The sequence below is a fragment of the Patiria miniata genome, unplaced genomic scaffold, assembly GCF_015706575.1.
Source record: "Patiria miniata isolate m_02_andy unplaced genomic scaffold, ASM1570657v1 HiC_scaffold_7, whole genome shotgun sequence".
NCBI lineage: Eukaryota > Metazoa > Echinodermata > Asteroidea > Valvatida > Asterinidae > Patiria > Patiria miniata.
The window spans coordinates 18,181,164-18,250,195 of NW_024037074.1; the positions used below are offsets into that span (position 1 = coordinate 18,181,164).

Consider the following 69,032-nt stretch of genomic DNA (forward strand, 5'->3'; position numbering starts at 1 on the left):
GCCCAATTTTTTTGTGGTAAAGTGCCACGATCACACCTTCAGACACTGTAAACCATGCCTATACCTTGGCTAGCCCTCTAGGCTAGGATTCTTTTTTTTTACAATTCTTTTCCAATTCAAGGAGGCTCGTCTGGGGAATAAAGGCATCCTTGGGACATATCTTAAGAACCTATAGCCTTTTATATAATAAGTCTTTGCTTCATACTTTTGTTGGGCAAACATTTCCCTCTAACCTAATAAATTAACTTTGGAAAAGGTTTTGTCTGAGGGATTCTGGACCGGGAAAGGCCGTAGCCTAGCCCGTAGGGACTCCCGTGGTGGGCTGGGAATCAGAGAGATAATCTCTGGCATGACATGCCGTCTAAATGTAACACTTATTGAGGGGATTGCTCGTTTCAGACAGGTAGTAATATATGGATTTGTGGGTGCAGGGGCACAATACAGAACTCAAGCGTAGCAGCAAGTTTCGAAGGCGTCTTTTGTTATGTTTTATTCAGTAACAATTAATGCACAAAGGGTTAATTCACTCATACATATCCCAGCAAAACAAAGGCGTTGCCCTCTCAAACTACTACGCATACGGTCTATATCAGTGCTGACCCAGTTTCATAGCTGGTAAGCAGAAAATAGTTATCGCTAAGCAGCTTCATGTGATCGGCGTTAGTCGGCTCAGAACCCTGCAGTGACAAGCAGAACACAACACATGTCATTTTGGCTGGTGCCCTGTTTTCGTACTGCATATTTCTATCCTTAACAGTTTCATGAATAAGGAAACCAGTCCCTGGTAGATTCTGTACTATGGCTTATGGTTTTTAGTAATTGTCTTAACCTCATGGTTTTTTGTAACTGTCATAACCTCATGGAGGGGCATAGCAGGGTGGAGCGGCAAGCTTTATCAGGGAAACGCCCCTTATCAGGTCCAAGAACCTCATTGCTTGCAAATCTTAGCCTACATCATTTACAGCATCCTCCCGCAACACTTGAGGGCCTACAAGTGCCTCGAAATTAGAAATGAAAACACGCCAGTGCATGCACCCGGCAGGGAAATAATAAACCTCCCAAAAATGTCAAATATTTCTCTTCAAGGGTAAAAGCGTAGAGCCGGTGAAAAGGGGGGGGGGTTGACTCTTTTCTGCTGCAATGCGGTAGTTTAGTTATGCCGTGCCGAATGTACACAATACTCATTCACATCAGTCACAGAACGCGAGGTCACGCACTCCCTGGTCGACTCAGCGGGGCTACAGCGTTATAGACTTCCCTCGCATTAAATACAGCGGTGGAGGTAAGCCTGGGGACTGAATGGCCGGGCAGTTCAACACACAGGAGTCTTGCCAATTCATCAGCCCGACCGAGTGCAGTGAAGTAAAGCTCTTCTTTTTCTTCTCTCGCCTAACACTCAGCAGGTAAAAAAGCAAAGAGTGCAGCACGGGGAATATTTTTCTGGCCCTCGTGCGAGACAGACAGTCTATCAAGTGGCCCACTGTGTCTACGAGGTAGAGTCATCAGGACGAGGTTAAAAGCTTCTGCCTCGACCCGTGAGTTTTGTCTTTCTCTTTGCAAGCATGATGAGGCGTAAATACACGCATTAGCCGACACACTGAGCTAAGTGCGAGGCTCTTAAGCAGATCGTGCGTTCACACATCTCATGCGCCTTCGTGTGATGGTTTGATCGATGTGAAATCGAGCAGTTTTCGTCCACGTGCCCTTTTAGTGGATTTGGCAAAAGTTACTCTGAACTTTTTCTTAAATATAAATATTGGGAGGACAAACAGCAGACACGTGTGCTTCGGAGAGTCCTTGAAAACATTATCGATCGTGATCAACAATCTACCAGTTTGTAATGCGGATGCTGAACATACTTTTTAGGACGTGACCATACAAAAGGGAGGAGTGTCGAGTTTGCATTGTCAGTGAGCGACTAGTCTCCGATTCCAGCCAGAGCTTTCTGTGTACTCTTCTCAAGTCTTGGTCTCATCGGATGACGGTAGAGGCTTCAACAGTATTCAGTTGATTTGACGTCAGTTCTATCGGCAAAGGGAAATTATTTCGGCTCTGAACGCGAGGGAGACCAAGAGGGCAAGCCATTCAGTGGCCGGTAAGTTTTGTCATATACATTTTGAAGTGATGAAATGTTGCATTCAATGTTGTTTGCAATATTACGCGTGGTATGAGTAGGAGCATTTCGGTTGCTTCATCTATGAGGATTCATGCAGTTATGACAGTGTGTATTGGTAAAAATTTTTAATTAAGGTTGGCGGTGAGTGTTGATATCTTTCATATACTTCGGGCCTAATTTCAAAACTCTGTTATCCATGGAATTCTGCGCGTATGGTCATCGTTCTGTGCATATTACTGTACAACTCTAGCAAGAAAATTCTACTTCACCCTGTCGCCACAGCATTTTAAGTTATTAACTTAAACGGGAGTCTTGGCTAACCCGCGCGAGAATAAGCACAAAACTTTAAGCTGTACTTGAATATTCTATGCACATTGACTGGTAATCTGCGGAACAAATTGTGGTCAAAAAGGACATTATTCTATGACGGCTGTTTGTTGTTAGTTGTTCGATTTATTTGAAATTTGTTCCGACCCAGTTACTTCATGAAATAAACGAGTGTGCCACGCAAAACTTTGGTGGACCAATTTTTTTGACGGCGTCACAGTTCGGGTCAGGCACTTTTCACCATTGCTATTTTTGTGGAACAAAAATACGACCTGACAAATACCATGTATACAAATTCCCCATTGTTGTCAGAGTTGGACTGGACCTGTTTACTCCAAAATAGTACTTTACTTTGCACAGCTTTTGCAACGTCAATACTGTACTTAAAACCCAGTTCGTCGTATAGCGAATTTTGTATAAACGCATGGTTCCCAAACAGATCATTTCTGTATTGGGTGGTGCAAAAAGAAGGAAACCCACTTTGGACTGAAATTTTACCTATTTAGGCTATTCAACTTATTTGAAGTGGTTTTTTTTTGGTATAATGTAGTAAAGTAGGCCTATATAGCTCTTTAACCATACGTGGTGAAAGAAAATCTTTTTAAAAATCGCAAGAATTGTTATGCTAATTTGAACACAAGTCACCAAAATCACTGTTGTCCATGCACTTGTAAGTCTAGTTGTGTTTTTGTCTTTTATTTAAGCTCCGGAGCTCAGTCAAGCGGATGGAATAAAGCCGTCCGTGGACAAACAGGTTTGGCATATATTTTTAACTACCACACTCAGAGTCAAAACATGCATTTGCAATCATTTTTTCGTCACTTATGTTTAAAGATCAATATCAATATTTTAATACCATTAAATTGAATTTTTGAAATATGCTCAACAAGCAGGTGAAAATTGCTGTCAAAAGGGGGTTTCCTTCTTTTTTCACCACCCTGTAGTGTGAATTACCCATGTCTGACTTAGAAGAAAGACATTTGGCACCCTCATTGTTTAAAACAAAATGATTGTTGATGGATGTTGATGCGATTTCAATCAGTCTGCGGGATTTTTAGAGATATGTGTTTTTATAATGTCAGCGTAAGCTTTTCATGTCGAAATTTCAGAGACTAAGGATTAAAGGATGCATGGTTATCCCCTTTGGTGAATAGGCTTTTAAATCTTTGGGGCCTTTACTGTATGATCACCCGTTGTTGTTTTGTTTTGTTTTGTTTCGTTTTGTTTTGTTTAATTTTGTTTTGTTTTGCATTTTCGTTTTCGAAATCATCCTTGAAAACATAGTTTTGTTATTTAATTCGAGAAACGAGACCCAAGTACCTAAACTAAAAGTACAGTTACGCGGTGAGTTCCCTTCTTTTATTCATGGTATAAATAATGAAATTTAGGATATAAATTATGCATTTATGGTACCAATTAGATGTGGGATTAGCATAGGCCCATACGGGTTTGGCCTCGAAGGCCACTTCAGCGACCATAGTAGTAAATTATTTTATTATGAAGCCAATAGTCATGGTTCGTCGGTCATGCATTTGTTGCAGCCGAAGACATCAAATTGCTGGGGAAAGTTCTTGGAGAATGAAGAGGCTGGCACCGACAATTAAGTCTGGTATACTGATTAATTTTTTTTGGGGGGGGGGGGCCTTGGCTGTCCAAGTTATTCTGTGCTGCAAAGAATTGAATCCCTTTTTCATACAGGATTCGAATCAAACAGGAGTGTCTTCAAAATAATATGTATCGTCTGGTTGTTTCATTATTTCTAAGCCATTGCTTTACATGACATGATCACGTAATGCTCATCGCTATGATTTTGTCATTGTGTCATTCTGTTGTTTACTTTCAATGATATATTTCTGATATCTGACTCAAAATCTGTCGAAGTCTACTTTACTGCCACAAAGACGGATCCGGGGTGATTGGGTGGCTAATTATTGCCATCTGCTTCAGCAATTTTGTTATTGTTTTATGGTTACATATTACTAGAAAAATCCCAATATTGTCGTTCTTGAAATGACTTAGGCCTAATGTTCTTATTGCCAATCCCGGTTCATTGCCTAAGGCTTAGGACTATGTGTTGACTTCAAACCTCAGCTTAGCCACTCCCCTCCCCCCATCTTGAAAAAAAAAACTCAGGCACCCCTTGGAAAAAAATCATATATCCGCCACTCTGTCCCATAGATCGTTCAATCGTTCAATCGTACAATCAGTTGGGTTTGAAGGAGTTTGTAAGATTTTTGGAAAGGGTAAAGCTTACTGTTACCTAGATTGGACTTGCTGCCACGTGGATGTACCTACGGTCATTATACAATATGTCCTGGGTTTCCTGCAAACAGGTTGATTTTGAAAGTTTCTTTCCGTGAAAAGTGCCAAGAGTGATGGGGTTACTGAACTTTCTTCGACGTTCTGTTTACATTTTGTTTTACACAATCCTGAATCCAAAGAAGATAGACGACAGAGACGCGCAAGTCGCACGTGCCTAATGCAGTGCGCTCCAAGTTATACGACTTATCACTGAGTAGGTTCCTTCAGCTTCCAGCTCCCGTGCTGTTTGGCCCTCACCACGGCAAATAAAACAGCCATTTTCCGCCGTTAATTTGGGCGCAAAAAATGACAGCTTGCCCTAGTTGTCCCGTGGCGATCGCGAAGAGGCGAGAGTGCAGGTTCGCGCAGTTAGTTGCGAGTCGAAAACAAGGCAATGGGGCGCTCAGCGCGCACAGAGCTAACTTAATGTAATAATTTGCCTTCATGGAAATATGCTGCACCGTGGGGATAAAAGACTTTGGCTACCACAGGGGGTTCCCTGTGGATCTTTTATAGTCCGTCCTAAGCACTAAATGGCCCTATAGATTGACTCACGGCTTCCTGCGCATCATGTCGGTGTTTTGTTGGCAGTAGTTGTCCTTGCCGTGCGAAGTTTCTACCTTGGATTGATTGATGCTATAGGCACGGTCGTATTTTACGGAGGGAAGGATAATGACAAAAAGTGGCTTTGTGTCCTTCATTATGTTGTGTAGCACACCTCAGTTTACCTAAAGGGCCAAGATGTGTAAGTTATTGAATAATTTGAGGCTGGAAAGTTTTTGCGGTTTTATTTAATATTGCTGTATGTCTGACAACGTGACCTCCTGCTTGATCATTCTTCAAAGCAGTTATAGCACTGTAGCAAGAAAGCTGGAAGAAACGGGAAGAGAAGTCGACGAAGAAATGTTGTAGGAGGAGAACCCGACACCAATGTTTTCGGGGAAAACTCACGGAATTAGCTATGGAAACCCAATCCCCGATGTATAAGCTTGGGTTGGAATCGAACCCGCAGAGGTCACGGAAGGCGAGGGTAGTAGCGCAAACATGAGTACCGGACTCAACTAAATCAACCATGTATCTCTTCAATTCTGCATTATTCAGTCACAACACCCTGAAACGAAATAATCCGTTCACGCCATCCACACTAAGTCTTTCTAAACACTTTACAAAAAGAGTTTCAACCAAACGTATGAATTTAATGCCCCAGGCGTGGTCGTGGATTATAATCCTCCCTTCTTCTCCTGGTTTCTTTAATTTCCAGTTAAATCGACCGCGATTAAACAGGGCGCACGGGACTAAGCGAGAACTTTACAATGACGCAAATTGCTGGCGGCTGATGACGATTTAGCACAACAGAAACCTTGTCAGCGGGGACCTCCCGATGCATTAAACTCCAACAGCCCCAGCAAGAAATCGCCATTTCTGGTCTCCAGTGTAGCTGAGTGCGCATAATGACGTCTCATTAGGCTGCAACGATTGCATGTAGGGCCTGTATTAATAATGCACAAACCATGAGTATAAGTGTACACGATTGTGTTTGTATTGAGGTCCCCATTTTAAAACTTTAGCTAGACTTCGCACCCAAATCGATTAAGCTCTGTGTATTAGACGAACGAATTGTAGAGCATGTGTTGTTTGTGAACAAACATGGCAACATGGATTATTGCAGGCAAAGTAGACACAGCAAGAGTTTAAATTAGGGTTGACAATGACATACGTTCGTGAACTAACAGTGTTATTGATTTACTCCGAGGAGCACATCTGCAGTTTATCCATAGGATGATTTCGAGTACGTCCATTGAGTGTTGGTAAAAGTGAAGAACCGGATATCGGAACGCGTGTGCAGCCGGTAGAGAATAACATTTGCTTTGAATTTCGTCGGGCTTTTGTTATTTGTTTCATTAAACCATCATTTTTAATGGTAGATTGTCCATATCGCATAGGCTATTCACAGTGAATTGTTCAGTTTGCTTGCTTCAGTTTATTTCGACACTTGCTGACACTGCATCAGTGCAAATGTTGCCATTTGATCAGAATGTTCTGTTTGAAATATAAATCTAAAAATTGATGTGGCCTGACGTTCTTCTTCCGAGGCAAAAATGCTGGAGGTACAAGAAACAAATATGTAGGGACCGGACTTACAAGCATGCAGGCCGGGGTTGGGAGGAGAAACTCAAAAGGGATTCATTGGGTGGGGGCACACCAGTGTAGGGGAAGGATGGAGTGGAAGGACTAGCAAAGGACGGATTAAATAGGGGAGGACAGACCTCGAGTGATACATTTAAAAAACAGGCCAATGTGGATTATCAAATGGTGCGATATGTGACAGAGGGACCCCTTCCCCTTTTGTGTTGGTTTTTACTGGTTGTTACCAGAATCTCAGGAATTCTTTTGAGATATCTTGGGGGATGTGTTAGGTAACAATAGTCTAGGGTGTTTATATAGGGTTATAGGGAGATTGGGATACCCCTCTGCCACACCTCGTGCTGCGGGTATACAATGTAGGTGTAGATGAAAGGGAAGGATTGGACGTCCGAACAATATTTGTGTGAACTATGTAAGTTCATTAAACTATTTAGAAATGATAAGTTTCCGATGTCGATTTCACTGCGGATATAGAACATGAGAAAGCAGCACATCGATTCTTTCAAATTACAGTCAAACAAACAACAATTGCAACGGACAAAATAACCATTAGACTTAACTTATACATCAGTAGATGTAGAATGTCATTTTAAGAGAACTGTAGCGAAAGGAAGCAATTCATTACAGAGAAACTTGATATATCGCGTAGAAACATAATCACTCTCTTGGAGCTAGCACAACATACACTCATCTTCGTCAATTTGCAAGGATGACCTTTCAGCCCAGTACATCTGTTATGCCAGTGAGAAAATATATGACCAACGTGTATCAACACAGTGCAGACCCCATCAATACATTATAGGAAATGTAAGCATGATGCGTCGTGGAGAATTGATATCATTGTGGTATCTCTCCACCAACAGCAGCTTGCTGCCTATACTGCCTTGCGCACTTGTCTTGCGTGAGGATGGATACAGTCTGGGGTTCGGTCTTGAGGTGCCAGCGATAAATCGTCCTCCGCTCCTTCAACCCGTTAAGTGGTCTGAAGGGCCTACGGTAGAAGGTCCTAGGATGAATGTGGATACACCGACGTCTTGGCATTGACACGCGCGTGGCTAAAACCCACGATCTCGGATCTTCCATACCAATAGTATAATGATGTACAAATTTGAAATCACGTCGTAACATTTTCGGCTCCATATATCTTACGGTAACCTTTGCATTCAGGCGACTTCGCCATTAATAATGTCTTGGACCAGACAATAGATGGGTTTGATACAAATAAGAGTATGGAGGAGTAACTCTGATGAGTGTCGCCAAGATCGAGGTGGTAACTTGATTCATTATCCGAGTTAGGGTGTAGCCTTATCTTTTGAAGTACCTTCAACCCCTGCTGTACTTTTCGTGTTCTATTTAATCAAATCAGATTGTTCATGCCCTACCTTTTCAAAATGTACTTTGTTGTTACCCTCGAATGCTGACGTCGACTGAGTGGAAAAAACTCAAAGGTATATCAAGGTTTTATGTCTCAAGAGGACACGGTGAAAACATTGGTGGTATGTTAGAAAACAAAATTTGACCATAATTCCTTTGATTGATTTGATTTTGAAGTCGCGTTTTCCCTACAGCTGAATAGTTGATGGATTGAATTCCCGCCTAATATTATTATCTGGGTCGAGCTCAACAAAGCTGTTAAGGCCGTCAGAAAATTAGTTCAAAAGTGAATTTCCTTGGTGTGTGTATGTATCCAGATGTAGACAATCAAATTACTGGGGTGGATTTTGCAGCAGAACATGTACCTTACACGATCGACGTCAAGTCCTATAGACTAAGAGGAAAAATATCACTTCGCAAATGTATGTGCCAATGCAATATCAACCGAGAATTAGTAATAAGCAGTGTCACTTGTAAATATAGCATTATGGCTTATAACCTGTTTTTGCTGGGCAAGGTTTTTTTTTTGGCTCAGTGGAAATATTCTAGGCTTGGTTTGCCTCTAATTTGTGCGGATATTGGGGGTTATTTTTTGACGAATCTTTTGGTTGAAACCGAAGGCATGTTGACATCAAAACATCTTTCCAGACATTCTTCATGAATCATGAGCTTGTCTTCGTTTGGCGAAATTGTAGTCACTCACAGATAATTTAATGATTCGCCAATTTTTTGAAAGGCCTCATTCTTGTAAATTTAAAGTCAAAGAAACCGCCTCCTCCCCACCGCCACACCAATCGAATTCAATCCCTCAGCGCGACGACATCTATAAATAACGAGGTCTTGTATATAGACCTACACTAGAGTATATCCCTTACTTCATAAAAATCGAATTTAAATTAATCATGCTGGAGCTGCAGGTGAGAGAAACAAATTCTTCCCGGGAATATAAAATCTACTTAGACTTAGGAATGGTAGCCTAGAGGTTTATCTTTATCTTGTGTAGAGATGGTGTTATTGGGGACCAATGTAAGCGCGAAGATCAGATACGCGTGGTATTTATTATCCGAGGAGGTGGAATGTGCGCATTATATCCACACCCGATACAAGTATGGCTGCAAGCCCCCTTCTTGCAATTTCCGAATTTTGTGAATATTTGCCTTTCTTTTCAAGCCAAGACGGATCATGTTTAAGTTCCTCTCTAGGGAGGTATATTCACAGTCTTCGGCACGGTCCCCGTAGCCCGCCCCCATGCAGTCATTGTTGCTACGGGCACACGGTCACACGAAACGAAATCCTTCATTCAGGCGATCCGAAAAGTCTTATCCGTATATCAAACACCGGTAAGTATCCCAAATTAGTTAAATTGGGACCTCGTATCGGTATTGATTGTACCTAATCTGGGACTTTGCAAATACCCTCAAGAAAAATGGCTGTGAAAAAAAATAGACTAGTTAACCTCTTCCCCATTTCAACCTCGTTTCAGTGAATGTCATTTTCACTCAACGTTTAAGTATTGACTTTTCAAGTAGTTTTCGTGGACTCGATGAAATAGGCCAAACCCTGGAAGTCGCAAACTCATTTCAAACCATAAATAAAGGGATGCTTGAAAAGTATTCCGTCATGAGTTTCAATGTAGCCTATGTGAAGGATAATACGTTTCACAGCCATGTTTGTTTTAGTAACATCAAAACCCTGCCATGTGGTCAATTCCGTTCAATGTTTTCTATTTACTTTTGCACGTTAGTCTTTGTGCTTACTAGGGAGGAGCCTTTGTCAGCCCTTTTCCGCCCTTCCGCAGCTACTGCCGACGTGGCATTCTTTCCTCAACCCCAAATACAATCCACAGAGAAAAGTATGAGCTTAATTTCAATGGACCCCCAATCCTTCCCTGGGGTTATTTACTAAACAAAGGATATACCTACCTTCTTCGTCCAATCTTTTCGAGGATTCCATCGATTACAAGATAGGTATATACGTTGTTGTCTATTCGTCGTTTATGCAAAAGGCTGTCCAAGGTTCCCAATTATTAGGGATGGTTTTCAAACTTTTTTATGTCTCTGAGGGAGTTTATGAAATGTCTGCTTGATTTTTAACGATAGAGTTGGTCACTGTGGCCTTGTGTTTTACATGCGTTAACGTCCATTTACCACAAGTGGAAGAGAGATACATAGAATTTCCAGCATTCCACAGCGTCTTGTATTGTGATCGTTGTTATTTGAATAAGGACAGTTACCAGCAACTAAACTCATCGAGGCCTACACTAAGGGGCTTCAGACAAACTCGCATGGCTGACTCCATAACAATACTTTCAAAAGTCTTCTTTTCTTTTTCCCAATATACGGTAAGGGTAAGTTGATTTAAAGAAGCATTTAATTGAAAGCAGGTGTATACCTTGGGAATACAAATGTAAGAGTTGGTGTGGCCTTTTTGTGTTTTTGTGAAAGAACATCGCGCTGGAAAAAAACTTACACAAACGAACTGTTCACGGCACAATATTTTTCAAGGGCCTTGAGTAAGGGATACGCTTAGAAGATCTCATTATTTTTGACTTGACAATTTCTTTTCGTCCAGCTTATCACAATGATGCCCTTAAGGGTCCGTGTGGTGAATTGGTTTTCCTAGGAACCCATTTTGTGCAACTTTCTACTCCTCTTAAATGTATAAAAACTATTTGACATCCCTTTTTGAATATTTTTAATGAAAAGTGCAATTCTTTAGACATTTAAAATCATCCAAAAAGCATGCTTTTCTAGACAACTGAGGGCGATGTTGCTGTGATGTCAGTTTTGCTCTTGAATATGGAAATTCGCATTAGCACAAAAACTAAAAGGTACCCAAAATACCCTTTGAAATGGCAAAACAAAAACTGAGGTGCATTGTCAGGAATTGCATTAAAAATTAGATTGCAGGGGCCCTTTAATCCCCTTTTTTCAGAAACAACCTAATTCATCGTTTTGGTACGGATGCCTATTTTTGTGAGTTGCTTTCATAAGTGGGTAGTCTCATCAATTTTTTGTAACAAATACTACACCATGCTCCATGCCGAGTCACGCCATTCAGCAACGCCTTACCTTTTCTACTCTTAAACGGTCCGTCAAATTAATTAATTAACACTATTGTATTTTGTTCAAGTATATATACCTCTAAACTGTATGAAACAATGGTACACCCGCAAGGGGTAAGTTTATAATAAGTGCCTTTTTTGTCACTATTTCGTCCAGTTCAGGGATTTCTGCAGAAATTATGATGCAGCTCATTGGAACAATTTGTGAAAATAGAGTTTGCTTATTGAGTGGGTTTAATTTACTACTTTTAACCAACAAATACATGTACAGCAAAGTAACAGAAAGGACCTCGTCATTCGACAAACAATTCTGACAACACTTTGCTCTAACTGCCAATGGCATTGGATTGTAGCTTCTGCCTAGGATGACATCAATGTTTTTGCTCATGAAAAAAAAAGGAAATTGGCCTTAGAATCAACCCCAAATTTGGTTATTGAAATTGGCGACATAGGAACCGGTAATAAAAGTACATGGGGCTCAAACGGCAATTCAAAGGTGCAGTTTTAAGATAGAATCATCTTTTAAGGGACGGAAGTGATTTCAATGTTTAATTGACGTTGGAAAGTCTGTCAGGCCCGCCTCTATTAAGTCCCGCCTCTAAATTTGGTGTGACACGCGGTAATCTTACAAATTGTCTCGTCGTTCCTAAAAGAAAAGGTTGCGAACATGTCACCAACTTTCTCTATGGTATTGTGCACCCCGTATCGTCTACCAAACGCATCTCATCCGTCCAAAACGAAAGTGTCGGATGCACTTTAAAGGGTTGTCTGTACAAAGGTAATTCATAAATGTCCTGCAGTGAAGGAGAAAACCCATACGACCCGGTATCTTATGATGGATCCTTCTTCGCTTATTAATTCTCCCTGGGGGAAAAGAAAAACAGGTGATTTATCACACGGGGAGTGTGCTACTTCTGCCGCCAAGGCTAGAGCGTTGAGTGCCGGTGTAATACGTGGCTGTCGTTTCTTCAATCCACTAACATAGTAACCGTCCCAGCTATGGATGTCGGGACGTACTACGCAATTTCTTTGGTTGAGGGTATAAATATTACGCACGACATAAAACTGGATTACATGGATGTATTTTCTCCTGACGACGTGCAAAGCATATTGTCCGAAACGTTGACTTTCCCCCGTTCTTTTCAGAACCTCACAAACCCACAAAAGAGATTTGTCACATCGTGCTACCGTAAACCTTATCTTACTGCTACCTTCAGCATGCACATCTTATTGAAAGTATTGGTTTATAAGATGGAATGTTTGCGTTGGGGTGATGTAAATTCAATATTTGGTTTTGCCCTTCACCGACGTATAAATACTTATCAGTGTGTTCCCCCCCCCTCCCCCCCCCCCAGTGAAAGTGAGATAAATCACTCGGTGGGACTCGAACCCACGACCTCCTGCTATCTAGTGCAGACATGACACCACTCGACCTCTCGAGTAATCAATGTTTGTTTGTACGTCGGTGAAGGGCAAAACCTAGTATCAGCTCTGATCGAAGCAAGGAAAAGAGCCTCGCCAAATGTTTCTTTCCAGCATCACTGTACGTATCTCTGATGGTAACTTCAGACCAGTTTCTCTTTGAAGAAGATGTTGTGGCCTGCCTCCCTGGATTCAGATGACCATTTATTGGCTGCAGGCCTACTAACTTCGGGGCTATTTCTTTAGGATGCCTGACACAGTGTCGTATGGCTCAGTGTAAATATTTGGAATTAGTACTAAACACCTAGCTTGTTTGGAGGGAAATAGCCTTTAAGTGAACGGATTTGTCAGAGTGCTCTTAAAGTGGTTCCTCTTGAAGACGTGTGCATAGCCTTGTCGAGGTATTTTGAGTCTGTATCCGAGCAAAGACCCTGATTATTGGCGGCAGCCTGTTCCCTCAAGTGTTTACCTTAATGTCTCTTTTGGTGGTTCCCCCGTGGAGTGGAGGTTGACAAAGCAAACACTGGTGAGTAGTGCATCTTCTTCTTTTTTCATTATGTTCTCTTCATGTGACGTCCAACAGAGAAACATGAACAAGAAGCAGTATCCTGTGCCCAAGTTTGAAGTTCTCAAACTGACGGTGACTGAAAACTGACGCCATAAATCGTCATAGTCCATCGTGACAAAGAATCGAAATCTCGTGTAGGTCTATGCTTTGTAGCAGGTTTGCCACTGAAGACTGAGACGGAAGGTCAGAGACCGGCCCAGCAGATTCTTGCACGGATGAAAGACAGCAGTGTTATAGTCGAGTACTTTTTCCGTGGACCGAGTACTGCCGAGTATCAGGTTGCCGAGTACGAGTATTTCCAAGTACATGTACAAGTCTCCAAGTACGCGTACTGGTACTTCCGAGTACGAATACGAGTACTCCAAAAATGCACTCGAGAAGTACTCAAGTACGAGTACCGGGTACGAGTACCACAACACTTGGGTCAAGTTAAGATTCTCCTTATGGCTATCTGTCTGTCCCTGCCCCTGAGGTAGTTGCTTAACCTTTATAATCTTAAAAGATTTCGGCGAATGACAAGACATAGAATTTGTCTTAGTTTCTGGGATCATATAGTTGCCTTGCTTCCGTACTATATCTACAGAGTGAGTCAAAAAGAAAGTTACCGAATTTAGACAAATATATATATATTATAAGAAAAAAAACATGTGGCTCTCTTCATTTCCTTAAAACAAAAAATAGCATAGAACATTGCAAGCTCTATTCCCAAGTTACGTTAATATGAGAATCACACAATTCAGCTGCCCACCACTAATCCTTAATCGTTCTACGAACTGATGAATACCCATTTAATGCAATAATTCATGGGCGTTTTTGCACTTCGATGAACGGAGAACTTGCAAAGGAAAGCGTTCAAAAATCGCCATTGATATTCCAGAAAAGAAACTGATTTTGTCCCCTCATATTCAAAACACACAATCAGACAGCAAAAATAATGTTTCAGTCTTGATTTAAACGATTACAATCTCTTTTGTATTTGACTGTTTGTGTGTAATCTGTAAATTCTCATTCAGCTTCCAGTGGCATTCCATGGACAGCTATTAAAATGGGTTCTTTGAATAAAACCTGCAGAACTCCTGATAGCCTGGATCAATTTCAGTAATTTTGTTAAGGTGAGTGGAAGAACATGCTCTTTTAAGAGATCGTTGCTGTATCAAATGTTATTGCATTTTAAGAATAAACAATCACCTCCTTTTTGACTCACCCTGTATATTGCTATGGATTTGCTATGCCGTTCACTACCCATCTCAAACCTTTATATCGTGTTGGTATCGGTTGAACAAAAAGGATCCATTTGGCGTCGTCATTCATAAATAGTTGACAGGGGCCACCATTAACCCGTAAGGCCAATCCGATTAGTGATATCAAATCACACATCATTTATAACCCTACACTCCCGAGTAATCAGCCATGAATAGTATGCTCGGAAATTATTACAAATTAGTTGGAGGAATGCTAGATCCAGACTCTATAACAAGCCACAAAAATAAGGTATTTTAATAACAGCTGGTGCTTGTCGAAAGCGGCTGAATTAAAAAATTACCAATTAAATTTAAAAACTATTTATTTACTGAAGTTAAAATTTGCTTGTGGGTAGGTTTTGACTGTATTAAGCCTTTGTAAACATTGAAATGAGTCGGTTAGAACGGAGAAGCTTTACATAATGGAACAACCCAGCACCTTCATTTCAAAATGTTGCCTTATTTTATGGGATTAGGGACGCTAACATGCTAGCACATCAAGAAAGGGGAATTTTATTGGGGCTGGCAAAATGTAGCTGGCGTGTATAAGAACCCGTTAATTTGAAAGTAAGTGACGCCGTTTGATGGCCGTGCGCTCATCATTGCATTCCCATATGGCTAATTTTATGACCTTCCTTAATTATTCACATACTTTCAGAACGAACTGGCCATTTTGTAAATGCATCGTTAAATAACGGTCTAGATAGTTGGTCAATCTAAGGTCGCGTATGAGTGACGCATGAACAATTGTACTCAGAAGCTAATACAAATTTTTCTATTTTAAAGTATTCGTTTTGCATTCTACCAATTGTTCTTCACTGATACAACACTGACTTCCAGTTCCTGATTGCGAACAACTGAAAAACATGTTCACACAAAGAAGTTTTTGACAATTTCGTTTCACCCCAGATAATGTCTATTGTTGAGAAAATGCAATTAGCGTCGCCATTGATATGCCTTTGATACGCTTGCAAAGTAATGACGGAATGACATGTGTCATGTGAGTACTACATGCTCGACACAGCCTTATTTTGTGATCAGTGATGTCTTACTTATTAAAACTGATTTTAAAATTAGAATGCCACCAGAGGTGGTATATGTTTGTAATTCTTTAGTAATAAACGGGTTTTTTTCTACAGCCTGATGAAAATCACATGCCCGCCACTATGCCTCACCGAACCTATAGTGGGCCTATATGCCATTTTTTGGCTGAAAATGATAAAATGTGAATACTAATTTCTTGAATGTTTAAAATGCAATCCTTGAAAGTGCACCTTTGTGCCCCATTAACCTTATTTCAACTTTCGTTTTGCCATTTTCAAGGGTATTTTGGTGCCTTTTTGCTTTTTATGCTAATTCTAATTTCCATATTCATGAGCAAATAAGCGATGTCATTTCAGACAGAAACCTCAATGTTACAGCTATTTCAGCACCAAAGGCAGAATTCGGGTTATTTTTCTGTTGTACATTTTCTTGTCGTTGGTGATTGTTGTGTTAGTGTACATGGCAGTAAGCCACTGTGAGGAAACTTTTCTCACAAATGTCTTCAGTGAGTATAACTGCGTGTGTTCACAGTTCGAAAAGAGAACCTTAACCTGATCAGTGTCTTCCTGAAATGACATCAAAATAGCCGCGCCCTCAGTTGTCCGGGAAAAAAACATTGAAAAAGTGTTAATGTTTAAAGAAGTGCACTTTTCAATAAAATTAAGCAGGGATGTCAAATAGTTTTCAAACATTTAAGAAGAGTAGAAAGTTGCACAGATTGTGTTCCTAAGAAACATGTATCTACTATGGCAAAACTTTCACCAAGGCTAACTAAATTTTGGAGCAGTCGGGCACAAATTGGATTGCCTTGACTTCTGCGGGTCTTAATATACCATGATTACGGACAATATGCCCAGTCGCTCTTCAAACATTAGGGAGCAGACATTGAATAATATGTACATATCTGTTATTTATAGTACGAATACACGCATGCGGCGCCGCCGGTGCAGACGCGACTGATTTATTTATATTAATGCAATTGGGGAATAACATTACAATTAACCCAGTTATCAAAATAATACCTTCATTTTAAAGAGATCACTGCTTTGGGTTCTATGTGTGGCTCTGCCTCGCCTTCTCGTGTTTGCTGTCGTCGTGTGTGCTATTATACCATCTGTCTCACGATCTTAGCCAGGGCTATGAATTAATTTGAACGAGATTCAAATTCGAACCAGACCAAAGCAATGTACACCGCCAGACATTATTAGCGCCATGTCATCTTGTTTTGCTAAGCCAAAGTGTAAGGCAAGTGAGGCCATGAGTAGCTAAAATTGAAGTAATGCGCCTGGCAGCCTCATACATTTGGTCCAAGTCTCACAGTCACGAGCATTCACGGTTCATCAATAATCGCCAGAATATATCACCCGTGTTACGACAGTAATCTTATAGCATTAAGCCCTTGTTTCATTTTGACTTTTAGTTCATCCTTTTTTACAGCTGCTCGAGAGCAACTTAATGGGTTTCCCAGGCTTTTTCCAATGGTATACACAAGATGTGTGGTTCTCTGGACAGATAGAAACGGCTAGGAGTAGAACTTCTTATTATTCACATGGCTTAGAAAATTATGTGTGGCGCAAGACGAAGACAAATTTACCTCAAACATATAACCTAAAACAACGATCAAAATATTGATTCCACCATCAGTTAAAGTTGTTTCTGTGTAGTGATTGTATATTTGTATATACCAGTTGACACAGTATAGACCCTAGTTAGAAAGAAAGAAAATATCGAGTAATGTTGAAATAAATTCAAGGAATCGACGGATTACTTCAAATAAGGAATCAAAGTTAGGAAAAAGGGAAAATATAGAGAGTACTGTTGATGAAGTAAAATCGAGGAATGGATTACTTCAAATAAGAAAGTGAAAATCTTGTATACCTTAGTGTTGCTTTTATTTCCAAATGGTTGAGTAGAACCATCCGTAACATACATCGTATGAGGCTCTTTCAGGATAGTGATTGAGAAACTGTCCCTGCAAGTATGCGGGACACACCGTCTTTAACCAGCCGGTCTATCTAATTAGTCTACCAAGGCAGTGTTACATTCCTTCATACCATGCCACTGTGGTCATTGTGGTGCGTCCGCTCACTGATTGCTCCACCATCAATCTGCACTTTTCCTTTTAATCCTAACCTTCACTTGCCAATCTGCAGCACATCGGCTTGACTTGCAGGCGGAGCCCTGCGGCCAAAAGTTAGTAATTTTGTTCACGGCCAGCTTGCTTTTCAATCCTTTGGGGGATTTGTCATGGTGTCATCCGAAGACCGATGACAAACCGTATAGTTATTAATCTTCATCATCGCGCATTTGCAGACACTAATTTACCTGCAAGATAGGCCGATAAGGTAATTATAGGCTTTTGGTATGAATGTTGCATGCATGCAACTTTACAAATAGGACATACAGCCTTACACGCCTTTTGTAAGTTCGCAAATTTGTAAATCGTTCTCGTGATTGTGCGACTTCCCTTCACTTTTGTGTTAACACAAAGATGTGATTTACTCCATCCTATACTTAGGGATAAAGAGCCATTTCACAAACTTCCATCTTCAGCGTTATGATAATACTATATTAACCGATTCTGTCATGTAAAAAAAAAATGATGGGTAGAGTTGGTAGACAACCCTATGGCCCTTTGAACCTTGCGAATCAATATAGCAGCGCGCTCCGGTTTGCTGTCAGCACTTTTATTTTCTTAAATTGACGTCTGCAAGGCATATGTCTTCACTCATTCATATGACCAAAGGGCATTAATAGCCTGATCTCGAGGCGTCTTTACTGGTAGATATCGACCGATTTTTTGACGATGTTGTTTTCGTCACTCACACAACAAGTTTACATCTCCACTGTCTCCTTTTTTTGTTTTGATAGAACGGTTCCCTGTACAATAAAGCAATGACTCGTTGATGACGTCACAAGTGACGCTCTACCCCCCTGATCAATCTCGTTGCTACATTAGAGACCAGACACTGTTTTTCTTTGTCTCAGGTTAATACGATTAAGTGACCGCTGCTGTCTGAAGTGAACAACACTTAGCCATGATCCTCCTTGGAGCAATAACCCGTGCGATGAAAAACAACTTGGTGATGAACAAAACAAGGACTAACTTCTCATCAATGTAGGAAAAACAGTCCCGATGTTAAAATGTTCAACCGCAAGATGAATGTTTTGAAGGGTAGTTTTGAGACGTTGGTGGCAGCAAACACACCGGTCCCTTTTTCATTTGTTTGCGTCATGTTTAAGCTAAATGTGAGCATGTGTAAAATGACGCAAAATACAAAAAAAGGACCGGTGTGTTTGCTGCCACCAAGCGTCTCAAAAGGCACCCATTAATTAACCTTGGAATGCATCAGCCACACATTCACCACAGTCTGTACTCACACTCTGCACAGATACAACAAAAACAAATTCAGTCTGAACTTCAAGCGTTGACAGCGCCCCCTATGGACCTTTTATCATGCTGCCACCATTTCAGTCATGTTCCCTGTATCCAATAACAGTACCGAAGGATAATGTTTTTGTGCAAAAAAAGGAACCAGACTATTTTTTTTTCCTTTCAGCTTCGCTTTGGTTACGTTGATTTGAATGGGAAACAAATCAAGATGAGCGCAACATGATAATGGTCTATAGTCTAATGATGTCCACATTTCTCACGTCAGGGATTTATATTGTTAATCTTTTTGTCCGGTAACCTGTATCCCATAAACCAGATGATATGCTGTAGGCCTATACATGTAGTAGCAAGAGAAGGGTTACTGGCTGAGGGAATCATTCAGTGAAATGTACGGTCAATTTGATTTTTTTTAATGGTTGATATTCCTAAATGAAGTACACGTACATGCCCACGTCTGTCTTAAGAGCCAGTGGTGTAGGCATATCTAAACTAGTGTTCCTGGCCACGAGTATATAGACTGCAAAAAATCACCACCAATCCCATACACAATGAATTAATTCATAGATTTGCTGAGTGCAATAGAATACATTAACATTTCAGCGAATTCATGCCGCGTTACCGTCCTTCAAAAATCCTCCTTAATGTTATCAGCTCCATCAGACAGGACAGTGACCTTTTGGAGAGGCAGAATGATCTCACTGACAGACAGTAATACGAGAGTGACTCTCAAGGGTACACTCGTATTCGTAGTAAACAAACGGAAATGGACATCCATGTTCATTAATATCGCTTCTTCAAAAATTGCATCTCGAAACATTATCTCCTATACATCTGAAAGGTATGTCGGGGTTTATTCATCAAAGCTACGGCTGATTTTGTCCACTCCGTTGGGTTTATTTTCCCGAATTGTTTGTAGGGATAATCCACTCTATAATGAGAATTCTAAAACTGAAATTCTATCCTGACTGCCGCCATACTGAAACTTTCAACTCAACGGATATTGCACTTTAACACTTTTCGAGAAAACGGTGGAAAAAAAACATTTACAGCCCTTTGCTCATGAAACACGATTTCTTCAACAGTACTCCCATTTCCCAAAAATCAGTCAATTGAGTGATCGTTGGAAATCACCCTATATTTCTTGATATCTCCTAAATAACAGCAAACCAGACGGGAGAATTCCACGGGGTGTTTAGTACCAGTGAGATCTTTAATCCAAGACAAGATTTTCGATTATCATTCGGTAGTTTGCTTTTGGGATAAATACAAAAAATCTGATATGCCTGTGAGCTCTTTTGGAAAGGTTGAGGTCATTCAATTTTTCTTTAGAATTTCCCGACACGATATGGAATATCAACTGCTGTTTCAAGGGGATCGCATATCGGCATTTCATATACCGCGTGCTCTTTGGCGCGCTTCTCGGTCTCACATCTTCGTCTGATCTCTGGCGGGATACCTCTCCTAAATAACCAGATAATAAATACCACACAAGGGATCGGGTTTAACGAAGAATAATTCGATTAAGCCACGGAGGCTGACGCGGAGTGCTTTGGAGTCAGTGTCTGCATTTGTCATGTTGCTAAAAAGGTTCTCTATCATGGTGGCATATGGGAATATATTCTGTGACCTACAGAAAGATATGAATTGAACGGAAAAAATTGACTCTTTGGCGTCTAGACTAGTTAACGCATGACCAGGCCTATGTGAATCGCTAAGTCATCGATAAACATCTTCAGTTGGCCAAGTCTGTTTCTGTAGCCTCCTCTTGAATCAGATATTAAGCTCATTCAAAACCACAGAGAACGATAGAAAAGAGCGCTGGACACTGCTGGCAGGACAGATTGATTAGCTGATTAATGTGCTTCGCAAAAATTAGCCGAGAGCCAGCCACGAGCATAACAGATTGAATGATATTTTATCTGGCAACCTGTGCTTACAACGCAAACATTTGAGCTAAGCAAATTTCTTGATGTAGCAGCACAATGAAATCTGCAAAACCAAGACGCTACGCCCTCTGATTGTCGACCTTGTCATATCATTTATAGGCATTGCCACTTTTTGACTTAACCGATTACCTCTTATTACGCCATTTGAATTGTCGACTTTGAGCGACCAGTCGATTGTCTGCACTGTCACCCTTGTTTCATATCACAATCGACAAAAAGTAGTGAAACTCGTCACACCAAAGAAAGTTTCCAGCCCGCAAAAGACATCGTGGTCTAAATTTATCAGCACCTACGTCATTGATTAGCCTAAAAGTCTCCGGGCAATGTCGTGACGCCTGCTTCACAGAAGAAAAACAGGAATCCTTCACTGGCAGTCCCAAGTTACCATGGAGACAGGAAGTGGGAGGCTATACAAAATACACCAGCGAATTTAAGCGTGGTTCGGACACTAATAACATGACTCTTGTAGCGGTTTCTATGCTCGTCACGTTTCTGGGTTTTTTGTTCTTCTTCTTTTGATAAGCTGGTATTGAGTCACATAATACTTGAAAATATGCGCTTTTAACGTCCTTGGAGCCTCGCTATTAAATTTCTTCCCCTTGGTCATCAGAAAATTACTTTTGATGAAATCGACTCCGGAGTGATTCTTGCAGTCTGTTGTGGCTTTCTTCATGGTTTGTTGTCTTATCATAAGTTGTTCGATCTGCTTGAATCCACCCGGGGGGGCTCTGCTCACCCTTAGCGAAGAATCTCCGCTGATACACGGAATGAATGCGTAACCAGTTTGAGTAAATGTTTCGAATCAGCAAGAGGCAGTGGCGTATCCAGCTTTTGATGTGGGGGGGGGGGAGACCCCACTTGCCCATCCGCTCTGAAATGTAGACATGTTTTTCTCTCCGGCACTTGCCCTCCGTAAAATCAAAAGTGGGGGGGGGGGGGCTACCCCGTCTTCCAAATGGGAGCGCTCTTCAAAACTGACAATTATTATGCATACTGGAATATAAATGCCGATATTCACTGCGCATATTGTTTTGGAGCTTGGTTTACTTTTCTTTTTCAATGTCAGAACTCTCTAAGCATTGTGAAATAGTTACTGAAAATATCTTTCACAAAAATCCGCCGGGGGGAGGTGCCCCCTGCACCCCCCCCCCGGATTCTCCGCTGGCAAGAGGTTTTGTGCATGTGTACACGCCGTTAAATAGGCATTACAGACTGAAGCCCCGAATATTTATGTTTTGGATTGATTGCTTATCCTATTTTAAAGGTCTGGTTGAAAGAAAACTAAACCTTATGTCTTACCGTTCCCAAGAAAAGACGCGAGGAAAAAGCAGTTATTTACACAGGACATGTTAGGCCCCTACTCCTATTTTTAGCAATTTGACGCCGAAGGATAACAACAGACGTAGCTCGGAAATGTGTCAACAGCTTGAAAATGTTGCTATACACTGCACACATTAATGTTATTTCAAAAGCCAATTACTGCTATAATCCGAGTTGAAGTTTGACATTTCACGTTGGCCTAGAACGTCTGGCCAGGTTGTCATCGCTACATTCCCGTCAACCTTAGCTACACCTTCCTTCCTTCCTGAAACTGTCTGAACCAAAGCAAAATATCGTATTCAGAAGCAGCTACTACACCATGTGTTTGATTGGCCGTTTTCCTCTAAACACAAAAGGCACGTTGGAACTATAACGAGTTCAGGATGCTGATCTGAGCGTTCAGAAGTGTACACAATAACTCCGTTGCTATTTGCGTGAACCACGGAACGTACTGTAATTAAACGCCATCGTCTTGATTAAAGGGCTCACAGAATGAATTTTGCGCTGGCGCACAGTTTGAGCAAATAACCATGCCTCGGAATTATATTAAATAAAAATGCGACATTCTATCTAAGTTTTAATTACTTTAAAAGTACATTTTTTACCCTTTCCTGACACTTGAGAGCGCCGTTGGCATGACGTCACTTTGTGCTTGTATATGCTTCGACTGGGGTTACAGAGGAATTTAACTAGTTCGTTTTGCTTGAAACCAACAAATACTACCCGTGGGAATAAAGCTGATAGATGGGTGTTATCCTGTATACCTGTGTTGGCAAGCACTTTCGTGACTCGCGCAAAACAATGCTGACTATACTGCTGTCAGACCTATTCAAAAATTCTAAAAGAATCTTGCTGTTAAAGCAATTCCGCAATCACTGTGTCTTACATGCACGGTAAACTGATATATTTTTACTCTGTTATCAAAATCCTGCTTCCGTGGCACGTCCGAGATACATTAACAGTGGCACTATAGCAATACGCACGTGGTACTCGTGTCTGTGTACCCGCGACAAGTAAACAGTTAGCCTCCTTTCCAAAAAAAGCCATTTTGTTTAGCTTGCTTTTTATCGTGGGCCACTCAGACCATCTTCAGCGGCGGGGCAGACACGCTCGGCCCGGGAGGAGGCGTCCTCAGACCCGGTGCTAGTTGCAGCTGAACGTGAGGTCAGACAAAAGACATTTCCTTCCTTCGCATGATCAACACCAAACCATCAAACACGTTCAGAAAAGGTACCAAGCCCACTTATGATACTATGTTTTGTCCCTGTGCATTGGGCACTCAAAATTTGAACTTCAATAGTTTCTTGTTCTCCTTGCCCTTTCGCATCCCGACTCGATCTGGCCTTTTTGTTTTGCTGTTGTGGCTCATGTATTAGTTAAGGTCGCCTTTGCGAAAGGTTGGTATATTCGTGTGAGTTACTTTTGGAGGAAGCTCTACATAAGGACCATTGGTCGACTAGTGGGTGATTCTTGAGGTATGTTATCACGAAGTTTCTCGGCCCTGGCTCCTTGCTGCATGTACAATAACTTAAGATGCGCATGGCTGATGAACCTCGACTGCAACCATCCGCGTTGGCTGGTTCTCATTGTCGACTAGAGTTGGCCAACCGTTGACTGCTCTATGTTCCGACACCCCTATGTTCCGACAACCCGCACATAAGATTGTGTTACTCCTGGTTAAGGTTAGGGTTAGAGTTGGGGTTAGGAATAGGAATATGTTCAGTCGGAACATAGGGGTGGCAAAACATAGGGGTGGCGGAACATGAAGGTGTAACCGGCCAACCATTGTCGTCGTAAAGATACGTTCGATCAGAAATGGCTTATGGTATTATTGAACCATAGTTCAAAAACAGTGCTCACGTCATTACCTGCGTCAATTGACCGGCGAATTTACGCGGGAAGCAGTTGTAACTGACACCAAACCTACGCCGTACTAAGAAATGCGACAGCCTGTGGGTACCAGACTAATTGTGAATAATTTGCAGAATCTATCGGAGAGGGAGAGTTAAAATGACCTGAATGTAAATAGTTCTCCGAATCTTCAGAGGAGCCTCTTTCAAAGTTTTATTTTGACTGGGCGCTTACCACAGACATTTCCGAATTGCACTTGGTCACGTATAGGATTCCATTCGCAGGTTCACAACACTCGGTGTAAGACGCGGGTCGGTTGATATCGCAACGAACAGCTGCAACTTGGAGTTGTGTCAATCTTTCCTGTAACCCTTTACCACCTGCTTGTGACCCAGGTACGTACATCAGCCCTGCGGTCCACACACGACGATTACTAATATCGACGTTGGTGTAAGCCGTTTCAGCCGAGGTAGCATTACCTTACACAGTCATTTTGGCCTAACGTTTGATTGCCTCTCCCAGCTATGTTTACTGTTCTCCGTCGGATCGTACAGTGTATGCGTTGGGTAAGCGATTCCGTTGAATGTTTGCTTTTCACTCGCAGTAGCGTCGTCGAGGTTCGCGCACGCGATTTATTTTTAGGTATAGGCGATTCGTTTGGGGGAGATTTCGCAGCTCTTCCGCGTGTCCAAGGGACCGCACAATTCCCGCGAGAGTCCGTCAGATTAATCATTATGTTTACTTGAGAAGAACGAAACTTCCTTTGTTAATTTCAGATCGGAATCTTGGGTGGTTGGTCGTCGTGGGATCTGGCTGTGGAGTGGCTGAGAGGGAAAGATTTAACTGTTGTGACTGAACTTGAAGCTGGAAGCACGGGGCATGTAAGACTGATTTTCTGTTGAACACTTTTCCGGAGTTTGAGCTGCTGATGATCATCGCTTCTCGCATTCCTGAACAAGGCGCAGTATTGTACTCAACTTGCTGAAAATCGATGGTGAGTCATCTTTAATTTTGAAGTTTCATTCCAATTTTGTTTACCCACTGCATGATGTTTGTTGCTGACTTTAATATTCAGCTTAACAGCTGTCAGCTGAATACTTCTCTTCAAAGTATCTGTTGAGAAACTTTGGTTGATTTTTTTTTTGTACACCCTTTCAACCTTTGATAGACACTCAAGATGCATCCAAATTGGCATGCATTCTCTATCGGACAATGTAATGCAAACAAACCTATAATGTACCGGGACACCTATATTTGTCTTTTATTTCAAGATGAATTTGACAGAAAGCCGGGATGATTACCATACAGTATAGCCCAACCACTGAAAAAAAGTTTGTAGCTGACTAGTGATTTCATCATGACTTGTTTCTTAAGGATATTTAAATAAAAGATTGCCTCTTGACAGTGACTGAATCTTCCTAATGGAGCGTGATTTAGGTACATAAAATCATGAATGCTACTCACATTGAAGCAAAGCGTAGTCATCCTCAAGAGATGGCCAGAGACAGTGCGAGCAGAATGTGAATTCTGCAATTGAAATGTCAGAGGGTGGCTCATGGGACGGATGAGCTGATGCCATTTACACTGACGTCGACATTGCTGCTTAGTGCCATCGACGCCTCGCGCCCCCTCCGGCGATTCATCATTTTTCTCCCCCGAGAAAGTTGGTTGTCCCGTCCCCTTCCGATTTGAAATGCAGAGTTGTCTTGTCCAGTCCATTACAACTCGGACAGAAGTCGAATAGCAGCATCCCAAGTCAATAAGTAAGGTTACGGGTAACGTGGGAGGAACAATAGCAAGCGGATGCCTTGGTCATAGTCTACATGTATTTGAATAGCTTGGCACTTGACTGTCGAGACTGGATGACTTGTGATTCACTTACGATGACTTTGTGAGGACTTGACTACAACCGAGGACGGACCAGTGTTGATTATTAAGATATTGGGAAAAATCCGTTCCCCGAATAACCTAATCACTCAGTAAGGCAAATCTTGATTAATTGCTTCAGGCCTTGGTCTTCTTATGCGTTGACCGCAACTTTAAATCCTCATCCACCCATCCACCACACCCAAAAGTCTTGGACTACCTATAGCCAACCCATTTATATAAATCAGGGTATAGGCCTACAACTCTTGTGAAACGCCTTTCGCAATCTTCTACCGCGTTTGGTTCATCATCATCATCATCATCATCATCATCATCATAATCATCATCATCATCATCGTTCTCAGCCGTTATCTGCTCACTGCAAGGCGAAGGCCTCCCCAAGCTGGTGCCGATTGGTCCTGTCCTGTGCCGCTCTCATCCATGACTTTGTAATGCCCGTGAACTTTCAATCTCATCTCTCCATCTTGTTTTCTGTCTTCCCTGACTATATGGAACTGTCTCCCTTGGTCTCCATTCCCTGCACAGCTTTTTCCATCTGTTGTCATTTTGATCGGACCATGCATTATGTCCTGCCCACCTCCATTTTCTCTTGTTAATAATGTTTTATGATGTCTTGTACTTTTGTTCGCTCTCTTATCCATTGACCATTTTGTTCCTGTCCTTTTTAGTGATTCCCAACATGCATCTTTCCATACTTCTTTGTATTGTTCTAAGCTTCTGTTCCATGTTTTTAGTCATTGCTCATGTCTCTGCTACATAAGTCATTGCTGGTATTCAGTGGTCAAGTACTCTGCGTTTCAGACATAGTGGCATCTTGCGCTTCATGATGTCATTCATGTTTGGTTATACTTATACAGCTTCAAACCATATCTTTAAATGCTGGTATCGGTTGAACCGGGGCGTGTATAGGACCTTTCATCAATAGTGTATACATGCACCTGCCTACTGTCAACAATACAGGGTGAGTAAAAAAAAAAAAAAAAAAACGAAACCCACATGTCGGAACTATTGTTTTAGTGAAGTTCTGCATGTAGCAATTTCAAAATCAAGGATATAAAAGCCCTATGATTTGTTTTCGTTTTGCTGAAAGAACGCACACCTTTTCTGTGATCCGTCGACAGAACTTGAAAACGGTTCTGTTTAAAATTCCGTAACTTGAAAAGTACATGGGTGACTTGAATGGTTCTTGTACTAAAAGAAAGCTTATGAATTGGGCTTTCATGCCCTAGATTTTGAAAGTGCTACATGCAGATCTTCACTAAACAATGGTCCCGACATTTGGGTTTCGTTTTTTTTTACTCACCCTGTAGAGTCTATATAATCCACATCACGCATGTATGGATATAATGGGTGTGATCCGATAGCCAAGATATCCCGCATTATTCCCTCGTAATCTGAGCAAAACCAAACAAACCTCACGTAACTTCGGTAGTTTCTTAACTCAGGCGATTTCATCAGTGCCTTATCGCTGTCAAGTATATTTACCAAAGCAAACGGTTTGTTATCATAGGTGATAAAGACACGTAAGTCTTATTTAGATTATAGATCATATTTCTTCACATATTGTGTTGCGAATATCGTAAGCCATCATTTTCATTTGAATAACTATAGACATACAATTGCTGTATCTTTAAGAGTTATACATGCATACCATAAACTTACAAGCTATAAGAATAATAAACACGAAGTGGTAAACGTGTAAATGATTGTGTGGTTTAATACTGAAATTGAAATGTCGTCATCGTCAATTGAAATATCGCAACTTGAACTCCCCTATTGAATCTGTTAAGGCAAACGTGTCATAGAAGAATCGCAATAGCACATAGATGGAACGGCGAAGTTAAAGTCACGGATTGAGATGATATCAAGAGTTTTATGTATAGCAAAGTTTACCTTTTTTACATAGCTTTGAACAGTTGCAGTTCAACAACAATGACTTTGGACACAGTGTCAACTGCCTTTGCAATTTGCGATCATGCGGAAATGTTTCTAGTCGGCTGCAAAGACGACCGATGCGTTCTTAATTAAATTATTTCCCAGCTGACGACAAATTGATCCTGAAAATACCTGCACTTCAGCACAAAATATGCCGGCGGCAATTAGTATAAAACGGGCAGCTGAAACTACCGATTCAGTCTCGGACTGAGCCTGTCGGGCTAACGGCCTGAAATGAATACTAACTAACATCGGACACAGAGTAGCATTTTCAACAGAGGAATGGCGTAGAATTAAGCACCACAGCAGTGAAGCAACGAGGGTAGAATACTGTTTAGCAGATCGCACAAATCTCAAAGCGACAGTGCGTCATAAATGGAACTGCAAACTGTGACACTGTTTGCAACATAGAATGAGGCAAATAATATCAACACATCGACCGCTCTAACAGAAATAAATATAATTTGGGAAAATACAACTTCTGATTGAAAAGTGTTCAGCATGCAGACAGACGTAAGGATATGCAGATATGGAGTAATACTTAGAGCAGATTTTAAACACCCAAAGTGATTGACATAGTATCATACGACGAAAGGTAGTACTGCTGCAGAAACACTAAACAAACACACTTTGTACCAAAATGTTACGTGTATAAAATAATATGTGTATGTTATACAACACATACAAAGCACAACGGGTAAAGTTCGGGAATTGAACGTAATGCAACGAAGAAAGGCACTCATTCAAAAAAGCAGCACTTGGCACGTAATAATAATGGCCAGAGTATCAGGTGTGTAGCTGCATATAACAGACTAACACAGCAATTAAAATAAATCAGCATCAAATGCGTAATGAGGACATTTTGATTTGGGGTAACAAAAAACGGGCACATTGAGCGTCGCTAGATCATCCGTGTTGAAAGATAGACAGTTTTTTTTTCTTCACTTTTCACCGGTCACCCGGCCTCCGTAAAATAAAAAACAAGCTTGGGATGTGGGGGTGTGGCAGGACACCATCCTTCCCTATGGGGCGCTGTTCAAAGTGGACGTTCAAGGGCACTGTCTGAGAATAGGTGGCGCACTTCATGGCGGCACATTTTGCCGACGTTCGTGTGACGTAAAATAATAAATAGCCACTCGCGAAAAAAGGCACTCGTGAAAATGAAGGCCAGTCGTCAGAAAATATAGGATGGAGGAAATCCCCCTTAACCCCCCCCCCCCCCACCCACCCACCCTCCGCCGGATTCTACTCAACTGACTAGTAATTGTATAATGGGGATTTATTGTGCTTACCGTAAATACCGTCAATTAAAACTGAATATTTCACCCATTGTCGTCCTCTCAGTATAAAGGTGCCTTCGGCGGTCCTATTTTAAAGCGCTTTCTCAAATTTAGATTATCCTCGCCATTTAAAACATCAATTAGTGATTAGGGACCACTACTTTCTCTACAGTGGCTGTCGATTTACTCATAGTTTCTGGCAAGTTTGGGGCAGGGACGCGCGCATGACTCACTCCAGTGGACCCAAATAATTAAACGAGAGGAGGAATGCAGGCGACGGTTTTTTATATCGGATTATATTTGGATGTGCGAAGCTTTAAAGTCAGGCGTTACTCGGCTGAGAAATCGAACGACTTCTCGGCATTTCCATTCTCGTATGCACCTGGCATGCCTTGGATCTCAAGGCGCTTTTAAATCATACACACACACTCGTTAGTTATTAATTGACGCAGGGGACACCTGCTACAGGTGACGTCACGTACATTCGCGTCACCGTCGACCTTAAACAGTATTAAGCCCCTTCGGTTTTCCAACTGCGCATGCGCTGCAAATTTTGTCAGTTTTGGTTTCGGGGAAAAACATCCGCCGTTTGTGTGCAGAATAATAACAAAGCTGAGGGTACCAGCAAAAGTAAAGGAAAGTTCTTACTTTGAAGTAAGCACATTTTTTTGAGTCCCCACTTCTATGCGGAGTGTTCAATTTTCATCGCAGATTCGATTACCGTTGACCCCTACATACCTACTTTTTCAAATGTCGATTCGACTTAAAGATTCGTGGTTCAAACATTAGTGTTTACATAAAGATGGAGATATTTGAGGTGAAAGGAGGAATGTAAAAGTGCATGGCCATTGTCAGCCGTCGCCTGTCGCACATGGACGGTATTATAGGGAATGGAGTTCAAAATTAACTGGCCTCATGTAAATAGTATCTCGACGAAGCGTGACTACCGAGCTCGTTCAGAAGTATAAAGAACGCCTAGAACGGATGCTCCAAAAGCCAATTGTCCACGTTCCTGATGCAGGAAAAGCCATTTATTAGTTGGAGTATATTTTCTTGTGCCCTGACATGATACCTAGTTTTCAATATGGGTAATGTTGGACTTTTTATGCTTAGATGTGCGTGGACCTTGTGCGGACCCATTTATTTTTCTGCTGTACGAAGAGATGCTCATCGCGTCCCTTAAATAAAGTATCTTCCATGCTTAACTTGTTATTATTGTTCGGTTGTTAGTTTTTGGTTTTGTGTTCGTTTCCGTACTTTTACAATTGGCCATGTTATATTTTGGGTTTTGTTGCGTTTGGTTCTTTTAGGGGTGTGTTTGCTTGTTTGTTTCTGTTAGCCATCTTCCTGAAACTGTAGTGTTCTTTTTTTTTCAATGGATCTTATGAATTCATCTCGCTTATTATACTGTCTTTGGTATTGTGAGCCAAATTCTAACAAAAATACACCCGAGCTGTAAACACAAAACCATCCCCGAAGTTCAGTCACGAACATGGTCAATGTCTCCGAAAACCTTGTCAAAAACACAACAAACATCATTGAGAACCATCAAAGAATAGTCTTAACAAAACCACGGCTGTTTTGCTGATGTTGACCACATGTAGATAAACGAACGGGTCTTCGATTTCTGTACTGGCCCAATTATCCTTTCGGGTTTACAGAATAGCAAAGCGATTCAGAAAACGGTAGTAAATAACGTAAGGCACGTGCTTTGGCGTGGATACAGGAGGATTCGTCAAACATATCCTGTTACGAAAGCAAATTATGTCGGACCGACTTCTCTACCAATTTCAACCATCAAGGGCTGAAGAACTAGTTTAACTGAATGCCCGTAGCGCGGTACGTGCTCCCGACTTCATCAACCTCTCGATGGACCAATAATGAACTTTAAATAAAACAAATCTCTGCCTCTTTTTTAGGTTTTCCTGTCAAATAATTTGGTCAGCGTTTTTTTGTCGTGATCGAGGTCGTCTTGTTTGTCATGAACTGGGCTAAGTGACACGACGCAGTGCCACTTTTCACTTTCTCCATTTATAACTTGGAAACAAGATACCTCAGCGTGTTTGATTTTGAGCAAATCCTATTCCATATAGAGTGTAATAAGAAACGAATTTAATATACCTGTGGACGCCGTGTTTGTGCAGTGGAGAGTCAAGAGCTTCAACTTTCACTTCTCAGGAAAATATTTGTATTGTGAGTGGACTCACTTTTTTTGTGTTTGATTCGAAAATGGGAGTTGCTTGTACATATTTATCCCAGTGTAATGGTTGTACCATCTACAGTTTTACGTAGCGGCAACGTTTTGGTGTGTTTCTGTTCATCAGTGCCCATCTGTGCTATATGCCATCTAAATAAAAGCCCATCTAGTGTAAGGTGTGCTTGTGAAAAAAAGACAGGCGTCCCATTACAGGGTCTTGGCAATTACCATATGTAAGACGAGACACTGCTTTTTGCCCCTGGACATGAGGTCGCTAACACACTGCTCTAAAGCACATCTGATACGGGGAGTCGTCGTTCTCACTTCGAACAGTCAGTACAATACCTTAACAATTTTTTTTATTCGGATGTATTGTTTATTTGCATGGGGAAAAAGGTCAATTTATCTTTCAGGATGTAAGATAAAGCCTTTAAGGCGTAAAATATTTGTGAACTTTTTTTTCTTTTGGGGTAGATTTTCTATGTCGAGAATCGGTTTTTAGTATAAGTAAGCGAGAAAAAGAAGTAATTCAAAACCTTTTACGGTGGAAAAAATACTTTTAATCGGATGAACTGGATCAGCGTCACTTGTAATTTAACGGACAAAACCACAGGGGCGACATCCAGGAAAACGGGGTTAATATTGAGGGCGTTGTTTGCTTTTCTCTATTCCGTTCTCAATAGTGGTAATAACATGTTTATACGGGCCCCTTTTTGGCCCAGGGTGTAGTCACAGTGTGCCACTTAAATTAACTACAACCCTCTCGGCTGAAGTATTATAAACAGTTGGTTTCAGTTGAAGTACAAGCACTTGACACGAAGGTCCAACACTCGAAGAGCTCTCAAAAGACATTACATCTTGGCCGTGCATGCATCAGGATGATTTACTCGACATCTGTGTTGGTATGTCTTGAAGTGTCAGTTTGCTTGGAGTGATATAGCGGAAATTAAGTGGCGTAATGTAGAAAGGTCGCGAGATAAGTACGCACCAACGCTATCGCCTCAAGTAGTTCCCTTGGGTGATGAGCCCTTTGGTTGAGGTCGTACGGCTGGCTGACCACCGCGCCACTTGTTCTTATAGGTGCACTCTAAGTAATAGACAAAGGTCCATGGTAGAAGGACTGTCTAGCGAGGCACTTCGGTTGAGCCCCTCGGTAAACTAAGGCGGCCCTAAGCAATGGTTGGGTACTTTGGTTAACAAGATCTCTGCTGGTAAAGCTGCACTATTGTTGGTGGGCACTGAGCATCCTTGTACCTCATTGGTACATGAGAACTTTTAATTCTACATCCAGATGTAACTTCTAGTTCACTCCGAGGGAGACCCTCCCGATTGAGGTTCCTAGGGGAAGAAACACTTGAAGGAGAGTAACGCTGCGCCATCTGCCTTCAGTGAAGACGTACGGAAGACCAAACCTCCCGGGCACATAAAGGCTCTATACCATATGGGTTAACAAGATCTCCGCTGGTAAAGCTGCACTCAAAGCTATTTTTGGTGGGCACTGAGCATCCTTGGTAGTTGGGTGCCACGGTTTCACCCTTTGGTAAATCTGTACCCTTGGGTACTATTTGTCCTTAGCAAAAAATGTGCACTACAAGGAATATTTGTGGGTACCTCACCTCCATGGGACATGAGGATATTGCCCACAGTGCTATGGTTGGGTACATCTCTGGTATGAGAATGGTGCCACTGTATTGGTTTATGAGTAATGGAATCCTCGCTGGAGATGAGCCGCATGCTATAGTTAATTGGTACTGCAACTCCTTTGGATTTGACGATTATACTCCTTGCTTTATGTGGCTTCATTGGCTTGGATCATGGAGCTCCATGCTTGGATGTATCCTCCTTGGTTAGGAGCCTAGGAGTGTATACATCTACCTATCGTCCCTAACCGTCGGATGTCCCCACTCAGTAGTATAGCTATACCAGCAGTACTCACTGACCGACCTTTCTGGGATTTAACCTCGCCGTGAAAAAAAAACTGCCTCACCAAACTAGACGCAACTTACATCGATGCTGAATATGGGCGTGACACAACATGCCAACAGAACAACCATAGTATAGCAGCAGAAGCACAGAACGCAAAATAATGTAATGATTTGAGGTAGAATGGTCACATAACTGGGTCGGTGTCAAAGTAGGAAAGGAATTACAGTTCATTAGTATAATGGGTTGAACTTGAGTTCGCGTGAGTTTGTGTCTAGCAAAAATAGTCAAAACCATTTCGTTACAAAATCTTTATCCTCAAACTCTGTAGGTCAGACAGATTTGTACACGAGAATCAATCACCTAAAAGGGTCGCCAGGTGAGTGAATTCATGCCCCTTTGTCTCTATTCGCCCCCGGTTCCGTTTTAATGTCCATTAGATTGAAGGGTTCGAAGATAATTAGAGGGAGATGTTGGATCAGATGGCAGGATGTCGCAATGCTATCTAGCACGGACCCATATCGGGAAACATAAGTAAGCAGATCGATCCTCCTCCCTGGAAACGAAATCATTACAGTGCTAAGGAGCACAACATGGTTATTTCTAACGCCGAAGGCCACCCAGCTTCTTACCTTTCGCTCTCACAAGATTAGGCGGTCCGGACTGCAAGAAAAAAATCGCACCTCGAGCCATTTCAATAAATAATTTCCCCTTTAGAATCGGAGAAAATAACAGGGGGGAAAGGTGCCATTTATGCTGACTTCAAGCGAGCCGAAAAAGTATCGGGTGTCGATAGCATCTGTCTCGGAAGATCGTGTGGGGTTTGAAACTGAATGTCATCAAAACAAGGCAAATTTTGGTTATTACATTTCGGAAAGTCAGGTGATAGGAAGATACAGGGTCCTTGTATGCAGACAAAGGTTCCTGAAGGTTAGCATTTGTCAAACTATATGTGGCGAATGGCAGGTGTCCGTCCGCTGTCTGCACCGGACGATTTGATTGTAGCTGCATGCCAAACTTGTTGTATTGGATTTCTAGCTTCGAGAATGTGGAGCATTTAGATAATGGAACGGTTGACCGTGCGTCATGCTTGACGAAGTGAGGGATTTGGCGTACGTACTTTCGCAGAAAGATGCCAACATTATTTTTTAATAAAAAAAAATGTATTGAATCGTCAGTAAGAATTGCGGTTTTTGAATTAAAACGCTTACCATTGGAACTTCGCCTTTTTTCTTGACACGTTTATATTTCCGGATGCTGTCAAAAAAGGGAGTCACCTTCCAGTGGTAAAATGAATGCTGTGCAGCCTCAAAAAAATTGCAAACCGCAAAAAAAAATATATCCAGGACAACTGTCTGCCTACGTTTGACCAAATTTTTTTGGCCAATCATTGAAGTCATATAGATGTAGGATCATTTACTTTTCATGTATTTTGTTCGTTTCTAATAATAACACTACTCAAAATCCTAAGTAGAATGTTCAAAACCTAACCTGATGGATTTTCAGCTCAGTATAGATATTACACTTCGGCTAGGGTAATTATCAGCAACTGAACTCCAACCGGTCTGAAAAATAGTGTTTAACACAAACCAAGCCCACATTTATTCCCTTAGCACCATGCACTGTATTCTTAATTAAGACTAAAATATCTGGTCGTTGAAGGGTTGCTTTTCCGTTGTAGGGCGACGGGTGCAGCGCGCCAATTATAGTTGCACTCTGTTGCGTATCGTCTTTTATGTATTCTTATAAACGCCCACTTCCACTCTTCCTCGCTCTTGTTTGAATTAACCAAACTTCCCAAGTTCCCGCCCCACCCCCTCCCACATATGGGCATCAATCGCCTATGTTCCAATCTCAGCTTATAGCTATTCCCGTTGTGCAGTGATCAGCGTCTGGGCAACAATCCAGTCTTAGGAAACATTCAGTTTTATGAAAATGGGTCTGGGAACGAGATCAGCTGATTTTTTAAATGGAAGTTCCCGGATGTCCGCGATACCTTATAGTTACGTCAGAATAAATAAGTTACTCTTTAAATATTCAATAGGCCTCCGTACTGATGACGTCACACTTTGTTTACACTTGTGTTTTTATATGGGAGCCTGGTGGGGACGACAGTTTCGTAGCCCCATAGAAAAGCGCACACGTAAACAAAGTGTGACGTCATCAGTGCAGAGGCTTATTCATCGCGTGGTCACACACGGGCAACGAGACCTCTCTTCAAGTTCTTAAGTTGTTTACAAACTCAAAACGAGTTTATAACATGTCGGCAGTGTCCAGAGTGATTCGATTTGGTTTTAACTTACATGTCCTTTATTATACGGGCCAACATGTCTTTAGCTGCATATTTATTGAAGGACTCGGACACGGACTTGGACGGGAGGACTTGGACTCGGACTCGGATGTGGTGGACTCGACTAAAACACTGTCTTCTAGTAAAAGATAAAATCCTAACCAAACGCTGTGTGTATTTATATCAAAGACGCTGTATTTTCTGTTAAATGTGCTTCGAAGCAGGCTAAGAATAGTACTTACTGACAGAAATTCATGTATGTCTATGTAAAGAGGTTTCAAGGCAGAAAACAATTCTATTGCATTATGAAACCCATGAGATCTGTAGCTTTACTTAACGCGCGCCCTTTGAGGATTTCGCTCAAAGTCCTGGAATTATTCATGCAATTTTATTAGAATCCCCCGAAGTTCCCCTTCGGGGAATAAAGGACAACCAAAACTAAACAATACGTCCTCGGTGTTGTCCCAGCCGACTGCGAGAATTTACCGATAATGGACATTATGAATACGAGAAATCAAGATATATCTTGGGCACCACTCTTCCAATTGAAGGGCCCCGGACAGACCTTCAGCTTCGTTTTATTTTATGAAATCTGCATAACATGAGTTTCTCCAGGCATTTGGAGCAGAGACATCCCTGAAGTCACTGACTCTGAAGTGTTGATGTCGATGCTGTCATGTCCCACATGCAGTCAGGTCCTACCGAGCCGTCCGTACCTCCCCGTCCGAACGAGTCAAGATGACCCAGCACCGGCGGAGAAAATGGACCCCGAACAAAAAGCACCCGTCCCCGGGTGACTCTCAGCAAACCATCGCACGCCGCTCTGGAAACAAACTCTGCTCCGAATGAAAACACTTGAGAGGAAATTGACGAGTTGTTTCTGGGACTCATTTACCCTCGGCAGAAGAGAGGACGTTGCCTCTTGCACTGTGTATCTTCCGCGTATACGGCCCAACATGGTTGAATGACAATGAGAGTGCGTAATAGGCCACGCTCCCTTTTAAAAAGGAAAACACGGAGGAGTCGTTCCGGACATCAGTTTGTTGTTGTGTCTCGTCTTCAGGTAGCGGAGTGTCTGTCTGTGCTGTGATGCTCTGGGCATTTTTTATGAATGTGGGTGCCGAACAAACGGAGGAACGTCTCGAAGCAACTCGTGTGTGCGTGTGTTACAGCATGGTTGCAGCAGCGCAGGCATCGAAATTTGCTGAGTCTTCAATAGCGAAGCTTGGTCTTCATTGAGAGTAAGGCTCTGTTCATTTCTTTTTCATCGTGGTCAGTGTTAAATCATCATTGTCAGTGTTAAAAGGAGATGTATGCCGTTTGTCATGCAATGTTTACCTTTTATAAGCAATTGAGTGGTGTTCAGATGTTGCCATGTTGCACCTTGTCGTGTCTCGTGTCTGTTAACGATTTGCTTCAATCGAACGTATCTCACTTTTCACGTAAGGAAAAGGGTAATTAAGGGTAAGGGAAAAAGGTATACTTTTCTGTGCTTATGTCACCATTTTGTTAAAGATCGTAACGCTGTCTTTGTTCCCCAAAATTTGAACGCCAGGAGTTTTCCCCTCAATAATTATCTCATATTTTTTAAGTGGGTTTATTGTGGTCCATGCACTGAAGAATAGTCGGTTATATATTGTCTTTTTTTCACAATTTTGCGTGCATGATGTATTTTTGAGAGGACAAACAGCAACAGACCCTTTTTAGTAATTTATTCTCTTCATCAAACGACAGTCGCATATCTCCCAATTTTCATTTTAAAAAAATGATACTAGCTAGAAAACTGGCGTGTACAACGATGAGCAGTTAAAGTTCACTATCTTTGATGTCCATCATGATTTAGTCTTGCAACACACTGTAACTCGTACCTCCACATAAATATTGTTTTAACCCTAGCGTATCTCCCGTGTCAGATACGTGTGGTCGTGTTACTTCTAAATGTATACTTTCATTAAGAATCTCACAAACCATGGCTAGGGTGTGAAATATGAAACCTCGTCAAGACAATTCTGCTTTATAGAGGCTTCCTTTGATCCGAATGGGATGTTTGCACAAGGCAGCCATAACGATTTTTGTCGTACTCTCAGAACATCCAGGACGTTTTCTTTACGACCTTTTCCTGGTTGTGTTCCTTGGGGCCAGTGCTGAGGTGCATGGGCGTCGCGAGGGGGGGCAAGGGGGGGCACTTGCCCCCCCCCCCCCTGGAAAAGCAAAAAAAAAAAAAAAAATAAGGAAGGAAAAAAAAAGAAAAACAAGAAAAGAAAAAGAGGCGCGAAGACAAAGTGGTGTAAATTTAATGAGTTGGGGGGGGGCAAAATGTCCCTGCCCCCCTCTAAAACTGATAAATCGAGAATGTGTTGAAAAATACAAGCATTTTTTGGCAAAATTTTTTTTTGCCCCCCTTTTAAAAAAATCCTGGCGACGCCCATGCTGAGGTGTTGTATGTTTTTAACTTATGGCCCATTTTAGACATTTTCAACTGTAAATATACGTATTTCTCAAGATTACTTTTTCGAGAAATTCCCCATACGACTTTCCTGATAACTCCTTTCGCACATCAACTTCAAATGTGTTTCTTGTTTTACTTTGTCAGCAATTTCAGGTTGGTATTCAGCCTGAACCAGTGGCTGGACTGATCTACGGATATAACCTTGCAAAAAATGGTTGCAACCTTGTAGATTAAAACCTCAATATTGATACTTTGTGGCCAACTATACATTGAACTGGTAGTTACTTTACTGTCATCCAATGCGAGCGGTTTTGAGTGGTGCATTTTGTTGAGCCGTTGGCTATATTTTTACCATGTCTCAATCATGGATTGAAATTGGCATTTTCTTCCCTACGGCTCGTAGTTTGGCAGAGACGGAGAGAACACTTTTCCCTCTGGGAAAAATCCATGTAGGATTAGGACTTGTCTTTACAAGAGTCGGGAGCTCCCGTTGGGTGCTTACCGAGAGGCGATCGGTGCGATTTTCCCGGGGCCTGCCCAGGCACTTACACCCCGCTGCTCAACGCACGCTCGCCTTGATTGGAGTTGAACGATCGCTCTGGCTTAATATCTACTATACCGACTGGCTGTTTTTTCCTTTCGATTCCAAGTCACAAATAGTACAGGTACAACACAAGAAGTGTCAGTACTTACAACCGGTGGCTCATTCGGAATTACACTGCGGCTAACGTTTCATGTAATCGCGACAAGCGCGATCATTCAAACCATGACAGCGTTGGTTTGGGATTTCGGAGTAGTCGCACACAACTAGTGACTCTCTCGAGAAAGCAAATTCGCGACGATTATGGAGAATGGATGTATCTCGACAGATGTTATTACAAGAATGCAATAACAGACACGTTTAATGATGGCCGTAAAAAAAAAAATATGTAGTACACGAGTCATTGCAAACCATGCATGGCGACGAAACTATGCCTGAATTGCATAAGCGATATAGCACGGACAGGCCCTTGATGATCTCCACTTCTGCTTTTTATGTGGCGGGGGGAATGAACCCAGCTCTTACACCAAATTGCATCCGCTTGACGATTATCTCCATTGAAAGTGTCTGTTTCATTCATTAAAAGCGACCTGTAAAATACACCTTGTCTTATTTTAGGAGACAGGTTGATTAGATTTTGTTAATACGGGCTTTCGGGCGGAGGAGATATGTGCTTGCCCTCTTTTTACGAAGTCTTAGTTCGCAATATTGCGTCCGCCATCAGGCCTGTGATTAGGTAATGCGATTTCTCTCTCGTGGTTGGCCCATTGAATGTTTGTCATAGGCAATATTTAACTCACTGTAATGAAATATTTTTTGGTTCAAGTTAGAAAATGGCAATTTATTAATTCCAAGTCGAATCAAAACCATCCTCTAATTAATTTTTCAAGTGTGCCAAAAAAGTGCAACATTCAGGAAACAAATAATTAAAACTGGTAAATGTATTTTTCTTCAATGAAATTATATATGACTATTTCTCAAACCAATCCTTTTAAACCCCATTCCATTTGGGTCCTATAGATCCAGAAATACAATCAATTAAGAGACAGGGTGTAAATAATTTTACTTGGGCCACTCTCACCTGTGCTGTCACCAACTTCCGAGCCTATTCAATGTCTAGGCCTATTCAATGCTTGACTAAGATTCAGCATGTCCAGGTGAGAGTGGCCCAAGTAAAATTTACACCCTTCCACTTAATCGATTGTATTTCTGGATCTAGGGACCCAAATGGAATGGGGTAAAAAGGAGTGGATTGAGAAATAGTCAGTCTTTAATGTAATATATAATTAATGTAGTATATAACAGTTTTAATTATTTGTTTTCTGAATGTTGCACTTTTTTGGCACACTCTGAATAAGACAAACCACCTCAGGCTGTAAGCACTGATTTGAAAATGTAAAAAAAAAAGCAATTTACTGTTTGATTTGATTTTTTGCCCAAATTGGATTCTAACTGTAATGGCTTAGTGAGGCAATCTGCAAAGCACCATTAACCGATGGGGAGGCTCAATTATGTCGGCGGGACATATTTGCCCATACTGTTAGTTTCTCAATACGCGTCGATTCCTTTCAATCGCTTGAAGTAAAAAAATCAAGTTTTTTCTATATTTCTTGATATAGCGGCGTACTGGGTTGTAAAATATTTCTGAACAGCAAAAGATGCTTGCGCAATCTTTGGGCGGCATCTTACATCACAGATAATGTTGATGAATCTGAATGACTTGTACTAAAAGAAAGCTAATTAATTGGGCTTTCACATTCTATATTTTAAAAATGCTACATGCAGAATTTCATTTTTTTTTAAATGGTCCTGACATTTGGGTTTCCGTGTTGTGTTTTTTTACTCACCCTGTAGTGTTTTTGGGTTCTGAATTTTCAACGGGATAAAAAGAGAAAAAAGACATGCTTTCTTTTCATAATTTATTTACACATTTTCTTGACTTATCGGCGCACTCGGTTGTCATATAATTGTCCGAACAGATAAACTATTTCTGTTTTGATAATATTTTGAAGGAAAGAATCCTGATTTCACTGCTGACAGAATGCCAATTCATCATGTTGGCCTATTTATTTTTTGTTGGAGATTTGTGGCCGGCTTGCGCGTTAAAACAATCAACATTGAGGTTTGTTGATAGCAAATTGTGTGAATAATTAGATGAGTATGAGTGTGCGTATACGCATAACATTGAGTATTTCAAAACGAAAGTGCAAGAGGTGGCATTATTGCAGTACATAAAGAAACGGCTGGCTTTGTTTGGTTTTCAATGGATACGTTTGTTCTTCATCTTTTGTTTTCTTCTTCTTTTTCCCCAATTGTTTTGCGTTATAATCGTTTGTTGAGCTTTTATCATGGTTATTCATATTGATAGCCAATCACATTTTGTGGCACACTTATTTTGGGGATCAGACCCCATTATAGGTTTTCGCAGCTATATGGGGGAGTCAGGTTGGCGTACTGGTTACTTTCCTCGCCTTCCACCTCTATGGCCCGGGTTCGATTCCTGCCCATGCGGACCACATGTGGATTGGGTTTTCAGACCTTACCTGATTCCGTGGGTTTTCCCCAGAATATTCTTCTGGGGTTTTCCTCCCACCTCTCAAACTGTAATTTCTTCTCATTGTCTGCTCTTTGCAGGTTTCTTCAGGTTTGCGAGCTATACAGTGCCTATAGGGAGCTTTTGAGGAATCCTTGGTTTCATAATACCAGAAAGAAATGAAATAAAATACAGAGAGAATTACAGATACTGTTATCGTGGTCTTCTGCAAAAATCGTGCATCTAAAAAGTGTGTTTTCAAAATAATCATGAGAAACGAAGTATTAGATTGGTAAGTCAATGAAGGAAAGGAAAATATTTATTGAAAAGCACAAAGTCGCAACAAAAATATCTGCATTGAATTTCCAACCAGGGTCTGCCTTGTTAGATTTCAAGCGGTTCATGCATGAGGCAAAGTTAATTCTGAACAAAAATAAAATGAATCTAAGGGTTGCCAATTTTTTCCAGAGTATCAAGATGTCCCTCACATCGAGATGCATCATCGTTTAACCTGGCGCACTTCAAGACTCGAGTCACCCTGGCCAATCCTTTGAGTGCTTTCTATTTTATCAATTTATGAGGACTTATACTCACTGACCCTATACAACCCACTACCCCCCCCCCCCCGACACCTCATGGTTTAATTACTTAAGCCACGTTCCAATTTGCCTTGCAGCCCCATCGAGAAATAACATCGGTGCCCGTGCAATGCACCGAATGGCTTCCAGGTGTATGACACTCTAATCTGTCTTTGCTATTACGAACATTTTCACCTCAGTGAGCGCAGGATGATGACATTATAAGGGTGTGATAATGGGGGAATGTTCCAAATTCCATGTCTGCGTCTTCAAGGAGCGAGAAGGATAACGGTTCTACAGACCAAAAAGGAAAGTCCTCCGATGTTTGTTACATCTTCAGGGAGTTGATTAGGGTATGCAGGAGAAAATTACCTCTAGTCAGTGCGAGATGTAGCGCTAAAGCTTTCGATGCCAACAAAGATGTACATGTATTCTAATCTAATTTCATACTGACAACTCGCAGGAATTTATAATGCTTAAAGACATGAAATGAAAACGGAACTTGCAGAAATATAAAATATTCCAAAAAATGTCCACTGTTCCCCTAACAACCGTAGTCTCATCAGATTTAAGAAAGCAAACCAGAAAGAGAGAATCGAAGTTTGTCATAATTTGGCTGTTCCTCGCTTCTCTGAGTGGAGGATTTCCTGCTGACATTTTCTAAATTGCGGCACTAAAAAGAATACATTTATCTCTTCTTTTCATTTACACAGCACCATGTCCGACCCGACGGGAGTTCTCGACGGTTCGTCCGCCGGTGCCATAGTAACAACTTGGAGCCCGTACGTCACAGACGCGCACACAACGAACATCCTGCTGAACACGACAGATGTGATAGCGCCCCCGTCCGGCAATGTCATCGTGGTGGACGAAACCACGTCCCCAATGATCGTGTACTCCTTCGTGGATAAGGTCCTCATTATCGTAGTCATGCCTATTATCTTTACCATTGGTGTTCTGGGCAACAGTGCAGTCATCATAGCTTTCTTTCGCTATCTCTACATGAGGACGGTTACCAACCATTATCTCATCAACCTCGCGGTGGCCGATTTGACATTCCTACTCTTCTCCGTCCCCCAGTTCTGGGTTCAGTATTTGACCACGCCCATCATTGGGGACTACACCTATCTCCCCTTGGAGTTCTGCAAGATCAACATATTTCTGACGGACAGTGCCGTGATAGCATCCGGCCTCATTGTCATGTTGGTGACCTTTGAGAGATACATAGCCACCTGCTGGCCCTTTCGATTCCGCCGGTTCAGCACCAAACGGCGAACCGTCTGGCTGTGCGCACTGGTCTGGCTTTTCTCACTCACCTATAAAATCCCATCGCTGGTGTTCACAGTCAAAGCAAAGTACGCCCTCCTCTGGAATATGCCGCAAGAGAATGCATCAGAAGGGCTCCCTCAGTCGATCGAGTACTGCGAGTATTGCCACCCGCGTTATTCGGTCCAGTGCGTGCGCATCCGCAAGACTTTGACATTTGACCAATTACTGCTTCTTTCTGTCATTCCTGTGACCTGCGTGCTGTACACGCTCACCATGGTCCAACTCCAGAGGTCGGCCAAAAGCTCTTACGTCACAGTTGTCGAGGGATTAACGTCGAATCTCATCAAGAAGCAAGTGGTGCGCATGCTCATTGTCACCATCGTGGTGTACATCATTTGCATAACGCCCTTTCGGATTCTGAACTTGTTCAACATCTACGACCACGAACTCCCGCCGAATCTCGTGTGGATCTTCGTGAACATCTCCAGGATCATGATTTACACCAACTCGGCCGTGAATCCGTTCATTTACAACATCATGAGCGAGAGATACCGGCGGGCTTTCAAGGATATTTTCATTTGGTGTTGGCCCTGCTGCCCCAAGCAGCGTAGGATGTGCAATAACAATGGCTCAGTGGAAATCGAAATGAAGTTCGGTCGGCTTCCGTCTGATAGACGATATGTGTAATTGTAACTAATATTATATTATAAGGTTGTTGAACACCAGCATCTCTTGTCCAGCGGCAACACTTGTTCATAATCATGTTGGGGTTTTTTGTGCATGGTGTATTTTTTTTGTCAGGCTGTACTTTGTACTTGTCTACCCTTCACGAGGTATTTACGACACATAAGAGGTGTTGAGACAACGAAACGAAAACAAAACAAACGAAAGCTACCGGACAAGAAAGCAACCGATCTTTGAGGAATCTAAAACCCTGATTTTCCTTAATAATCTGAAATTGTAAGAACTTTTCAACTTTCTCTAGACTGTCCACATTATATATCTCTTGCTGGATATGAATGGCCTTCCTATATCATAAAAAAGGGACTTTTAGATTTACGGTTGAAGCGTGACGTAAAGGCAGTGACGTAAAACTACGTGGGGGACGTGTCAACAGATGTCCGTCTCCCCCCCCCCCCCACGGATGCCCCGCCCTCCAATAAAATCTTGAATTGAACAAAATATGAATCATTTGCCTCCAGTGCCCCCTTGAAAAATGTATGCATCCAAGGTGCCCCCAGAAGTTTAACCCTTACCACGCCATTATTTATAAGCCTCGCCTTTCGTGCCCCAAGAGAAAAAAAATAGAGCTAAATGTTTAATAAATACTGGACATAACATAATTATTCTGGATATTACATACAATTAACGTGATTAGACATAATGTTTTCGGTTAATGCTTATTGCCGGCCAGATGGATACAAGTCACGTAATCTTTAATGCATAATGCACTATTTTTAATTATTTTTAAAATATTTAAAACGGCAGATGAATGAATATAATTATTTGTGAATTTATTGATGTGACAGATCTATCTATTGTAAAACTGTTCTGATATTTCGTAAGAAGGATGTGATCCTTATCTCCGTACGAAATCAATCATCTATATGTCGTATAGATACCCAAATTCGTCTGTGTTTAACATTGAGTGGTCGTTATTAAAAAATGTCTTGTTTGGCTCATGCAGTTTGTGTCTTAGTTTAATTGTCTTTACGGAAATGTGTGTTAGGGATTTAATAGTGAGTCATGTGTAATTAACGCTATCTCAATCATTTCTACTCATATAATTATGTCGTCATGCTGTGATGCTGAGCCAAGGAGAAGGTTCGACGATAGGGGTTCAACCCAGTGAATACATTCACATAGACACCAGTGATAAATTCCAGTTTAAATTCTTTTTAAAAATACTCAAAAACTCTCACAGGTGTTCATGCTGCACAGAAAAAAAATCTGATCAACATGTCTTTTTTCATTTTTCTTTCAATTTTTGATGGGTTGACCAATGATTTCACGACAAATTCTCAGCCAAAGAAGACCACCAACCAAAATGACTGATATTTCCCAAACTGGAAAAGTAGCCATCTTGAAAAGGGGTCCCTCCACAACAAGGTTAAACAGAGCCACTATCGGACCCAATAGCATACGAAATGCTCAGAATCGGAATGAAAGCCCCAAGTCCAGGCCAGGGGTAATGTGGTGCAGTGCCATGTGTCTTCAAATCCCCAAATTCGGTGGCTCTCAGAACTTTCTAATATATAATAATTTGGATGTATAACTTTTATTCATTAGGTCGGCGAACGGATTTTTTGGGCCTGTTTACTGGGTTTGCACCCTATAATTAATACACCCGAAACTTAGCCATTTTCCCAAACCACTTTTACGGCAAGAGAATGACCCATAACTCATATTTCATTAAACAAATTGGGAGAAAAATTATCTGAGGTCGATCTCAGGCCTGAACATGGGCAGCTTGGGCCAAGTTCGGGCAAGGACCATTAGTCGACTAGTGGTTGATTTGTGACGTACCTTACGCCTGCGCACTAATAGCAACGTGGGAACGTCTCTAGTCAAACGCTGGTCAAAATGTCTTTGCAAAACTTCTGGGTCCTGGCTCCCTGCTGTACGTTATCGTTATTAATGCGCGCGGCTATTGGTAGCCAGCGATGCAACCAGCCCCAGTAGGTTGGTTCCAAATAGTGGACTAGCGTAGTCAACCACCGTCGACTAGACAGAGTTCGGGCTAACTTTAGTCGAACTATGGTTAACCAATGGTCAACAATAGTTCTTGTGCGAACTTGCCCTTGTATGTAGGCATTGTGCCTAGGGCTTACGAAAAATGTGGGGGCCTACAAAAAATGTGGGGGCCTACAAAAACTTTGGGGAGGGCCTATGAAACTACCGCAGTGTGCCATAAAACACATAGGCCTACCCATACACACCCACACGCGCAGAGAAAAGTTTTTAAAAAAGTTTTCTCACAATTTTCGATTTCACCAACTGACGCTGTACAGCATGAATGCATTGGCCCTAATGTACGTGTAACGTCTGTCGTTCTGAAGCACGGTGCCAACCATGGGCGTCGATCGGTGGGGAACGGGGGGACTGATGTTGTTCCCCAACGTTTTTCGTCCCTGAATAAAAAATATGTAGCCTACATTTGATTATGTAGCTCAGAACAGCTGATTTAATGACTCCAAACTCGGAAAAAGATGTGTAAATGATAATCTTGTGCTAAAACCTTGGCAGTCGTCAGAAATTGCCTCAGATCGCACCACAGGGCGCCTAGAATCCCATTTTTTCAGGGGCCCTTAAGCGGGCCCCGAATCCCGCGCCGTTTAGGCTTCGCACTCCCACAATGAGTAATGATCAAGATACACATGTATGTACCATCCCCACTTTGAGAAGCGAATGACGCCCTCGAGAATTGGTGCCAACAGGCTGTTAGAGCTAGGACCTATACCAGTTTGGCCTGGCTTGATTTGTACAGCCCCCCCCCCAACAAAAGTGTGTTCTGGATCCGTCCTTGTGACCCCCACTCCCAATAGGCCTACACTGTTTAAAAATGCCCGTAAATTTACGGACTCCGTAAAGTGAAATATTCCGTATTTTTGGCGTAATTATACGGATCGTTCTGTAAATGCAAATATTAATTATGCTAATTAGCGTGATTACAATCAACCACATCGGCCCAAACACCTAAACATAATATAGTACATACATCTAAGTACATATTGTTATTCCACCCACAACCGTGTACACATGTCCAAACTCATGTTAAGGGTCTGTTTATTTTACGGAATGAAACAACTTTTCCGGAAATTTTGCGGCAGGAAAGAAAATAGCGTTCCGTTTTCCTGCAGCAAAATTTGCGGAAAAGGTTTTTTATTCCGTCAAATGGGCCTTGTTTTGTCGACCGAAATTTGAAAAACTGACTCTCCATGGCAAACTCTTGGTGGCGCGGTGTATTGTGAATCGCCCGAATTTTATGATTTGGGTCATCCCCCATCCCCCCCCCCCCCCCCCCCCCCACTCGCCAGCACAGATTTACGCCACCCACTGGCCGTCATTGCACTCGCGTGGTCACGATTCTAATCATGCCACAGGCTGACGTTAATGTGACATTGTATTTTATTGGCATCATTCCCTAGACTTAGCGTAAGTACAAGAAAAGATGAAATTTCCAAAGCTAGCTACAGGAGCTGAATTAGAATCAGACAAACACAATTCCCTCGTAAAAATTTGTAAACGGGTCAGTAGTTTGATATAAATAAATGAGGTATAGGGGAAACTTGCTAGAATTTCTCTCAATCATAGCGACGTGTCAGTGCCGGCCGAAAGACGCGCGATGCGAAACAATAATTGATGAGACAGAATAAGGACGAGCTTGGTAAGGTTAATTGCTCGTAGTTACTCTGAATAGTCAACTGCTCGGTACAAAGGAGTGATTGTAGAAAAGAGTTACGTAACAGCATTCATTGTGTATAGCACGATGTTGATGCATCTTTCGTGCAGCTATGAAACAAAGTAACTCTCCCACTGCAGAAATAAGGATTATGTTTTAAACGTAAAGAGAAAAGCACCAACTGAAACAGCCTAGTTGTTAAGCTGTCTGACAGCGGACCCAGGGTTAGGGGTTCGAGCCCGCTTGGTGTCGTTTTTTGGTTTCGATGCCTGCGGTTCTGTCATTTAAGTGTATTAATTTTCCGTCGTCATTTACCAACAGCAGTTAGCTCGGTCGGTTGGTAAGCTGACTCACAAGTTGGGACTGTCTGCGAAGTCCAGGTTGGCATCTGCGTATAGGTACGGGGTTCTTTTGCTGACTCGGCAGCAAGGCTTAGGGTGCCACCTCGTTTCCTCCCTTTATGGTGCCTGACTTTCGAGTTACATGGATGGACAGGGAAGGAGGTGTGGTGGGCCGGGTACCGAGTCCCAGAAGAGTTCTATATGGAAGTCGGTAAGGGGCTCATTGAGTTAGGGTCATAAGTCCGACTCCTGAAGACTTGGCCATCGCCACATAACTTTTTGTTTTATTTTCTTTCTTTTCTATCGGAGGACAATTGCAAGAGTGATTAATTTGTTATATTGAGAGCTTGTACTGTAATCGTTTGAAATTAATTTTTAAAATTGCTTGAAAATACAAAATTCAATCCAGCTAAAATGTTTTTATTTCATTGTCGCAAAACTGCATGTACATGCTCAGTACCTTTGTGCATACCTTGTTCAGGCTTGTTCCCTGATCCCAGACTGCAGGAGGGGGCCTTTAAATCCTATAGTGGAATTTTTTATATTGTTTATATGCACAGCTGAAGCTATCAACCCCCGTATATGAAGCGACATCGCGCGGCAGCTTGTGCCGACATGACAAAATGTACAATCTTTTGCCATGGGTTTCAGGACCTGATTTTAGCTTCGCGGAGTTTTGATCAGTGGTGTTTATTATTTACATTCTCCACTTTGTTCTTATTCCCTCTTCCTTTTCCCCTTCCTTCTCCATTCTTCGGAACACTGGTGCTTAGGGCCTACGAAACACTTAATCCGGGCCTGTTCCCCGGCTATAGAGCGCCCTCATGGTGTTAAATGAGTTCCAGCTCCTCCCAACCCCAAATCACCACCCCCCCCCCACTACTTTTTCTTCTTCTTGAAATTGCTTTGATCGGCCGATAGTCTATCGGCACCCTGAAGATTTGGGAGGATTTGTTGCAGGTCCGCCCATGGTGACCCATTTGAAATGCAATATGAATTTAATGATTTATTTCTACCTGTCCTTTCATCTTTGCCATATCCCGATAATTTTTTGGACTTGCCAGCCGGGCTACTTAAGGAATATGTTGAATAGCCCGCCGCTGTTTTGACGAGCATTTGGCTAGCGGGCTACCGCTAATTTCAAACCCTGTTTAGTCCATTTTACGGACCCGAAGTATAGGACTAAACTACATTGTATTTGTCAGATGTTATTTGTAAAAAAATAATAATAATAATTACTGGCTAGGTCTTGAGAAACATTTTGAATGAGGTGATTTGTAAATATGTCTTTAAATGTATGTCAAATTGAGAGCTGAATATTATTTAGAGGCTGCTGTTTCGCTTTATATTATTTTATTGTATTATCTGGTCTGTGGAGCATTTTGTGTTGTACTTTAATATGCAGGGTGACAATCTAAATTTTAATTCCAGAGTTATAATAATTATATAGGCCCCTGTATTCGGTATACAGAGTGGGGAATATAAGGGGAAACCCCACTTTTTTCCGGCTTGCGGCGTCGTTCAAGTACATTTTGTGTAGTTTTTGAGTTTTGTCAGTTGTTTACATCAGTTGTGGTGCGTGTTTCATTGTTTGCGTTTAATAAACACGTAGCAAAGGCACTCTCACAATGACCCCAAAATTACCATCGGCTGCAGTTCAGGGCCACTCTATTGGAATGTGTTTTGAACCTGTCTGCCGATTTCATTTATTTCCTCAAGATTTGTGTACAATATGTCTGACATAAAACTTTTTTTTTCAATCAATCTCTGTCTGCGTAGTCTGCCGATAGTCTGAAAAAATATCGCTCTTTGTATGGGCTGTTTTGTAACGGCTGGTTTGAGAGCCTAAATACCTTTACCCGTCGGGGTGAGTAGCACTTTATACAATGCATCGACATTTGTGAATGTTGGTACCACTGTTTGTTCCCTTGTCGTCATGAGCTTGCCGTACCAGTAGGGCATTGGTACCCCAAATTAATTGTTCACCATAACGGGCACAATGCTTGTTTACCCGTTTACCTGTGGGTTGACTATAGGCCCTTTCGGCTCCCATGCAGGCATGCGTGCACAATTTATCTGGTTCATATTTACACGTTTGTCAGAATTTTTGCCCAGGAAATGATTTCCAGCAAATTATTCTACTCTAGTACTTTCGCTAACAAGCTGAGTACATATAGACCCGGCAATGATGGTTATTCTAAACAATATAGCTCTTCTGCCATTAATGGGATTCTCGGTTTGTGAACACTGAAAAGTGGCCGAATCGGGCTAGGCATATATATGAAGCTATTCTTCTCAACAAAATCGTCAGAAATAAATCAAGGGAGTTTAAATATCAATCCAATTTTATGTTCTTTGTAATGTTGAAGAATTCTCATCAGGAATCCTTTATGGCACAATTTCGCTGTTTACTTATTAAACCACTTTGAATGATTCCATAAATTGACTGCTCCAAAGACCCATTTTACGCTCTAAATTTAAAAGATGATGAAATTCACTCCATTCGAGTGAAGATTTACTCCCACAGTCGGAAACTAGGGACTAAACGTTTTAGAGTGAAATTTGTTCAATCGTAAAAATCGAGTTTTCACTCGAGCTTAGACTGAACTGATTCTTTTTTTCTGACTATTTCAATCAAATATAAGAGTGATTTTCACTCTAAACGTCCAGTCCCTAACTTCACTAACGATGAAACGTTATAGGGAACAAAATGGACCAAATTCGTAATTAATTGGCCTCGACCTGAACCAAAAGGGAGTGCATGGGGAAACAAGAACAGAAGTCACCCGAGGCAAATAATTGGATATAAAGTAAAGTATAACCGTGACAGTATAACTGCTGGAAGGGTATAAAATGTTACCCTTGGCCTACGTACGTTTTGGCTTATTTCATCATGAACAGTGTCTGAGCGTCAAGTACATGGTGCCCTCCTTCGCACTCGCTCCGAATTTCCAAATATGGTCGGAACATAAATCTTTCTGCAGTATTTAACTCCTCCCCCATTCCATCACATGACAATTTCTAGGTACGCCACATAATATCCCATGTGCGTCACTATACATGTCTTTATGCTGGAAATTGCGGAAGGTTTACCCGAAGCACACGGGTTCAGGAACACTGGGTTGACGTTGATCCCTGAACAATAAAAACCAAACAGGAACCAGTCATATTTATTTTGCCAACTCAACAAAGACCTGTGCGGGGGCCAAAACTCGCCAGAGAGTTGCAGCACTGTGCTGAAGGAACACAGCACTCGCTCATTGCAAGGTGAGTTTGTTATAAATCAATAAAGTTAAGGCGTTTATTTTGCCTTAAATTGCTTTTTCCCCCTTAATTCGTTACACTAGTTCATGGGAATAATTTGATGCGATCAAGCTACATGAGTCGTTTGTCGACCCTGCATGGTCATATTTTTATTACAGATTTGAAAAGAGCACAATCTCACCGTTATTGTTGTAAAAACCGCATGCTGATACCATCTTTAGTTCAAAAACTATGGAAGTTGGAACACCAAGAGATGTGATACAGTGATGTGATGAAGTGTCCCCATTTTGGCCTGTATATCCAAATAAAAAAATCCCAACAAACGTCTCATTTAGCTTAATCGCATAGTCTCGAAGTTTTTATTTTTAAAATTTGATTCTTAGACTGTATTGGTAAACAAATACACGAGTAAACAAGTGCATTTGTACGAGTAAATTCACGTTTACTTTCACTGGTAATGCTTTCAATGAAAGAAAAAAGTGAACAAACTAAACCAACCTTGGACAACATTTAGAGAGTCTCCGTGATTGGTGGATGACTTTGATTACAGTAAACGAAAAACTTTCAAGCGTTCCTGAATATTCGACAGGGGCTTTGTACAAACTTAACGGGTACAACACATCAACGGATGGTGGCTTTTTTTTAAGCAAACTTTGGCAGAAGTATATCCTTAGAGGTGGTATATCTTCGTCACAGGATGTAGAAATTGGACTCCCACACTGATCTGTACCATGTATTTCATACTTATGTTTTAATGCTGATAGCCACGAGATAAATTGCCATAGTGGTGATATCGGTGCGGGCGTTTATGGGCAGTGATGACTGTGTACATTAACACTGACCGTCGCACATCCGATCCGACAACTCCGGCTTGTCTAAAGTCTATTATCAAAAACACAATTTCTTTTACAGGTTTGGCTTGAATTTGAGGCTTCGACCGGACACAATGTTGTTATTTTGCTGGATCGCAATCCTCACTGCAATTAATTTACCACTATCACAGTGAGTGTTTCTTTCTCATTTTTTTAATGTTCCAGTGCACAAATGAATGCCCATCTGCTCATTGATTTTCAATATCATTACTGAGCTACATTTATGCACTCGGTTCTCGGTTCCCAATAGCATTTGTTACCTACTGAGGCAAAATGAGGAATGTCCCCTAAAACCTTGTTTTGAGTAATCGACACCGTAAGTTTGATATAGTAGAAAAATCATGTCAAGATTTGTATTGGTTGTTTTGTATTTTTGAGTAGTCAAGGTAACCAAGATTCACACTACGCATTTTTATTGGGAAACAATACCCCCAAAAGTGGAGAAAGTGAAGATCGTGTATCACTGCCGTTGGCGGCGCAATGCGTATCTTTTTATTCAAAGCCGTTTTTCTCGAAGTGAGGTTGGTGAAGATTGGCGGGACACTGTTGAAGTTCCTGTGGCATATCATTAGCATAGATCCAGCTAAAGAAATCAATTTGGAATCATTGGAAAGCCAATGATTTGCGCCTTAACGTTATGTACATAACTTGAAAAGTCAAATGTGGGGGCTATTCCTCATTATGCTATGGCAGGTCACATTTGTATTGTACTATCTCAATATTAAAATGTATAACTCTCAAAATGACTATAAACACTAACAACTGCCTGTAGCGGACCAAACAGCGGCTATATACAGTGTGTATCAAATAAATTTCAAACAAAATACAACGGAATGTCAGACGTAGAATGTGTAACCAACATTGATAATATAGGTAGTGTTTGGAAAATAATCCTTTCCACTTTAAAATGAGACATCAAACGTCCAAATCTGATAATTTTTGACAGAGTTATGAGTAATTTTCCAAGAGAGTTCAAATTGACCATGGGACCAAGTTTTCAATTTTAGGCATAGGGACAAAGGTAGCCTAATAGTAATAGCCCCTTCGTGGATAATTGCGTGGCCTACAAAAATGTGTTTAGCGAGTAAACATAATTCTAAACACTTTCTTGCTATCAGTTTGTAAACATGTTTACATGCTAAACATTTTTAGCATGAGGTGATAGCAAGAAAGTGTTTAGAATTGCGTTTACTCGCTAAACACATTTTTGTGCAGGCCAGGCAAATATCCACACACAGGCAATTAGGCTACCTTTGTCCCAATGCCTAAAATTGAAAACTTGGTCCCATGGTCAATTTAACCTCTCTTGGACAATTACTCATAACTTTGTCTATTGGACATTTGATGTCTCAGTTTAAAGTGGAAAGGCGTATCTATCAAACCATACCTATTTTTATCTATGTTGGTTACTCATGCTACGTCTGGCATTTCGTTGTATTTTGTTAGCATTGTTTTGATACACACTGTATACTGTAGTACAGTAGACCCACAGCCCTGCACAAAATTATACATGGGTATCATTAACAACGTCGCATGTGTCAAAACTCTTGTGAAAGGACACAAATCGAGTGTATTTGTACATATTCATTTTGTTCGCATAACTAATTAGTTTCTGTGAATAGTGCAACCCACAGTCAAAGTGCGGAGACCCCCTCCCCGAAACCCTTTCGATTTTCCAAAGCCCTTTTTCCCCCACGAACTCTTGATGACGCAAAACGAAAATTGCAAATCACGTCGGTATAGGCCTACATGGGGTGCATGAGCGGTCGTTTCCAATAAAACCTAACTGCCTGTGTATCAGAGTGGCATACATGGTGAGTCAAAAAAGCGGAACCCACACCCCAAAAAATATATTTCATATTAAAAAAAATATGTAGCACCAAAATAATAATGACTGGAAAGCCAATTTCATAAGCTATTAGAAATTACTGAAATTGCTCAATCCGTTCAAAGAATAGCACCATTTAAACGCAATGACCTAAAACCTGTCTCGTCCAACAAAAACAAACAAACAATTTATCGTGTATTCTGACTGTTTGGAACAACAAAGAGAATGACACAGAATACTTGTTTCAACAACTGTCAACAACTGTAGTACACAATATCTTGATTAACATTCCTGGTTAGGCAAACAATATGATGTATAAAATCCACCTTTTTTTTTAAAAGACAAGCCTTCAAAAGGACTTTGTTGAATATTTGTAGCTTTTAAACTGAGGTTTTATCGCTGGTGATGTTTGAAGACAATTGTGACGACGGTTCTTGAAATCGCATGTTTTAGACGAAAGAGGTTTTAGGATTATTGTGTTGAAATGGTGATATTCTTTGAACGGATTGAGCAATTTCAGTAATTGTTTCATCTAAAACACAAGTAGCTTATGAAAATGGCTTTCCAGTCATTATTATTTTGGTGCTACATATTGTTTTAAATATGAAAAATTTAATTTTGGAGGTTTGGGTTCTGCTTTTTTTTACTCATCCTGTATGATTAATTAAAATAGAAGAAATGGTTGTTTTCTCCTTATCTGTCATCCAGGGCCACGGTGTGTGGGTATAGCTGCTCTCAACGTTACACCACAAGCTGCGGTTTTCAGGGCTGGAGCAGATGTACCAGACACCGGTTTGTATTATTTACACTTCTACATGGTCTGAGTTCTGTTTTCCCCAATAAGGACCGAGGCAAGGCCTAAAAACTTTATTCCATCATGCATCGTCCTCGTTTTTATTACATGTATTACCATATTCCCAATGTCCCCTTTATATTCCAACAAACTATACATAGTGTGACTTGATTTCATTTAAGTTTAATCCAGCTGTATTTGTCATTGAACTGTCGCTGTGTGGACAGTGTCCCCACGATGCAGGATCTTGAGATGTTATGTAGACTTGCACAGATCCGCACGTTGTTCATAATTCTGAAACAATCTAAGAGGCATCAATTGAATGCGGGCTACTGCGTGCAAAATGTAGAACATTAAAAAAAATCATGGCAACGTTTTTCAAATGTGCATGCACAAGTTAAGAACAGAAGGGATGTCCACATAAAGTATCCATAAGCTATGGACCGAGAAGCAGACGAGGCCTAGCCTCATAAGTATTTTGCTCCAAATACAAGCATTTCATAATTTTTGTTTAGGTCTGTAACCTGCTACCGGTGTTGCACAGGATGGACCGGAAGTACATCAACTGGTTGCTCAACTCGTAAGTTAATTTCGTTAATTGATACCAAAAGAATCAGACCAATCAGGTCACCGATCTAGGCAGCCTGGTTTTCACTCCAAGCGTTTTCAATAACATTTTCGATGGTTTGGTCTTAAACGACTGGCAAATATCGTCTTGAATTTGAACTGAGTTTTCAGCAAAGATCACACATTTCATTCTTGTTTTTCGTTCTTAGCCATTTGTTTTGGCTCTACTGTCTCGTGTACCAACGGAGGGGCTTGCACAAGTCCTAACTACTGCAGCAACTGTAACCGAGGCTTCTACTCTCCACGATGCGATCGTGAGTGATCACGAAAAAGCTTTAATGACATAAACTGCTTTTATCCATGACATCATTTTTGATTCACTTAGAACAGTTACTCGGACTTTTGTCTCAAAAGGACATAGCCAAATAAGTGTTGGGACCGACCAATTTTAGTGATTTAACATTTGGACTTTGGGAGAGTGTATAACAGCTTTTCACATTAATGTGGACGACGGTTTCACTTTTGCTATCAGGTTACTGGGTAGAGACATGTCAAATGAGTTCTTAAGCCAAGAAATTGAAATTGAAGTTAAACATATCCTGTTTTATCATGACAACCTGACCTAGATTTAAGTATTCAAAGTCTAAGTCTTCAACTGATAAAAAATAAACATTGCATCTACTTTGTGTAGGGTGTACAACCATCGCGAACTGCCTTGAGGTATTTTGTAGCACTTCCTCAGACCAGAGATGTGATCGATGTGATGGTGATTATGGGTCAGCGCTGGGATCAGCGTACAACAAGAGTGATAACATGAGGCAATGCATTAGTACGTTTTCATCTTCAACTACATTATCACCTTCACCCCAAATCTCATCCAGAACGTCACCTCGCCCTCAACCTCAACCTAAGCCTCATCTTCATCCTCATTTTCATCCTTAACCTTATCCCGAATCTCTTCCTCAATCCATACTCATTTTCAACATCTTTATCATCATCCTAAACCTCTTAATCAACCTCATCGTAAACATCTTTATCAACCTCATCCTAAACATCTTTATCATCCTCAACCTCATCCTAAACTTCTTTGTTATCCTTAAGCTCATCCTAAACCTCTTTATCAACCTCATCATCAGCCTCATCCTGAACCTCAACCTCATCCTCAACCTTATCGTCAACCTCTCCCTCATCCGTAACCTCATCCCTAACGTCACTCTCATCCTGAACTTCATCCTGAATCTCTTCCTCAACTTGAATCTCGTTATATCATTTTCTTTCCCCATCGACCGCTGCTGCTGCTGTTTTTCTGTACCCAAAAAATATATTTGGTAAACAAATTAATTCCTTCGCTTCATTTTCGTTTTGTTGCAGTCATTAATAGCTCGCAGTTTACTTGCTCTGATGTTCAATTTTTTGCTCCTATTTTGTCAGAGCAATGTTCATGGAGGAGTGACAGCAATGCCTGCTACCCGGGATCCTGCACAAATTCCCAGTGCACATGCAGCAGTGGATTCTCAGGCACTGACTGCAGAACAAGTGAGTTTGTGGCGTTATTTTAAACTACCTCTTAATTTTCGATTATCAATAATAAAGTAGTTAAGCTCCAGGTTATTTCAATGTAAATCAAATTAGGTTTTGCCCTTCACCGACGTTTTAAACACTGTATACTCAGTGTGTTACCTCCCGAGTGAAAGTTGGAAAAAATCACTCGGGTGGGACTCGAACCCACGACCTCCTGCTTTCTAGTGCAGATGTCTTACCACTCGACCACCGAGCTAACGGGATCGGTTGGCCGGTTCGAATCTGATGTACATAGCAGCGGGTACCGCATAAACTATCATAAGATGGAATTTTTTTTTTTTGATTATATCACCCCGGCGCAAAAATTCCATCTTATAATATTTCAATGTAGTTATCACTGGGTAAATATCAATATGGCTTCTTAAGCAACTTTTATTATTCATAATTAACATTGGTCATTTTATAAAATCAGGGTCCAAAGTGTGGCATTTCCCTGTATCTGATACATGGGTACTTTAAACAAGTTATTATTTGTCGGGTAGGTAGTCCATGCTATTCATTATCGCTTTTGGAGGTTGAATGCATTAAGGAGTGGCTGCCATTACAGGCATAAAAACATAAATGCAAGATGTAACAGGGACAAGAAAAAAAAGTATTATATTTTGAGCTCTTAACTTTATTCACTTTAGTTTCTAATAAGGATTCCTTACAGTATGTGCCTGCCTTACAAATCATAAATGCTATGCCTGGAAGGCTTGTGTGAACTTGCTATAACCCACTGAGGTTAATGGCCCTACACTATTGCGGTAACTACTGATTTAAATCATGTATAGGCATGCAGACACAAATTGACATTTCTCCTCCTAATTCCTTATACCTCTCCCTCCGCTCTAAAATCGATCTATATATTTCGTTTACATTTCATAATTCAGATTTTATAACTTTTTTTTTCGCAGTGACATTCTCAATGACAACACCTATAGGAAGCAGATTTACAGTGGTATTTCACATAAAGTAAAATCCAAAACAAATTGAATTGCCCAAGGGTCAGATTACTTTTACCACTGTGAATCACTCTTGAAATGTCAAAAACTATACCACAATATGACCAGGAATCCTTAATTTTAGGCGGAGCATAAACCCGGAAAATCAGCGGGATACTGGAAGAGACCCATCCGCATTCGATCTAGTTGGGAACTGAGTGAATCCTAGACGCAGCATAGGTACAAGCTGGTGAAGCTATTGTGAACCGCGTTAGTTTTTGTTGTTATTTTACATTGTCGTCTCTTTTTAGTACCCATGATTGGCAATGTAACTGAATTGTGACTTTTCATTCAGTGGGTATCAGTCAAGCACCAGTCCTATCCGAGCACCATGCCACCCTGATCAATGGGACAACAACTCTAGAATCCCCTACCGTCCAGGGCAGTACAGACACTGTCTACACCAACGTACAAGACTTTGTGAGCTTGAGGATCAACTGGACAAGTTCTTACCAGCCTACTGGTCTACCAGACCTTAGTGGCGGTGGACATCCATACATCCAAAGCATTGGGCTTGGTGTTGTGGAGGCACGAGCCACAGCCGTTGTGAATCGTAAGTTAAGAATGGCATGTCCTTTTTAATTTGATAACATATGAAATAATTAATAGGTTTTTTTTGTGTTTATCCTTGTGGGTATACGTGTTAAGAGTCAAATGGAAAGCATTTTGATGGCTAGAGATGTTAGTGAAGTACAAAAGTAACTGACAAAATAAATGTCTATAGTGTGTTTAAACGCAAACAAGGACTGTGTGGCATGTCATTTGTGTTTTATGTACGCAACAATTTAAACGACATTTAAGGAAAATACTGTCGAATAATCAACGGCATTTTCATCCTTGCTGGACTCTTCAAATTGGTTTTATTTTCCCCATGCACTAGGGGATCAGAATGTTACATATTCAATTGGCTCGACGAATTGTACAACATCGACAACTGGAAATTCGTCCGAACTAAACAATCCTGCTACAGATCTGGTATCCTGTGAAATCACCTTCACTTTAGACTACAACGCGTGGACACCAACTACAGGAGATGTGTAGGTCCTAACCTACTTTTGTCAATACATACGTTTCTGGCCAAAACTCTAATAATTTAGTTAGTATTATGAACTTAATCACTACCCTCATTTAAAAATGAGTTTGGACATCGTACTGAGAAAGGAGTATGCCTAGGAAAATGTTTCGTCACTTTAACTACTTGACTGAACAAGTTGTGTGAGCCGAGCGTACATTCTTTCTCAATGAGGTAATATGTATATGTATACTCATTTTTCTGAATTCACAATCTCTCTTTTACAGACTAAGATGTGATGTACATTCAACAAGTGGCGGCTACATGGAACTCTATGACAGGGACCATTCAAGCAGTATCATTACACGCTACTACAATGGCAGTACATCCTCCAATTTCTCAACGTTCACCTTTGACTTTGTTGACCCTTACCACTGTGTGGATGATGGCAGAGGATGCCGGAGGACCATGCTGGATACACAGAATGATGTTACCACACAGGTTAGATTCTCGTGTAGCTTGTTCGGTGATGGGTGTAGAACACCAAGATTTGTATCCAATCATTTTGTTTATTGGATAGGATGACTTACTGTAGGCCTATTATCACCAAGTTATTAAAAAGTCTTATATACTCAGTGAATAATACATAACCCCTCTCAAAGTCGTGGTTCTGTCCTCATGCTTGAAGCACAGAGCATGTTCCGTGCTCTTTGCTTGAAGTGACTTTCATAAGTCCAACCGTGAGTGATGCTACCTCCTGTATCTGTGATATAGCAGTTCTAGTAGCTTTATCGATAGCAGCCGTTACATCTCAGTTTCAAATATGGTACAATTATTCTAAGTTGAATAGTAACTGACGAATAGATGAGTAATAATATTTTAGCCAGGTAGTATGTACGTGGTTGGGCCTGGTGTACCAGTTTTTGGGGCTTAGTGCTCATTGGTGGGCTTGATGTGCCCGTTTTGGGGATCACGTGTGCCAATGGTTGGGCCTGGTGTGCCAATGGTTGCATGGCGCCTGCCCATGGTTGGTTTTCGTTGTGCCGTGGTTGTGATCGGGTGTGGTCATGGTTTGGCCTTGTGTGCCCATGGTTCGGGCCTGGTGTGCCAGTGGTTGGGCTTGGTATGTCCTGCTTGAGTTTACTCAATAACTGACACCTAGTTTTTCCCTGTATACTCTAAATCTTTTCAACTTCATTTTCATGATAGGAAGTAATTAATGTTTCTTGGCAAGGCTGGACAGACGATCTCGCTGGCACAAAAGAATACGACCTTGAAGTGCGACAGCTGTCAGGTAGCCATGGTAACCAGCTGACAGAAATTTTTGACAGTCCCGCCGCTTATTCTGGAGCACGATCTGGTCAAAATGTCACTTTGCCTCATCCTGGTATGTTAGGTTTGGCGAATGTATATTCAAAATGAACAGTATAAAAGAATTGGTTTGAATGTGCCTGTCTCTCGATCTGAAACCGTTAAAGGCTATTATTAGTTACCCATTTGCAGATAAAATGCTAACATCGCACGTTGTGAGTGTGTGATTTAGATTACTTGGGTAATTTCAGATACTGAATTTAAAAAAAAAATAGATAGTTAGATTTTTTTTTATCAGTCGTATAAGAGAGTTATGTAAAAAAAAAAATGTAAATATATTTTTAATGCGGCTAGTTACATTGATAATCTTTAAATTGGAATCATACGGTGGAATGAAACATTATTTAAATCTCTATGCTTTTTTTTCTCCTTCCTTACAGGCGTTTATTCTGTCATCCTCAGTGTTGTCGACAATGCCGGCAATGTCAGACAGAGCAGACGCTTCGTGTTCTTTGACAACGATCCAGACGACGTCACCATTCAGAGTAATTTCTCCCTGTGCGTGGTCTCGGCGACTGAAGAAACTGACTTCATGTGGTTGACCAATCTAGACCCCAGCAAAGGGGCGACATCCGTGCAGCTTGATTGGACAGGGCATTTCATCAATGAACGTCATCACAGCCAAGGATGGTTGAAGCCCATTGGGTCCTATGTTGGTGGTACCATTGATGCTGGTGAGTTTAGTACATTAAGTTATCACAGGGTTTTAAATTGTTGTATTGATAAACAAAATTTCGTTAGGTTTAACATATCAGAGTTTGTATACTTTATAGTGTAGAAGTTGCTGTCATGTAATGACGCTGTTTTTAAAAGGAGGATAATATTCCGCGAAAGAAGAAGTCTGGACAGTCAAAACTCTCATCTTTTGAGGGCTGCAGAGCATGGTACAATAATCATTGTTCGAAAATCATGTTCTGTACAATTCGCATATCAGTTATTCGTTATTAACGCTTATAACTTATAAATATTAAAACATTCTACCACACTTGACAAAGGTTTTGCAAATGGACACACATATTTGACTTTGACTAACTTGAGCAGCCTAGTTGAAAGTAGAGCAGGCTAGTCGAAACGTTGAGACCAAACTTATCTCACTCAGGCTCAACGAAGGTAATTGCGAGAAGTCCCACCGCCTTCCAATGTACTTAGCGAAAGTACATAATAAGCAAGACAAGTTCCTGTTTTGATCTAGCAGGACAGTTCTTATCGGCACTAAATCTACTGAGCAAAAGTAGACAAAACCACATGGTGTTACCGCAAGCCGAAGCTATTATATTGGTTTTATTACACATACAATTTTTCTCGTAGATTATGATCAGCACTTTGGGAAGCGTGGCCGTGCAGCCGTCCCTAACGCCCTCGGTGTGACCGAATTCCGCGTCTTATACGACATCGACCACAGTGGTGGAAGGAACGCCGTCAACGTGAGTGATGACAACTCGGACAACTGGAGTAGTGAAGGCACAAACACACAGGCGAGCTATAACCTGACCTTAGTGGACGGCGATTCCATTCGGTTCTGGGTGGAGGCCAGGGACCTAGCTGGTCACTTTGTGAGGGACAGTGTGTTGGTTCACGCTGATTCATCTCCGCCAGTCATTGAAGATTTGTTGTCAGTGCCAAAGTTGGCGGGCATAAGGTATGTGAAAGCCGCACTGGATTTAACTTGACTTTGTTTCGTTTCAAGCGTGTTTGGGCTTTGCTCTCTGGTCTGGTTTTGATGTTAGATACAAGTTTGGCTATGGTTTTGGCCGACATTGTTCTTCATATAAAGTAATTACAAAGCGTCAAATTATATTTTCATCATCAGTGTGGAATGGAGGACTTACGACATTCACAGCGGAGTAAGGACCATCGAGTTGCTTCTCTTTGACAACCACACTGGCACAGAGATGGAACATGGCAGCCAGACAGTGGCAGCCAAGAAATTAAATGCGGTAAGGAAACTGAGATATTTTACCAAACTGAGTGAGCTAGCAATATGAAATTGAAAAAAAAAAAAAACGTTGCAAATGCTCGGTTTACAAAAACCTTCACCCGATTGACCTTGCCTCGAAAATAATTGTGTCATTTTTGTATTTAAAAAAGGTGATATATGTAAATGTTTTCACAATCTGCCCTCCCCAAATTCCTCACATTCTCAATGGAGTTTCATTTCCTTTCCAGTTCCAGAACGTCTTAATATTTCGCAAAGTTACATGTATGTCTTCGAAAAGTGTACTTTGCATTACAGTAGGTCCTAAGAGAGTTCTAATATAAAATACCCTACTGGGTGTGTCTTGCGAAATGCTCTTGGTTTACAATGTATAAACAATTTTCCAAAATTTATACTTCATCGAGATCCATCTGGAATAAAAAAAGAAGAATAATCATAATAAATTCCAATTGTTTTCTCCCCTCCCACTCAGGATTTTGAGGACTGTGAGTCCGACAGGTGCTTCTGTATCCCTATCGGCGACTGTTATGATGCTGACTACGGGATCAACATAGATGCATCCAACATTGATGGCAACTTCGACTACTTCCTCACGTTGACTGTCACCAATCATGCAGGACTTGCATCATCCAAGACAATCAAAGTGAGTGAAATTTGAGTGAAGTTATTGTTGTTAAAGAAGTAGTGCTCCTTTTGCATGGTCTCTTTTTGCGAAGAGACAGCAATATTTATATAAAAAAAAGGTTTTTCCCATCGTCCTTTGTTGTCATTATACTGATACAGTCACTCTATTAAATGGGTTTATTAAAGTGTATGAACCAAATAACTGTTACCTTTGACCGATCCGATCACTGACTCTCTTTGCACAACAATCTCAACCTAAACCCAAACTCAAATTAATAATCTCTTCGTTTTCTTTTTCCCATGTTACTTACTTTAGATAAATAGCATGGTGACTCAGGATAATGTGGAGCAAACAGCTGAATCTCTCGCCACGTTGACCAATGACACGTCTTCAGTCGATGACAATTCGGTAGCCTCTGCCGCTGACATTCTGGATAACATTGTGAACATTCAAGACACGTCGCCAGAGGTAAGCTACACAAGAGACTCCGTGATATTTATGTAAAACTATAAAATTGTTTAATTCATTGAAGGTAATACGTTGTTTGCATGTACATTGTACAAGGTAGTTGCGAAGAAACAAAAATGCACGATAGGATATCTTTATATTTTACTTCACTCTTAGTCACGAAGTATATATCATTTGGTAAAACTGTAAAGCTTGTTTGTCACGTTGACGAGCGAGCTTTCGCAAAAACAAGTGCAACTGCACATTAAGCTCTGGCCGTCTAGCATGGTCGTGATTGGCAGTTGAAATAAGATTTTCCCATTTGTTGAAAGTCACAATGCAAAATAATAGTGACCTACATAATGCAACTTTGTCCTCACTCCTACGCCCTGGAGACTCATTAAACTGACACAGGGCCAGAGGCAGGGGTGATGTATAGTGACATATGTGTAGAAGCCCCCTAACTTCCTAAGTTTGAAGCGTACAAAAATATCACCTGACTATAACATTATCACAAATTATCTTGCCTCCAATTACACAACTTTCATAAAACAACTTCACAAATTGTTAAAAACAATTATTGTCAAGTATTTAATGTACGTTGTTTGATTTTTTTTGGACAATTAAAATTTGGCACTTATAGTAAACTTTTATGAGACAATTTGAGAGGGTTCATTTTTGGTCATTTTCGTTTGGTGACCGACCGACACCAAAGTGACTTGTAGAAACTCGAGTTGCCAGAGCTTATATAGTTGTACTCTAAATCTGTGCACTGTTAAACAGGTGACAGCGAGTGTTGTCAAGGTGGTCAATAACCTCCTTCAAGTTGATGCCAAGAAATTCAACGACACGTCAAGAGTGGCCAATTCCTCCTCGCGTATTGTCCAAGCCTTAGAGAAGCAAATCTCCAACGTCCTCGCGGCAGGAAAGAACGTCAGCGAGATCACTACCAGCGTCGCTGTCGTGGCAATGAATTTCGACCCCAAGTTACTCAGCAACGGGGTTGGGTTTGGGGCTATTTCTGGGGGAAACGACAGCGATTCCCTGGCCGATGACGACATTGATGTTTACCAAGGTTCCGATGATGAGATCCCCTTGGAGGAGGTGGAAGCATCCATAGAACTCCCTGCAGAGATACTGAAGAATCATCCTCCTGGTAAGTACGCTTTTAACACTGGCGGATTGTCAAGTTGGGACAAACTTAAAATGCACATCCAAAAGAACAAATAAACCTGTTTTCCCTAAGAATTATATGACTTAAAGGTTTAAGACGCAGTGTCATTGAAATGTTTGCTGTCCGAATCAGATGTGTTAATTTATCTTCCAAAGTTTCTGACTGACCTTTGATACAGCACTGTCTTGTTTGTAACTCTGAGAAGAAAATGTGAGCACAAATGTGAGTTTATCAAGAGATGTCCAAAACCCCGTCTAAATTCTTTTTTTTTCTTTTGCATACATACAAAGTGTACTAAGGTCAGTCGTTACTGTTGAAAAGGAAAATATATCCATAGATATTAAGAAATCAATATTTATTGTGATGATAATGGGGTTTTGGAAAATCACATCTGGTCATTCTATACATTTGGGATCCACTTTTTTCCTGTCCCTGTTCCATCTTACATGTATGCTTTTGTAAATCTGATGATTATGATATAGCAAACTACCCACTTACCGAACAAATTTTATTAAAAAATCGTAATCGTAAAAGGCACTTTTGTTTTTACTTGAACAGCAAATTACATAATACCAAGGGAAAAAAGGGACAGGAAAAATTAATGTCACACTTGAGGAATTTTGACCTATCACTCTAGAGATCTGACATATGGTTTAAGACAAAATCATATATTCTCATTTTTTATGATTCCCTGCTTTCCTCTGTATTGTTTTTCCACTTGCTATCAGGTAGCGCCGTGCCAATTAGTTTTGTCATGTATGACAGCAGCAACCTCTTCCACTCCGAAATGGTAGACAACAGCCAGTCCACGGACACTCCCCTTACCATCGGCAGTCGTATCGTATCTGCCAGTGTGCTGAATACTGTCATCAATGGCCTCCCGCCTGAAAGTCCCGTGGTCAACGCTTTCAACCTGCAAGTAAGTCAGGTAAGACTTATAAATTGGACTTTAGTCCGATGACTTGATTATCGCATTATATTCTGAGCTGCTCATATCCGGGTCACTCTATACATTTGGGGTATACATTCTTTTCTTGTCCCTGTTACATCTGTCATCTATGGTTCTATAATTCTGATGTAGTCCAAGAGTGATTATATTAAAAGCAAACTATACCAGTACTCGACAAATAAGAATCATTTTGAACTATTTTAACGAAAGATGAATAGCAAATTACAAAAAACCAAAAATATACCAGACTCTGGACTCTGCATTTATAGAATGATAAAATTCCAGATGCAAGAGCCAGGACAGGATGAGACAAGAGTTGTTTACTTTTGACTTAACAAGTATTCTTAGACCAAAATTTTTTTCAGATGTTTAAGGGTTCCTTTTTGCACCCGTATTTTTGTTTTAATACATTTTTCACCATACAATCATTAAAATTCATCATTCATAAAAGCTTAAACATGTGTACAGAGTACTAGGCCTAAGTCTGAACTCGTCTTACAAGCAAAATGTACATGCTATACAGCTTGGGTACCAAATAGGTGTTTCAGTTTCAGAAAAACAATGTGAAAACACCTGTGCAAATTGCTCCCTCCAGCTTGTAGGTATAGTGCTATTTAGTTCCATCTCATAGTACCTGTAGAAAGTGTGAACATTAATATACATGTAGTTCAGCAATTAATTTAGGGCTGCACTGCTGAGACGAAACATTTGGCACTGGTCACAATCTATCGTCATGATTCATTAACATAACTTGAAATAATTGTAATAGTCCAGTGTCAATAACAGGTGACAGGTCCCAATGAAGACCCAAATCGATTGGAGCAATGTGTCTTCTGGGACTTCAATCTTCGTGACGGCATCGGTGATTGGTCGACTGAAGGCTGCAGGAAGGGACCTGCCGTCAACGGGCGAACAGTATGCCTGTGTGACCACGCCACCAACTTCGCTGTACTTGTGGTGAGACAGTATATACACATTTATTTTTGACCAACAGTAAGTCTTCTCAAGTGTGATTCACCTGGAGGGTTGCATATTCCCAAAGAGAATTGATTAGTACTAGGATATGAGGGGCATCGATTAGCATCGTGCATGGACGTAGAGACATACACAGAGGTGGAACCCAGTTGAAGATAAGAGAGTGTTGGCTCTAAGGGAGGCTCTTTAAAATCTGATTTTCAAGGGAACTTCACAACATTTCGGGTGACATGGAAGCTTTGCATGCATACTTTCACTATCCCATAATGTTATTCTTTCGTGTGTTCCTTCGCAGAATATTCACGGTCAGAAGTATGCCAGTTTTGCCTTGGATGTCATCAGCAAGCTTGGATGTAGTGTCTCTATCGTGTCACTCGTTATCACCATCCTCATATATTCGGCCATAAGGTAATTGATGCACCTTCCAACTTTGTGTGCTAACAATGCTGATTGCAATCAAGGTCTGATTGAGGTATAGACAATGTATTCCTTTCTCACCTGCCCATGCCTGACCATACAACAACAATCTCACGTATATTTTGCGATTTCAGCTGACGAGCAGTTTAGTCATTTTGAGTCACAGAATGTTTCCCCATTAATCCAACAATAGGTCGTTGAGATCGAAGACAGCCAGCCGTATCCTCATCAGTTTCTGCTGCTCCTTGCTGCTCCTGTATCTCGTCTTCTTGGCAGGTGTCGAGAAGACCTCCTCCTCCTCCCGCGCTGGATGCATCGCTGCAGCTGTCTTGATGCACTTCTTTGCCCTGACCTCCGTGGCATGGATGGGCGTGGAGGCTGCTAACCTGTACCTGAAGCTGGTCAAGATATTCAATGCCGACGTGCAGCACTTCATGATCAAGGCGTCCCTTGTAGCCTGGGGTAGGTATATAGCACAACGTAAATCACTTGTGAGACATTTGGCTGGTTGGGGAATGTGCCATGGAAACCAATTGCGCCACGAGGCCAATGAGATGGAAACACAAGATATTAATCTATGCTCCGAGCATACGTAGGATAAAAACATTATTTTCAAGTACGCTTTGTAATGAATGTATGCATTCATAGGGGTCATTGAACTGTACCAGTAATTATGCACAGTGCCCTCTATTATCGTGTACACGCATGCAAGCATGTGATTTGGTTCTTTGTGTGGGTAGCCATCTTGTATGTATACATAACACATCACCGGTAGCTACCTCGATCAGTGCGCTCAAGTGTTCTTTAAAATCCTATCCATCTGATAATTACAAACTTTATCCTATGGATCATGCATATCTATCAGAAGAATATAAAATCAATTTTGAAGACCTCTATTACGGATATGTTTGATCACTCGTTTTCATTCTTAATATCTTAATTGCTTTCTTGTTATTGTATGACGGTTTAGGCCTTATGCGGGCTGGTACAAGTCATCAGCTGAATTATTCTCATATTTCTCTTTTAAACTTGCAGGATTTCCTGCACTTGTCATCACTGTGATTTTGGCAGTGGATCATGAGCAGTACGATAATGAACACAGGTACATGAATGGCATAAATCTTAGTTTCAAACGAGTTGCTTTGAAGATATAATCATGGTGGTTGGGGTTTTTGGTTCTGCTGTTTCAATTGAAGTACGATTCGCCAACAAAATGCCCAACACAGGTTATTGAGCAGACATTCAATGTGCCAAGAAGATTATAATTCTCCTTGCTTCTCGTGGTCGTAGCCGATTATTTGAAAGACAACCATGTAAGGTCTAAATTGTAGACTTAGCAAGGCATCCATCAGGAAACATCACACCAAAATGGCATTTTAGGGTTACTCTAATGGGATCTTTCAGTCAGACTGCACAAAAGTAAGAATCGTTATGAAGCGTATACTGTACCGATGAAATCTCACAGGATGGGAAGCCATTGTCTGTCCTCATAACATGAAGTCAGTGCAGGCTCTACCTAGGTGCCCGAAGACTGTGGGCTGACATTATTGTTATTATTTGTACCCTTCAGTTGCTTCTTAAAGCCTGGGGCTGCTTTCTACTACGGCCAGCTGCTCATCATTGGTATCATCCTCCTGTTCAATGTTGTCGTCTTCGTGCTCGTCCTCCGTAAGCTGACTTGCAGTGCGAGCAAAATCAAGGACACCTCCGAGGGTAACAGCAAGCGAACTAAGGTCGTGAAGCGCCTGCAGAACATGGCCTCAGTCTCTGTCCTACTGGGCCTGACCTGGGTCTTCGGTCTGCTGTCCATCTTCGATGCTTCCAGTTTCGCCTTCCAGTGGATCTTTGCTGTGGTGAACTCACTTCAGGGCCTGCTCATCTTTCTGCTGTTTGTCGTTCGCCAGGAGAAGATCCGAGAACATGTGAGTAACCTGGTAAGAGGAAAGAAGGAGGGACACCTGAGCAGCACCTTCCGTACTGGTAAGTACACGATTAGCACCAGAGGAGAGGGCAGTTCCGTGCAAGATCCATCGACTAAAAGTTTGAGTTATAACATGAACAAGTCTGAAATGGTTGGAAATGAAAATTACGAAGCAACAACTTCTAATGGTATGAGTGATGACATGATCAAGTCTGACAGCGCTGAAAATGAGGTTCGCGAAACCACTTTTTTTAAGAGTGTGAGTGATGACGTGGACAAGTCTGATTGCGCTAATGAATGTGAGGTTCGCGACACAACAACTTCTAAGAGTGCGAGTGATGACATGAACAAGTCTGGCAATGAATATGAGGTTTTCGAAACAGCAACTTCTAATGAGAGTGTGAGTGATAACGTGGACAAGTCTGATAGCGCTAATGAATGTGAGGTTCGCGAAACAACAACCTCTAAGAGTGCGAGTGATGACATGAACAAGTCTGGCAGCGCTTACGAAAATGCGATTTTCGCTGAGAGTGGCCCAAGTAAAATGTACAACCTTTCACTTGATTGATTGTATTTCTG

At 41.2% G+C, this 69,032-nt stretch overlaps 2 protein-coding genes across 2 annotated transcripts in view; both read left to right on the top strand.

Annotated features, from left to right (window-relative positions):
* Positions 1–1,175: 1,175 nt before the first annotated feature.
* LOC119746116 (D(2) dopamine receptor-like) lies at positions 1,176–44,681 on the top strand. Its single transcript, XM_038222911.1, has 3 exons — positions 1,176–2,095; positions 24,890–25,107; positions 42,440–44,681. The coding sequence occupies exon 3, from the start codon at positions 42,444–42,446 to the stop codon at positions 43,680–43,682; it is 1,239 nt and encodes a 412-aa protein (XP_038078839.1). The 5' UTR covers positions 1,176–2,095; positions 24,890–25,107; positions 42,440–42,443; the 3' UTR covers positions 43,683–44,681.
* A 6,096-nt stretch (positions 44,682–50,777) lies between these two features.
* LOC119718928 overlaps positions 50,778–69,032 on the top strand; it is an 18,667-nt gene continuing 412 nt past the window's right edge. Inside the window, exons 1-23 of the mRNA XM_038188362.1 lie at positions 50,778–51,005; positions 51,915–52,004; positions 54,411–54,494; positions 55,011–55,075; positions 55,272–55,376; positions 55,754–55,891; positions 56,494–56,598; positions 57,922–58,179; positions 58,507–58,663; positions 58,926–59,139; positions 59,848–60,025; positions 60,390–60,683; positions 61,318–61,648; positions 61,820–61,946; positions 62,418–62,588; positions 62,886–63,038; positions 63,801–64,173; positions 64,920–65,119; positions 65,927–66,097; positions 66,411–66,523; positions 66,726–66,994; positions 67,568–67,634; positions 68,103–69,032. The exon at positions 68,103–69,032 is cut by the window's right edge and continues 412 nt beyond it. Of these exons, the coding sequence (XP_038044290.1) occupies positions 51,949–52,004; positions 54,411–54,494; positions 55,011–55,075; positions 55,272–55,376; positions 55,754–55,891; positions 56,494–56,598; positions 57,922–58,179; positions 58,507–58,663; positions 58,926–59,139; positions 59,848–60,025; positions 60,390–60,683; positions 61,318–61,648; positions 61,820–61,946; positions 62,418–62,588; positions 62,886–63,038; positions 63,801–64,173; positions 64,920–65,119; positions 65,927–66,097; positions 66,411–66,523; positions 66,726–66,994; positions 67,568–67,634; positions 68,103–69,021 (4,548 nt within the window). The 5' untranslated portion in view covers positions 50,778–51,005; positions 51,915–51,948 and the 3' untranslated portion in view covers positions 69,022–69,032. The remainder of the gene's footprint in view (positions 51,006–51,914; positions 52,005–54,410; positions 54,495–55,010; positions 55,076–55,271; positions 55,377–55,753; positions 55,892–56,493; positions 56,599–57,921; positions 58,180–58,506; positions 58,664–58,925; positions 59,140–59,847; positions 60,026–60,389; positions 60,684–61,317; positions 61,649–61,819; positions 61,947–62,417; positions 62,589–62,885; positions 63,039–63,800; positions 64,174–64,919; positions 65,120–65,926; positions 66,098–66,410; positions 66,524–66,725; positions 66,995–67,567; positions 67,635–68,102) is intronic.

Excerpts from the sequence above, each read along its gene's own strand:
- LOC119746116 (XM_038222911.1), top strand. The coding sequence starts at position 42,444 with ATGTCCGACCCGACGGGAGTTCTCGACGGTTCGTCCGCCGGTGCCATA.